At 43.9% G+C, this 72,089-nt stretch overlaps 3 protein-coding genes across 4 annotated transcripts; all 3 read right to left on the reverse strand.

The window, feature by feature from the left end:
• Nucleotides 1–3,346: 3,346 nt before the first annotated feature.
• On the reverse strand, nt 3,347–23,601 carry LOC106602228 (dual specificity testis-specific protein kinase 2). Its single transcript, XM_082974126.1, has 10 exons — nt 23,409–23,601; nt 22,174–22,852; nt 11,654–11,775; nt 11,040–11,088; nt 10,532–10,678; nt 10,318–10,400; nt 9,757–9,847; nt 8,841–8,924; nt 6,789–6,875; nt 3,347–6,610 (listed from the first exon to the last, which is right to left on the reverse strand). The coding sequence occupies exons 2-10, from the start codon at nt 22,411–22,413 to the stop codon at nt 5,351–5,353; spliced, it is 2,163 nt and encodes a 720-aa protein (XP_082830252.1). The 5' UTR covers nt 22,414–22,852; nt 23,409–23,601; the 3' UTR covers nt 3,347–5,350.
• A 1,400-nt stretch (nt 23,602–25,001) lies between these two features.
• On the reverse strand, nt 25,002–41,357 carry LOC106602229 (fatty-acid amide hydrolase 2-A). Of its 2 annotated transcripts, XM_014194742.3 has the most exons (11): nt 41,062–41,352; nt 39,889–39,971; nt 39,564–39,700; nt 38,764–38,973; nt 38,426–38,545; nt 31,590–31,725; nt 31,376–31,493; nt 26,997–27,116; nt 26,782–26,893; nt 26,345–26,533; nt 25,002–26,143 (listed from the first exon to the last, which is right to left on the reverse strand). In XM_014194742.3, the coding sequence occupies exons 1-11, from the start codon at nt 41,251–41,253 to the stop codon at nt 25,917–25,919; spliced, it is 1,644 nt and encodes a 547-aa protein (XP_014050217.1). In that variant the 5' UTR covers nt 41,254–41,352; the 3' UTR covers nt 25,002–25,916. The 2 variants fall into 2 exon arrangements, with proteins under 2 accessions (XP_014050217.1, XP_014050218.2); XM_014194743.3 differs by lacking the exons at nt 25,002–26,143; nt 26,345–26,533; nt 26,782–26,893; ... (1 more) ...; nt 31,376–31,493; nt 31,590–31,725 and adding an exon at nt 31,753–32,458 and having other exon boundaries at nt 41,062–41,357.
• Nucleotides 41,358–55,529: 14,172 nt separating this feature from the next.
• Nucleotides 55,530–56,796, reverse strand: LOC106602230 (erythroblast NAD(P)(+)--arginine ADP-ribosyltransferase-like). Its single transcript, XM_014194744.3, has 2 exons — nt 56,664–56,796; nt 55,530–56,530 (listed from the first exon to the last, which is right to left on the reverse strand). Exons 1-2 carry the CDS (start codon nt 56,739–56,741, stop codon nt 55,784–55,786), a joined length of 825 nt encoding a protein of 274 aa, XP_014050219.2. The 5' UTR covers nt 56,742–56,796; the 3' UTR covers nt 55,530–55,783.
• Between the last annotated feature and the right edge of the window lie 15,293 nt (nt 56,797–72,089).

The following is a 72,089-nucleotide window of genomic DNA, read 5'->3' on the forward strand; positions in this document are numbered from 1 at the left end:
AATTATTTTTATCTTGCTTATTGACAATGTTGGGCATGTCCATGCTCAGCCATAATGCAATTTACAGTAGGCCTAGCCCCTATAACACCTGAAACCCCACCTCTTTAAGGAATACCTGGGATAGGATAATGTAATCCTTCTAACCCACCAGATGTACTGTAAAGTGGCTGTTCCACTGGATATCATAAGGTGAATGCACCAATTTGTAAGTCGCTCTGGATAAGAGCGTCTGCTAAATGACGTAAATGTATATCAGTCTAGATGCTATTGAAGCCATGCAATTACTTAGAACAATGTGGACTGCAAATGGGTCAACATTTGTGTATTTAGCAAGGATAAGTCTACATGTTGTTATTTAGTTTCTGTAAGCCATTTAACAAATTATAACTGATTAACATTGGAATTGGAGTTGATTCCAAGGCAATACATAAAAGAATGTAAATACACAACTTGAATCAACCACATATTTCGCCATGGACAGCGTTCTGATTGGCCAGTGAGGGGCCAAGCCTCGACTCACCTACAACATTCATCAAAACCTAGCCCTTTTGCGCCAGTGCCAGCAAGTGCTCAAACAATTGTGTTAGTGAAAGTAGCAAAAAGATTTCCTACACACCCCTGAACCTATAGCTCTACCGCCTGCACTTAGATTTACCACTGCTTTAGGTTTGTTAAAATACAGCCCTTAAAGTGCACAGAGAACATTTTGTCTCCAATAAGAGGGATCTCAGAAAGGACAGTAAGCACTGTGTAGACAACACAATCTCACTCTCAGTATGCAAATATGTACAAAAAGTATTACAGCATATTTGATTTTTTCTGCATTTTTGTGTGACTTGGTTAATGAGAAAAGAAACACATTTTGTGCGACTTAATTTGTAGGAGAATCATTTTGGGGGGGCAAACTTTGAAACAAACTTTTGAGAGTTATTGGATAAATGCATAATGGGCAATGGTGTTCTTCACTGACTTTTTTTGTGTCCCACATTTACAAAATATATAGAAAACTATGTGGACACCACATCAAATTAGCGGATTTGGCTAACTCGGCCACAACCATTGCTGACAGGTGTATAAAATCGAGCACACTGCCATGCAGTCTCCATAAACAAACATTGGCAGTAGAATGGCCTAACTGAAGAGCTCAATGACTTTCAACGTGGCACCGTCATAGGATGCCACCTTTCCAACAAGTCAGTTAGTCAAATTTCTGCCCTGCTAGAGTTGCTCTTGTCAACTGTAAGCACTGCTATTGTGAAGTGGAAACGTCCAGAAGCAACAACGGCCGCAAAGTGGTAGGCCACACAAGCTCACAGAACAGGACCGCCGAGTGCTGAAGCGCCTGTCCTTGGTTACAACACTCACTACCGAGTTCCAAACTGCCTCTGGAAGCAGAGTCAGCGCAGTAACGGTTTGTCGGGAGCTTCATGAAATGGGTTTCCATTGCCGAGCATCCGTACATAAGGTTAAGATCACCATGCGCAATGCCAAAGTTGGCTGGAGTGTTGTAAAGCTCGCCACCATTGGACTGGGGCAGTGGATACTCATTCTCTGGAGTGATGAATCACTCTGGAGTGACAAATCTGGGTTTGACAGATGCCAGGACAACTGTACCTGCCCAAATCCATAGTGCCAACTGTAAAGTTTTATGGAGAAGGAATAATGGTCTGGGGCTGTATTTCATGGTTTGGGCTAGTCCTCTTAGTTCCAGTGAAGGGAAATATTAACGCTACAGCATACAATGACATACTAGACGATTCTGGGTTTCCAACTTTGTGGCAACAATTTGGGGAAGGCCCTTTCCTGTTTCAGCATGACAATTCCCCCATGTACAAAGCAAGGTACATATAGAAATGGTTTATTGGTGAAGAAGAACTTGACTAGACCGCAAAGACCACTAACCTCAACTCCATTGAACACCTTCGGGATGAATTGGAACGCCGACTGCGAGCCAGGCCTAATCCCCCAACACCAGTGCCTGACCTTACTAATGCTCTTGTGGCTGAATGGAAGCAATGTTCCAACATCTAGTGGAAAGCCTTCCCAGAAGAGTGGAGGCTGTTATAGCATCAAAGGTCCTACCAACTCCATATTAATGCCCATGATTTTGGAATGAGATGTCCGACGAGCAGTGGGTACAACATCTCCTATACACTTCCTTATTAACTCATTCACCGAATCAGCGTATACGTTGATATTATTCTCGGAAGCTACCCGGAACTCCCAGTACGTGTGATAAAAACAGTCTTGAAGCGTGGATTCTGATTGGTCAGACCAGCATTGAATAGTCCTTAACACGGGTACTTCCTGACCCGCCATGACCCGCCTAGCCGCTTACTTCTGAACACTAAACTCTCTATTAAATGTCAACAAATAAGAAATGAACATTTGTTTTAGATTACTTATCTTTGATGGGGGAAAATCAGTAACATAATGGTGAATATAAACACAATATTGATGGAGGCAATCAGTAACATAATGGTGAATATCAACACAATATTGATGGAGGCAATCAGTAACATAATGGTGAATATAAACACAATATTGATGGAGGGAATCAGTAACATAATGGTGAATATCAGCATCCTGGCATCGATACAACCAAGAACAGAGGGGCTCACTTTTGCTGCCACACATCAGGAGTTCTCTGCAAGCTTGGTCAGCCTCTGGTAAGAGTGTCATCAAAGGTGTCCAGGAATCAACTGGTTTAGTCCATCCTGTACTTTCTGGTGAAAGTGCCAATTAGATGGTTTTCAGACTTGTTGACAAAATGCTTGTTTGGTACACTGATCTGTTTGAATGTTTACAGCAGTGCAGCCTGATGTTCTCCATCTAGAATGACCTATTGGAGAAGAGCTTCTTCCTCAGATCATTGACAATCTAGGCTGGTTTCTCATCATAGAGAACACTGGTATCTCTCAAACAATGTGAAAGTGGACAAATCCAGATCATGGTGTTGAAATGGTTCAGCTGCCATGGAAACAAAGGCATCAGTCACCTCTGGGCATTTCCATGTAAAAGGACCCATGAGCACCAACATGTGAAGTTCATAGGATATAAAATAAATGGTGCTTAAATAAATTCAGTAGTTATAAACCTGCGACTGCCTCCTACACTAGTGACAAGGTGCTTCAACAAAGTACTGAGTAAAGAGTCTGAATACTTATGTAAATGTACTATCAGTTTATTTTTAATACATTTGCAAAAAATGTAAAAAAAACTGTTTTTGCTTTGTCATTATGGAGTGTTGTGTGTACAGTCAATTGATGGTGGAAAAAAACTATTTCATCCATTTTAGAATAAGGCTGTAACGTAACAAAATGTGGGAAAAAAATCAAGGGGTATGAACACTTTCTGAATGCACTGTATATACATACACACAATGATGATTCTTACAGTAACAATGCTAATCAGAAGAGCCTTGCATGTAGAGGAAGGATTCTAGTAGAAACAACAGAGGCCCTATCCAGAAACAACCCCTAACTAGCCCCTTCCTATAGGCCCTGGTGGAGATCTGAGAGGATTGGACAGGTTTAAGCAATATGGTGAAATTCCACCTATCAGAGGGCAAGGTGGAGCTATGACTATATTGATTCATCCTATCAAGTCCTCTTAGATCTCTACAAGTGTCTAGAGGGGAAGGGTTGTTTCCGGAAAGGAACAGACACATATTTCCAACTAGCAACAGACCAACCAACATCCCAGCCAGCAGAAGGGTTTACTAGTTAGCTACATACATGATTTCATAAATAATGTTTTAATCAACAAGATTCTCAGCTTTAAAAAAGAAAGTGCATTACACTCCCTCGGTTGTTCCATGGACATATGGGTCAGTTTTTGTACCATTGTCATTATGACATCATCAATATGGGACGGAACAGTGGAATTATTTGGATGTATGCACACAGTTGTTCAGACTCTGTAAATCATGCTGTTTAAACAGTGAAGTAATAAAGATACTCTCTGACCAGTACAATTGAGCGTGACTGGCTACGTCCCAATACACTGGTTTATGTTTCCTCTTCTTCCTTTCCTACAGATCACTAGCTAGATTAAGTGGTTAGAACTGGTTATGAATGTTAATAGCTATAGCTATATATTTTGAAACCTTTTAAAGTCCCCCTCGTTTCAGTTGATATGAATATGGCTGGGATTTTTTCCTGACCAAGTGACCTGACTAGGAAAAACCTCCAGGTCTATAACTAAAGCCTGGTCTGGTCATGTATAGCCTCTCCTAGAAGGAAAGGAAGCCATTGAAGAGTGATGAGACACAGCCTTTGAGCCAGTCGCCTGGTGTGCCTGGGTCCTCCAGGCCAGCAGAGGGAGACAAACACACCTTAAGCTCTGGGGACAACAGACAAAATGGCATCCTATTTTGACCAAAGCCCCATAGGCCCTGGTCAAAAGTAGTGCACTATATAGGGAATAGGGTGCCATTTCAGATACAGAGAGTCAACTTCAACAGGTACGGAACCAGTAGCCCTATGAAATCAAGACTGGAGTGATTCTCATCAATAGTGTCAAAAAACATTATAGTAAAGATTATGTACACCTCACTAACTTTATATTAAATTATTATACTCAGTTCTCTAATCTCACACACACAGGTACGGGGAAATGACTTGCGAACCACTAACATTTCAAAACAGACATCAGGGGACAAACCTTAGTCATTCAGTCACACACACGCTTTCTCTCCCTCTGCCCCCACACACACACACACACACACACACACACACACACACACACACACACACACACACACACAACTTAGAGTGAAGTAATCAGTACAATACGTAAATAAGCTAGGAGAATTGCTTTTCATGCTGTTTCAAAGTTACACAAGCTGTTAAAAACACCCCCACACTGAGAGGATACCTGGATGATAGAAGGTTATGGGAAGAACACTGAGGTTTGAGGGAAGAAGAAGCACCTGTTTGAATTCAATACAAATCTCAAGCACCACCCAGACCACTGACAAAATCATTAGTAGGAATAAAATAGAAAGATTCAGAGTGTAGAAAGTCAGTGAACAAACCAGCGACACACTGCAGTTATCAAATGGCTCTAGGTCAGCAACCAATATATTAAGATCTCACATCAATAACCCACTTCTGGTTTCCTATTCTGCTTCTCCCTCTTACTCCCAAATCAACCACCAGTGTCCCCACGTCCCCACCTCCTCACACACACACACACACACTTCAGGGTAGTAGTAGCAATCATCATCATCAGTTCCTAATAGTAATAAATATTAATAGCGTCAATAAACAGAACCAGTCAAAGTCTCAGTAATGTCACTGGTGTTGATGTTGTTGTTGGTCAGTCAGCCCACTAGGGGGAGCCCTTCCTAAGACTGTGCCTCCGGTAGGGGCAGCCCAGGCACGCAAGGTGTGGTCGGAGGAGCGAGACCGTTCGCCCCACAACAAAGCAGTCCCTTGGTTGCCGTGGCAGCTGAAGGGTCACTGATGGCCCCCCCGTTGAGGTTCCGGTAGGGTCGTCGGGGCGGAACGTGGCGAGGGGTCGGCACCCCCTTCAGGCACACGGATGGAAAGCTCAGACCAATCAGACAGCAGCCCGGACAGGAAATTACCTCATCTTGATCAGGGGTGGGGCCAGCAGAGGGGCCCGGGATTGCGGCGCGGTAGCCGCTAGCCCTCCAGCCAATCGGACGGCCGACGACCACCATCGCTGAGATGTTGTTGTTGCCTAGACGAGGGAGAGGAGGGAGGGAGGGAGGGGCATTGGAGACTGGGTGGCCCCAGCCGTTAGGCTGCAGAAACAGGGAGGAAGAGGACGAGGCTGGATGTGGTAGACGTCTCCCTGGTGTAGGGACTGCACCCTCTAGTGTGTCAGGAGACTTGCTGCAGTCCATTGGCTCCCCCAGAGAACAACCTTCCTCGTCTTCCTCTTCCAGAGGATCCAGAGACACCATGTCCAGCTCCAGAGGCAGCCCTGAATCATCTGATACATCCTCCACCATCCCTCCCTTCTCCTTCCTCCTTTCGTCCTCCACCATCCCTCCCTTCTCCTTCCTCCTTTCATCCTCCACCATCCCTCCCTTCTCCTTCCTCCTTTTATCCTCCACCTCCTCTACCCCCTCCTCTTCCTCCTCTTTCCCCAAGCTTTGCAGGTCGGGGTCCCGGAGGAGGGAGAGGGTTCGCCCCGGCTCGGGGGTGCAAGGAAGGGACTGGCAGCGTCGGGGGGGCCCGCGGAGTAAGAGGTTTCCCCTGAGGGAGGGAGAGGCGCAGGGGTCAGGCTGTTGGGGGAGGGTGAAGGTCAGGGAGATGACAGACTTGCTGGGGGTGTCATAGAGCTTGATGCGGCCCCCGTTCAGGTCCTGCCGCAGGGAGAAGGGGTTGACCCGGGCCGGGGTGCCGAGTGGGGGCGTCGTTGGGGGAAGCATTTCAGACTGGCTCCGTGACAACTGCTGGTCGCCGGGGCGACAGAGGGAACGCCGTCGTCGGTAGGGGCTGATGTGGACGGTGGCGGGTTCTGAGGAGAGACAATCACCCAGAGGGATGGCCGTCTTCCTCTCCTCCTCTCCTCTCTCCATCCCCTCCAGCAAGACCACTATCTCAGAGAATGAGGGACGTATCTTTGCATTCATCTGAGAAAGAGGGAGAAACAGTGAGTGGACCAGGAAGAGTGTAAACAGTGCCTACTTTTTCAAACGTATGGTTGGTTTTAGGTTGTCAATCTGTGCATTTACAGTAAGTATGTACACAGTCATGGATGCATGCAATTATTATGAAGTCAGTCAATCTGTCAGGCTGTCTGTATCTTACATTGCAGCAGAGGACTGCAAGGTTGAGGAATGGTGTTGGACAGTCACCAACCAGGTTCTCAAATGCATCCACGTCTAGGCCAAAGTCCTGCACACACAGAGGATCATCATCATCTTTTAATGTAGCCAACTACCTGTCAATCAGTTTGTCTGACTAGGTTTAAAAAATATACATGTTGTAGTTCTCCATAATATCCACTAGATGGAGATATACAGTATTGTACACTGTGATAGAGTTATGCTCATTAAAGTGGAACTGACAGCATTTTAGCAACATGAAATCTCATTAAAATCTGTTCATATAGACCCCCCAGGAAGAATATGACATATATTTTTTTGAACATTTCTGACAAGCGAGCACTTAGTCATTTTTACATTGTCATACATTCTTAGAATATTTGGGAATTACATACTGTATACTAAGTAAGGCATTTGTGAAAATTCTATAGCAATAAATATAGAGTGGAAAAGCAGCCGTGTGTTTGGACAATTAAGACACTGCAGTAAATAAAACTTTTAAAAAAAATTCTCGTCCATGACCGGAATCTATGCAGTCAGGTGCACCATAGCCAATAAACAACTTCTATAGGGCTTTATGCAAATAGGCCATTTGCCACACTGGCTTGCCATTGTTCACTTTTAACTAACTGGACTGTGTGTTTACAGACAATAGCAACAGCGCGACTTTAGATAATTAAAGCCACAAAATACACCTAAATGGATTTCTGCAAATATGTAAATACCACAGGAGTACTCTTACATTTGGGAACTGTACAGTCCTATTGATTAAACAACCATGAAAATACTATCTCCCTCAGTTATCCACATCAACAAGAACAACAACTAATGTAAGCCAAGAAAGATGAGCCAAAATCGAATGAGGGAACATTAGACAAACCCTCGCAAACTTTTTCAGCTAGTTGACCGTCAAAATTGCTCTGATAAACGATGGGGAATAGTAACTTGCCTGCTCGTCCTTCTGCAGCTTGCCTGCCAATTTGATCAATGTCAAATATATTCCATTGACAAATAGCTACGGGTGCGTTCATAAATTGCCTCCAGTTCGTCAGTGCCACTCTGAGTCGTTCATAAATTCAGAGCGTTGTCAGATTGTCTGTTCGTAAATGTAGACCGCACGATTGACACTGGACACTGGCTGAGGAGTAGGTAGGGTTGATCCGAGTGTTCCTCACAACGGCACCCAAGCTAACTGGCTACAGTTGTCTAAGTTAGCTTGCTAGCTACTTCCAGACAAACATAAGAGAACACCTCACTGACCATTCACTGAAACCGTGCATCCCAAATGGATGGAGGCAGCAAACAATATACTAGGTCAGCAATGATTTACAACCTGATAGCAATATTTTTTTGGACTACCAAGAAATGCATTGTTGAATTATATAAATTAATTGAACTGCATCCATCAATTCTGCCAACAATACCTTAGTGTACGTCATGGAATTATGAGTCAAATAGAACCTCTTTTTAAAACCTCTTATAAAGTTGGTTTTGTAGCATGAGCTGGGAATTTGATATGTTTTACTGATATTATGATTGTCTGTTTGTTTCATATCTGCAAAGTAGTGTAATGAAACAGGCAGGGAGCAGGCCTCGAACCGTCGACCTTCTAGCCCAAAGTCGACTGTGCCCCAAAAGCATGCTCAAGCGGCAGAGTCGATATCCGCGCTTATAAACCCAGGGTCGACTCGTTACAGTAGTGAAAACACTGTCAGTTCCACTTTAAACCTCACATGCAGCTGGAACTGCTGCCCTGTACTGCAGTGATTAAATATCCAAGTCTTCTTCCACTGCAGTTACATGTGATAATGTGCAAAAAGGACAGGGAGGGCACTTCTTTTCTGGGTCAAAGTGGAAAAAAGTGGTGTAGAAAGGGTTGGATTAAGGGTTTACACTGTCAGTTTGTTGTGTGATAGTATTAAAGCCTTGATTTAGGTTTGTGTGATTGTGTAAAAAGGAAACGCATTGGTTAACTGTGTGCCTGTCATACACTGTGGGGTTGGGTGGGTGTGTGTGTGTGTGTGTGTGTGTGTACCTCAGTGCGAGGTAGGAAGTCCGGATCAGCCTCTATCCGGGCGATGATCTCACATAGGATGATTCCATAGGCAAACACATCCACCTAGGGGTCAGAGTCAGCCAATCACATCTGATCAATAACATCTCACTTGAAATATTCACAATAATACACATTGAAATAGTCTGGTCATTTGCTAGCAACATATATATTAACAAGACCCACTAGACACAACCAGAATAACACAGCAGGGACATGGAACAGTTGTCCTTACAGATTGCATTATAGCATAGTATTATTGCATTATATTACTGTGTTTGCTTCGTCTAATTATGCACCCGGACCAGTGAGATAGCAGCCAGGAAACTGTTGGCTACTGTCAAAGATTTGTATAACTTAACTAAGATAAACCACAGCCTGTCGGTTCCAATGGAAACAAATAAGCCATAGTGGGCAGAACAAGCAATGAGGTGGGAAGAGCCAAGCACGAGCTAGCGAGATCCCATTGGCTCGTTCTACCATACATTTGCATATTTTCGTTAGGTAACGCCTACTCTGTAGTGCACGTGTGGAATAAGTCAATTCGCCTTTGCACTCCTAAACAATACAACTCTGGCAAAGGGTAAAGTCTACAAAACTTTGTCCACTCTTTTCGTAACAGATTGTAGTTACAGATTGTAGTTGTGGGAACATAAAAGTATTGAGATCAAATCCAATTTGTAAGTCGCTCTGGATAAGAGAGTCTGCTAAATGACTTAAATGTAAAATGTAAATGTAAATGTTTCCTCTGTGTAAATTAGCAGAATGTCGGCCAAATCCTCTGGGCTTCCTCTCATCACCATATTTGTTAGTGACTGGAAATGCCAACCGGATGCTTCACATTTATACATCCGGTGAAATATCTGTCTCATTGTTCTATCTGTGCTACTGTTAGTACCTTTTCATCATAGACCTCTCCTCTCAGCACCTCCGGGGCCATCCAGTAGGGGGAGCCCACCACGGCCAGAGGCTGCTTATCAGCCCCGTCACTGGAGGAGAGGAAAATAACACATTAATATAGAACACATTTATTTTTCAGGAGAGAAAAACAGAATAGAATGTACAAAGCATTTAACTAACTCATCTAGACCGTATGCTATATGTGCATTCCTGATGGGAATATGGGGAGCCAGTTGTATAGTCCTCCTGTAACCTGGAGGAACTTTCTCACAGCACTAACCTGTTGTCTGGAATCTTCTCACAGCACTAACCTGTAGTCTGGAATCTTCTCACAGCACTAACCTGTAGTCTGGAATCTTCTCACAGCACTAACCTGTAGTCTGGAATCTTCTCACAGCACTAACCTGTAGTCTGGAATCTTCTCACAGCACTAACCTGTAGTCTGGAATCTTCTCACAGCACTAACCTGTAGTCTGGAATCTTCTCACAGCACTAACCTGTAGTCTGGAATCTTCTCACAGCACTAACCTGTAGTCTGGAATCTTCTCACAGCACTAACCTGTAGACTGGAATCTTCTCTGCCAGACCAAAGTCCCCCACTACTGCAGTGAACACACCATTTTCACAGCGCACCAGACAGTTCTATAAGAGAGAGACGAGAGAGAGGGCATATGAGTGTGTGTGAGAGATGAAATGGAGGATTAGTGCAAGATGAAGTGAAGGGAAGTTTTACTGTGTGTCTGTCTGGTCCCCTGTATGCTCCTATCTCCTACCTTGGAGGTGAGGTCTCTGTGGAAGATGCCCTTGCTGTGGAGGTACTGCAGGCCGCAGGCGATGTCCTGAGACAGACCCATCCTCACCGACCACGACAGATACCTGTCACTGTCCAGCAGCTGCTCCAGGTTACCCCCGTTGATGTACTGTAGGTAACCATGACAACAGCACACACACACAGTTCATGAGATTGAGTCCATTCCAGACACACAGATTCTGTGCATGCCTACACATATTACATGATCATTAACCCTACACTAAATGTATGTGGTTCGTGAGCCATTAAACATTTCCATAGGCATTGTAAGCACCTAATATTCTGTAGAGACCTTAGCCTATATTCTTTGCAGGCCTTTGTAGAATTTTATTTAAATGGAACGCAACCCTCATCTTCATTACTTTTTATGGCCCATGCATGCAGCCTATTCTGTTACCATGGACACTATTGTCTCTGGAAGATAAAATGCAAGGACTCCCTCCAGAGAGACAGAATCAGGATGAGTTTACCTCAGTTAGAGCATGGAGCTGGCCCTCGTGTACACACACTCCCAGGAACCTGAGCAGAGAGGGAGAGGGAAAGCATTCAAAATACACTGAAAACATCCAAAATACATCTATACAGCTAAAAACAACTATGTGATTTGAAACCTAGTTTCAATGATTCCAACAATGTATTAAACTTTGAAGAGAGTTTATGTGTCTGTTCTCTGTCTGATAATGGTGGCAGCAGTTTACTAGCTAGTTTTCTGCCTGTCCGTCTTTCCAGATTACATTTTTGTTTTTAGCTAGCCAGCTAATTGACAGCAGTTGTGTTTTTTCCCCTGGGTGGAGCTGTTAAGAGTTGATGCAAGTTCTACCCACAGCAAAGGTAGGCTACTACAGACACAAAACAACCACAAAGATTATAATAACTAAACCCTTCAATCTGTGACAACAACACAGTGCTACTACTAAATGGTCTGAGCGAGGATGACAGGGCAGCTGTGCAATATGCACTGTACATAGCCAAGTGTGTACATTGTGCATGCAGTGTGTGTGTGTGTGTGTGTGTGTGTGTGTGTGTGTGTGTGTGTGTGTGTGTGTGTGTGTGTGTGTGTGTGTGTGTCTAGCTCTAGACATACCCGAGTATATTGGGGTGGCAGAGCCGGTTCATGAGCTGGACCTCCCTGAGCATGTTGGCCTTATTGCTGGCCAGAGTGTTCATCTTTAGGGCCATCACCTGGCCTGTGATCCTGTGCTGCACCTGCAGGGGGAGACAGAGAGCAGCACTGCTTCAGACATCCATAGAGATTATTATTAAAATACAAATATTTAACCTTTATTTAGCTAGATAAGTCAGTTAAGAGCAAATTCTTATTTACAATGGCGGCCTACACCGGCCAAACCCGGGACGACGCTGGGCCAACTGTGAACCGCCCTATGGGACTCCCAATCACGGCCAGTTGTGATACAGCCTACATTCGAACCAGGGTGTCTGTAGTGACGCCTCAAGCACTGAGACCGCTGCGCCACTCGTGAGCCCCAAGTGGCGCAGCTTAGGGTTTGAGGAGAGCAAGCTGATCCTAGATCTGTGCTTAGGGTTTGAGGAGGGCAAGCTGAGATGGGGTGAGAGAGAGGACTGGGTGGTATTCACTAGAGACAACCATGGAGGTGAGAGAGAGGACTGGGTGGTATTCACTAGAGACAACCATGGAGATGAGGTGAGAGAGAGGACTGGGTGGTATTCACTAGAGACAACCATAGAGATGAGGTGAGAGAGAGGACTGGGTGGTTTTCACTAGAGACAACCATAGAGATGAGGTGAGAGAGAGGACTGGGTGGTTTTCACTAGAGACAACCATAGAGATGAAGTGAGAGAGAGGACTGGGTGGTATTCACTAGAGACAACCATAGAGATGAGGTGAGAGAGAGGACTGGGTGGTTTTCACTAGAGACAACCATAGAGATGAGGTGAGAGAGAGGACTGGGTGGTTTTCACTAGAGACAACCATAGAGATGAAGTGAGAGAGAGGACTGGGTGGTATTCACTAGAGACAACCATAGAGATGAGGTGAGAGAGAGGACTGGGTGGTATTAACTAGAGACAACCATAGAGATGAGGTGAGAGGACTGGGTGGTATTAACTAGAGACAACCATGGAGATGAGGTGAGAGAGAGGACTGGGTGGTATTCACTAGAGACAACCATAGAGATGAGGTGAGAGAGAGGACTGGGTGGTATTAACTAGAGACAACCATAGAGATGAGGTGAGAGAGAGGACTGGGTGGTATTCACTAGAGACAACCATAGAGATGAAGTGAGAGAGAGGACTGGGTGGTATTCACTAGAGACAACCATAGTTTCACTAGAAACTAAATGACAGAAAGTGGACCGAAACAGGGAGGGACTAACTTGAACTTGGCATTATGAGCAGTATATGACTAGAAAAGGTGTGCAGCAGTAGTTATATAGGATGAGTCTTGACTAGAATACAGTATATAAAGGGGGTAAAACAGTATGGAAACATTATTAAAGTGACCAATGTAAAGTGACCAGTGCAGTTTGTAAGGTGCAGGGTAGAGTACCGGGTGGTAGCCGGCTAGTAACAGTGACTAAAGTTCAGGGCAGGGTACTGGGCAGAGGCCAGCTAGTAACAGTGACTAAAGTTCAGGGCAGGGTACTGGGCAGAGACCGGCTAGTGGAGATTATTTAACAGTCTGATGGCCTAGCTTTGTTGCACCTGTACTGTTGTCACCTTCTAGATGGAAGCGGGGTGAACAGGCTGAGGTCCTTGATTATGTTCATGGCCTTCCTGTGACACCGGTGCTGTAGATGTCCTGGAGGGCAGGCAGTGTGTCTTCACCACGCTCTCTATGTGAAGGGACAATTTTTTTATGTCTTTAAAAATAAAAAAATAAAATGTAATCGTTTTTTAAATTTATTTTATGGTATCCAAATTGGTAGTTAGTCTTGTCCCATTGCTGCAACTCCCGAACGGACTAAGGAGAGGCGAAGGTCGAGAGCCGTGTGTCCTCCGAAAAACAACCCACGCACTGCTTCTTGACACAACGCTCGCTTAACCCGGAGGCCAGCCGCACCAATGTGTCGGAGGAAACACTGTACACTTGGCGACCGTGTCAGCGTGCATTGCGCCCGGCAAGCCACAGGAATCGATAGTGCGCGATGGGGCAAGAACATCCCTGCCGGCCAAACCTTCCCCTATCCCGGACGACAATGGGCCAAATGGGTCTCCCGGTCGCAGCCAGCAGCTACAGAGCCTGGACTCTAACCAGGATCTCTTGTGGCACAGTTAGCACTGCGATGCAGTGCCTTAGACCACTGCACCACTCGGGAGGCCAAGGGACCATTTTTAAGGTTGTCAGTGATGTGCACGCCGAGGAAATTTAAGCTTTTGCCCCTCTCCACTGTAGCCCCGTCGATGTGGATGGGGGCGTGCTCACTCTGCTGTCTCCTCAGCGTTTTGTTGACGTTGAGGGAGAGGTTATTTTCTTGGCACCACTCTGCCAGGGCCCTCACCTCCTTCCTGTAGGCTGTCTCATCATCGTTGGTAATCAGGCTTACCTCTGTAGTGTCGTCAGCAAACTTGATGATTGAGTTGAAGACTTGCATGGCCACGCAGTCATAGGTGAACAGGGAGTACAGAAGGGGGCTGACCAAACACCCCTGTGTGGCCTCCATGTTGAGGATCAGCGTGGCGGAGGGGTTGTAGCTTATCTATACCACTTGGGGTTGGCCTGTCAGGAAGTCCAGGACTCAGTTGCACCGGGAGGGGCTGAGACCCAGGGCCCTCAGCTTAGTGATGAGCTTGGAGGGTACTATGGTATTCTTACATATGGTATTCTTACATACAGTTGAAGTCAGAAGTTTACATACACCTTAGCCAAATACATTTAAACTCAGTTTTTCACGATTCCTGACATTTAATCCTAGTAAAAATTCCCTGTCTTAGGTCAGTTAGGATCACCACTTTATTTTAAGAATGTGAAATGTCAGAATAATAGCAGAGAGAAATATTTATTTAAGCTTTTATATCTTTCATCACATTCCCAGTGGGTCAGAAGTTTACATACACTCAATTAGTATTTGTTAGCATTGCCTTTAAAAATTTTAACGTGGGTCAAACATTTCAGGTAGCCTTCCACAACCTTCCCACAATAAGTTGGGTGAAATTTGGCCCATTCCTCCTGACAGAGCTGGTGTAACCGAGTCAGGTTTGTAGGCCTCCTCGCTCGCACATACTTTTTCAGTTCTGCCCACAAATTTTCTATAAGATTGAGGTCAGGGCTTTGTGATGGCCACTCCAATACCTTGACATTGTTGTCCTTAAGCCATTTTCCCACAACTTTGGAATTATGCTTGGGGTCATTGTCCATTTGGAAGACCCATTTGCAACCAAGCTTTAACTTAGGTTTAGGGTTACAGTTACAGGCTAAGGTTCTGGAAAATAGGATTGTGAATGGAAATTAATTTTAGGTCCCCGTGAGGATAGAAGAACATATCGTGTGTGTGTGTATTTAATAGCCGCTCCGCACTAATAGGCTTTCTGGATTTCCCATCACCCCTCTTGATCTACACAAATCCAGGGTACCGTCACTGTGACATCACAACATAGACAAGACAGTCTCAGCCTCTTAAATCACACACACACACAGACTACAGTATACACACAGACTACAGTATACACACACAGACTACAGTATACACACCCCCTCCAAACACACACCCTCAAACACTTTCAAGCAATACCACACCAGTCAACTCTTAAAATGTAAACCAATATGACGTGGGACTAAAACACTGGCTGTAAAACTATTTCCATTGCAAAGACCAATGCAAAACACTGTCAGCTTTAGTATCATTGACCTGTATTCTAATCAATCAGGATCATGTAGGGTGAATGAGGCAAGAACAGGATGTTGACAAGCTAATCAAATGATTTGTGAATATTAACTATTGACGGCATGAGCGTTGTGTCATTGATCGAGAGAGAGAGATGGGGATTAAATCTGGGGCCTAATTTACATGAAGCCACTCCTGTGACACATATGTCTAGTGAACAGAATCAGGTCTAGTGAACAGCATTAAACATAGTATTCCTCCCAAATATCACACCATTCCAATCCCTGTATAGTGCACTACTTCCTGCTGAAAGAAATCAACGAACACAAAATGCTAATCCACCAATACTGTTTCCACTGCCGCTTTCCAATTGAGCCTCAGGGAAAAACTAAAGGGACGTGGCTGACCAGCAAACCAATGTTGATTGGTTAAAATGAAGGTTAAGATAGGGTTAGGGTTAAGTGTTTGGTTAAGGTTAGGAATAACATTCAGATATTGGCTAGTTGGGCTGTCAATGGGATGTTGGTCAGAGAAGTCCCTCTGCCTCTCTAGCATGCCTCAGTGGAGGGCGTAAACATTTGAAAGAGCCAATCGTGTCAGCCTTGGCATATTTGAATTCTATTGTCGTTGATGTCTGTTATCAGGAAGTTGCCCCACACCATGCATGAGGTCATAATATATATTTAACCTTTTAAATGTTTCATCTCCAAGTTCAGTTTTATGACTAACTGAATAAACAATTCCCACTCTGACAGCATGATGATAACACCCTTCAGAAGCAAAGTACAACCTTAACATACTGGGAGGCACACACACACACACACACACACACACACACACACACACACACACACACACACACACACACACACACACACACACACACACACACACACACGTAGAAAATAAAACACCCCCAGTTCCACCCATAGGGGATGTGACTAACTTATAGAGGAAGGAAATCAAGGCTCTGATCCAAGACAAACTGAAGTGTGCAAACAAATGAAAGGTTGGACTGTATTTGCAGACCCACCTAACTAGGAAGAGAGAGAGAGCGAGAGAAAGAGAGATAGAGAGGTTCAGAGCTTAGAGAATGAAAAGCTAAAGATCATTAAGCACAATGGAATGTAGAACTGGCCAATATAGAAAACAAATGCTTTCAACAGAGGCAAATAACACACTGGGGCTCAGGAATCTAATGCTTTTAATGCATGGTCATTTGACTGTTCTGCAGGCCTATATCAGGCCTACATCAGCCTACGCAGATTTGTACATTGATGTTGTGTATCAGTAATGTACTGTACCTTGGCCCAGTGGACACATTGATGTTGTGTATCAGTAATGTACTGTACCTTGGCACAGTGGACACATTGACTGTGGGCATTTATACAGCAGCCACTGACCTTGAGGTTTGAAAACAAACACACACACACCACACACACACACACACACGTCCCCACACACTGATGTGCTCACCATCACACCTTCAGTTCACAGTGAAGTTATAGTTTAAATTGAAGATGCACACACTGTAAACACACACACCGTAAACACACCGTAAACACAAACACACAGGCTGTGAGGGCCTGAGAGGTAATCAGCTTAGTGTGAGCAGTGAGCGCGACCTGTTCTCCTGTAATCACACAGTCCTCTCCTCCTCTCTGGCAGGGCACAGTGCCACTGAGACACACACCTCTCTGGCAGGGCACAGTGCCACTGAGACACACACCTCTCTGGCAGGGCACAGTGCCACTGAGACACACACCTCTCTGGCAGGGCACAGTGCCACTGAGACACACACCTCTCTGGCAGGGCAGGGGCACAGTGCCACTGAGACACACACCTCTCTGGCAGGGCACAGTGCCATTGAGACACACACCTCTCTGGCAGGGGCACAATGCCACACACCTCTCTGGCAGGGCACAGTGCCACTGAGACACACACCTCTCTGGCAGGGCAGGGGCACAATGCCACTGAGACACACACCTATCTGGCAGGGCAGGGGCACAATGCCACTGAGACACACACCTCTCTGGCAGGGCAGGGGCACAATGCCACTGAGACACACACCTCTCTGGCAGGGCAGGGGCACAATGCCACTGAGACACACACCTCTCTGGCAGGGCACAGTGCCACTGAGACACACACCTCTCTGGCAGGGCACAGTGCCACTGAGACACACACCTCTCTGGCAGGGCACAGTGCCACTGAGACACACACCTCTCTGGCAGGGCACAGTGCCACTGAGACACACACCTCTCTGGCAGGGCACAGTGCCACTGAGACACACACCTCTCTGGCAGGGCACAGTGCCATTGAGACACACACCTCTCTGGCAGGGGCACAATGCCACACACCTCTCTAGCAGGGCACAGTGCCACTGAGACACACACCTCTCTGGCAGGGCACAGTGCCACTGAGACACACACCTCTCTGGCAGGGCAGGGGCACAATGCCACTGAGACACACACCTCTCTGGCAGGGCACAGTGCCACTGAGACACACACCTCTCTGGCAGGGCAGGGGCACAATGCCACTGAGACACACACCTCTCTGGCAGGGCAGGGGCACAATGCCACTGAGACACACACCTCTCTGGCAGGGGCACAATGCCACACACCTCTCTGGCAGGGCACAGTGCCACTGAGACACACACCTAACTGGCAGGGCAGGGGCACAATGCCACTGAGACACACACCTCTCTGGCAGGGCACAGTGCCACTGAGACACACACCTCTCTGCCAGGAGAGATTCCCACCTCTTTCACCATGTCGAAACCTTTTGTTAGTGTATACTGAACTGGTCACTAAGAAGTAGGCTAGATCCCTGCCCAACAATGGACTAAAGAGAATAACCTTACTCCTTATAGTCCAAGGACCTTACATGTTCTATTTAGAGGGATATTGGCTCTGGCAGCCAAAACAGCCAAATAATCCATCTTAACATGAATCGATTCTCCGTTGTGGTACGATTCTAGAAACATAAAGCTCTCTACTTTCATTTCACATCAACATTATTTCACAAATGCAAAATACACACTTACTGTACACTGTTTTTAACACAGTTGCAGCCGAAAGTATTTTTCAGTGACAACACGTTTGTGGCGTCTGTTTTCCATTTACACTGGTGTTCAGAGACAGCTAATTAGCATAGGCAGTGCACTTGGTCTTCCGTCTGTTTTCGGTAAACAAGAGCTGTACCATGGAGATATGTCCGTGTGGGAACCCTAACCGTAAAAAATGTCACTTTTTTTAGCATAGAAATGTGAGTTATAGATTTGTCACCACATTGAGCGCAAGTCTAAAAAGCGGTAGATATGTTCTATGTGTGCTAATTCTATGCTTCCCGTTCTTAAGTTTCGCTTTTGCATCTTTTACTTTCGGTTTTGAACACCAACTTCAAACAGCTGACTATACAATATTTTTGGTTATTGAAAAGATATTTCACAGCGGTTTGGATGGTACAATGATCTCTATACTCGAGTGCTTTAATGTTCAGACCGAGCCGCACGGTTCTTAAAAGCTGTTGGGGCTAGGGGGCAGTATTTACACCGCCGGATAAAAAAACGTACCCGATTTAATCTGGTTACTACTCCTACCCAGTAACTAGAATATGCATATACTTATTAGATATGGATAGAAAACACCCTAAACTTTCTAAAACTGTTTGAATGGTGTCTGTGAGTATAACAGAACTCATATGGCAGGCAAAAACCTGAGAGATTCCTTTACAGGAAGTGGCCTGTCTGACCATTTATTGGCTTTCTTTGACATCTCTTTCCAAAACAAAGGATCTCTGCGGTAACGTGACACTTCCCACGGCTCCAATAGGCTCTCAGAGCCCGGGAAAAAGCTGAATGTCGTCATTCCAGCCCCAGGCTGAAACACATTATCGCCTTTCTCAAGTGGCCGATCAGGGGACAGTGGGCTTAGGCGCGTGCACTGGCCGCCCCCGTCTTTCTGTTTTTTCCTCTGTTTACCGAAACGCAGATTCCCGGTCGGAATATTATCGCTTTTTTACGAGATAAATTGCATAAAAATTGATTTTAAACAGCGGTTGACATGCTTCGAAGTACGGTAATGGAATATTTAGACATTTTTTGTCACGAATTGCGCCATGCTCGTAACCCTGATTTACCATTTCGGATAGTGTCTAGAACGCACGAACAAAACGCCGCTATTTGGATATAACGATGGATTATTTTGGACCAAACCAACATTTGTTATTGAAGTAGAAGTCCTGGGAGTGCATTCTGACGAAGAACACCAAAGGTAATAACATTTTTGTTATAGTAAATCTGATTTTGGTGAAGGCTAAACTTGCTGGGTGTCTAAATAGCTAGCCCGTGATGGCTGGGCTATGTACTTAGAATATTGCAAAATGTGCTTTCACCAAAAAGCTATTTTAAAATCGGACATATCGAGTGTATAGAGGAGTTCTGTATCTATAATTCTTAAAATAATTGTTATGTTTTTTGTGAACGTTTATCGTGAGTAATTTAGTAAATTGTTAGTAAATTCCCCGGAAGTTTGCGGGGGGTATGCTAGTTCTGAACATCACATGCTAATGTAAAAAGCTGTTTTTTGATATAAATATGAACTTGATTGAACAAAACATGCATGTATTGTATAACATAATGTCCTAGGGTTGTCATCTGATGAAGATCATCAAAAGTTAGTGCTGCATTTAGCTGGGGTTTGGGTTTATGTGACATTATATGCTAGCTTGAAAAATGGGTGTCTGATTATTTCTGGCTGGGTACTCTGCTGACATAATCTAATGTTTTGCTTTCGTTGTAAAGCCTTTTTGAAATCGGACAGTGTGGTTAGATTAACGAGAGTCTTGTCTTTAAATAGCTGTAAAATAGTCATATGTTTGAAAAATTGAAGTAATAGCATTTCTAAGGTATTTGAAAATCGCGCCACAGGATTCAACTGGCTGTTACGTAGGTGGGACGATTTGGTGCCACCTAGCCCAGAGAGGTTAAACTGGTTACTACTCTTGCCCAGAAACGAGAATATGCATAAATATTAGATTTGGATAGAAAACACTCTAAAGTTTCTAAAACTGTTTGAATGGTGTCTGTGAGTATAACAGAACTCATATGGCAGGCCAAAACCTGAGAAGATTCCAGGAAGTGCCCAGTCTGACAATTTGTTGTCCTTCTGTTGCATCTCTATAGAAAATACAGCATCTGTGCTGTAACGTGACACTTTCTAAGGCTCCCATTGGCTCTCTAAAGCCGCCAGAAAGTGGAATGGGGTGTCTGCTGTCTCTGGGCAAAGTACAACAGCTCTGTTTGTGAGTGGTCAGCCTGGGGACAGTGAGACTGAGATGCGCATTCACGAGAATTCTACATTTTTTTCTTTCAGCATTTGAATGAATACAACGTTGCCCGGTTGGAATATTATCGCTATTTTACGAGAAAAAATAGCATAAAAATGGATTAAAACAGCGGTTGACATGCTTCTAAGTACGGTAATGGAATATTTTGAATTTTTTTGTCACGAAATGCGCTCACGCGTCACCCTTCGGATAGTGACCTGAACGCACGAACAAAACGGAGCTATTTGAATATAACTATGGATTATTTGGAACCAAAACAACATTTGTTGTTGAAGTAGAAGTCCTGGGAGTGCATTCTGACGAAGAACAGCAAAGGTAATCCAATTTTTCTAATAGTAATTCTGAGTTTAGTGAGTCCCAAACTTGGTGGGTGTCAAAATAGCTAGCCGTGATGGCCGAGCTATGTACTCAGAATATTGCAAAATGTGCGTTTGCCGAAAAGCTTTTTTAAAATCTGACACCGCGATTGCATAAAGGAGTTCTGTATCTATAATTCTTAAAATAATTGTTATGTATTTTGTGAACGTTTATCATGAGTAATTTAGTAAATACACCAGAGGTTTTCGGTGGGTATGCTAGTTCTGAACATCACATGCTAATGTAAAAAGCTGGTTTTTGATATAAATATGAACTTGATTGAACAAAACATGCATGTATTGTATAACATAATGTCCTAGGAGTGTCATCTGATGAAGATCATCAAAGGTTAGTGCTGCATTTAGCTGTGGTTTTGGTTTTTGTGACATATATGCTTGCTTTGAAAATGGCTGTGTGATTATTTTTGGCAGGGTACTCTCCTGACATAATCTAATGTTTTGCTTTCGCTGTAAAGCCTTTTTGAAATCGGACAATGTGGTTAGATTAACGAGAGTCTTGTCTTTAAAATGGTGTAAAATAGTCATATGTTTGAGAAATTGAAGTTATATCATTTTTGAGGAATTTGTATTTCGCGCCACGCGATTCCACTGGCTGTTAACTAGGGTGGGACGCTTAAACTCCCCCTACAGAAGACGCCTTCCTCCAATTACTTATGTGTAATGTAATGAAACGGAGAGTCATGAGCAAGGACTAACTAGATCCTAGCAGCTGAACTAATGAGATGTGTCTCTCAGGGGGGTCATAGGGTGGTCTGTCATCTATACTGAGAATAACAAGGTTGTGATGTCTGCCGTCAACAGTCCTACACATAATTTCCTGTGTGTGACCTATAGACCTGTATATTATGATGAACCTTGTGTAGCAAGCTCGACTTGAGGAGGTGATGCCCTTGGTCAAAGGTTGGGCACACTACTACTTCCTGTGCCATCAAGGTTCAGACCTCATGGATCATGGCAGAAGTAATAGTATGCTGCACATATATACAAGGAGCCTATACATAGTTTTATAAGCATTGCAATATAATAATATACAGTGATGAATTAACTGGTTTTGTTAATAACTTGCATTGAAGACTCACCTTGAAGACCTCTGAAAAGAACCCTGACCCGATCTTCTCACAGACGAAGTCATCGATGCGCGCCAGGCTGGAAACGGCGCTCCGCAGTGCCCGGTACGACGAGGGCCTGATCCGATTGGGCGCGTGAATACCGTGCAGCAGGGGCTCGGCAGCAACCTCCGCGTCGCTACTTTCGTCGTGCTCCATCACAGCAGCGCTTTCACAGAGAGACACTTGCACGTTTAAACCGCAGTCCGGCATTCACGCGCGGTTCCCATCACCTCGGAATGACAAATGTCCTCCCTCGTGCGAGGGGATTAATTGGTTGTTGAAGCCCCGGTAGAGACCCCGTGTCAGATGTTAAGGTCCTGATAAATCAATCGGGAAAATGAAAAGGCTTTCCCTTCTCCTCACTAGATCAGCATCGCCATCACCTCTTGTCTCCCTCCCTTTCTACTCATTCAGTCCTCATGCGGAATCCAGCGTTCGGTGCGTGAGGAGGCTTGGTTCACTTCGTCATCCCGTTAACGGGTGATGCAGGCACTGAACGGTACTGTCCTCGCTAGTGGAGGAGGGAGGCGGAGGTGCATACAGCCGGTTTCTTCTCCTATAGCCAGCCTATCACAATGTCTCGGTCGATGCAGGCTCGTCCTAGCGGCGACGGAACCTATTGCTGCATGCAGAAAGACCACAGCTGTCACTGTCAGGGAGAGAATGAAGTCGTTTAAGAACAGCTTATTCGTTATAGTTCATCCAAGTCAAAGGGAAAACCTTCAACTATAGTCAGCCATTCCCCCTCTTGTTAATTTTTCTATCGCAATATTTCAGCACCACCTCATTGCAATAGCTTATTCTGAATCTGATAGGCTACAATGCATCAACACTAGCTACATTGTAGCCCTATCATTAATCCCGATCCCACGGGGTGTTTATAGGATCCAATGTTGCTGTCGCTGAGGCAGACGGCCGCTACTAAAGCACCTTGTGTGGCGATAAGCCATGCCCTCAGCTGCTCGCTCCTCTCCACTTGACAAATAGAGCTGGTGAATTAAGCTGACTGACATGAACAGCGAAAATATAAATTGCTGCAAGACAGATCATCAAAACAAAACGAGCTTGATTGCACTTTCCATCAGACACTGTAGTGTTAATAATGGAAGAGCTCGCTCAGAATACAACCTTAAATTCATTACCGGGGGATTTCTGCCTGCATGATTGCTGTAATGGCCGAATAAGCCGGATATCCAACGGTTTACCTGTTTTTGCAAAGCAGTATCGGATGATGTCGGAATTGTGTTTGCTTCTCGGTCAAAACAGTCACAATAAAATAATCGATCGTTACAATAACTGCAGATGGTCTATCAACGGTAAACGTGGATTTAGATCCGTTTCTTGGTCTGATTCCCGGTGCCGTCGATCTCTCCACCATAATAATAATGTTCTCTTGAAGCGCTTCTAAACGAGCTCTCTGATTGGACGAGACTCGGGGCGGGGCCTGAGAGAAAATAACGTGAAGCGGAAGTGTCACTGCTCTTACACTTTTTCTCTTTCTAATATTGTATTATTCTGTTACACGGTGCCACTGATGCTTTTACTGGACACGCTGGAACTTGAAGCAATGGTGCCCCTCGTTGAAAACCCTGATGATGAGCTCAAACTACTGCAGATATTCCAGATGGTCAGGTTAAAGATTCTGGAAATAAATGTTTCTAAGCAAATTCATACTATTTTGACATTAAAGCAAGTAACAGAATTTGCAAGTTCATTTGAATAAAACATTTTATTGCATATTTAACTGTTTGGATGTCAGTGGACATTATCCATTCAAAACAATGCGCTTTTGTATAGCCTGCATTTTTCCTTATTTTGGCACATTAAAACCTTAGGCTACAGGACAAAATAAAAGCACCATAGTTTCCACCAGGATGCAAAACATTAGCTCACTGACCATGACAAATTCCCCCGACCATCCACATCAGTTTGTAATGAGCACATGAAAGTCTGACAGCTCAAAGTGAAAGATAATTCTAATGCCGCGTTCATAACAACTGGGAACTCGGAAAATATACGAGGTCAAATCATCACGTCAGAAAGTCGGAGCTCTAGAATGATTTTTACCCAGTCGGAGCTCGTTTGTTTCCTGAACCAGGTTGGTTTGAACGCACTGAGGTCGGAAGTCTGAGAATTCCGAGTTCCCAGTTGTTTTGAAGGCGGCATAATTCCACGGCCCTGAGTGATGACAGATTCTTATTATGGGACTGGTGTGTGCGTGGTGAATGAGGACATCATTGCGTGATTTCATTCTGAAGCGCAACACTCCAATCTGTGATGATTCAGTCACAGGAACCAACGTTTTCCCTAGCCACCGTGCTTCTGCATCTGCATTGCTTTCCGTTTGGGGTTTTAGGCTGGGTTTCTGTATAGCATTTTGTGACATCGGCTGATGTAAAAAGGGCTTTATAAATACATTTGATTGAGAATACAAACAAAAACTGAATCGACTAGCTCAGGTTCTCCATTTCTCTTTCATTCATAGATCTGAACAGCACACAACCTTTGCAATGACAACCGGACATTCTACGCTATTGATAAAATGTAATTGGAGCATATACACCCCCTGGTGGTCAAATTGAAGAAGACATTGTCAGCAGAAAAGATTAGCCTACATTTCTGAGATTGTGGGTCGGTTTCCCGGATACAGATTAAGGCCACTCTTGGATTTACAAGCATGCTCAATTGCTTAATCTGTGTCCGGGAAACCAGTCTGTAGTGTACCATTGCTCCTAGGGGGAAATATAGTGGTCAGTTTCACGGAGAAAATGTCAAAAAGACACTTAGGAAATACAATGTTGTCCTCGGTATAATGTGCAGTTTATTATAATATTTGTTCTGGCATAATTGTAGTAGGACAGTAACCATTAACATTTAATATCAAACATTATCACAAAGACATCCTTTCAAATGATCATAATATGCACATGTCTTTATACAGTAGATCACGTTAACCTTTTAACTTGTTGAAAAAGTGCCAGTCATATCACCCATCAATGCCCGTCATTTTAACATGGATTACACCATAACACATTACACTGTCATAATACATTCTCTCTCCAATAAGGTTCCAACGTCTCTTTAGTTGTGGACAAATACAGTGTACAGAGAGAAAACCTTATTGGACATTACACACAAAAAAAAACCTGACGCAACATATAGCTGTCGGACAGTCACAATCTGCATCCCAAATGGCACCCTATTCCCAACATAGTGCACTACTTTTGACCAGGACCCATAGTAGTGCAATATGTAAGTAGTGCACTATGAAGGGAATAGGGCTCTGGTCAGAAGTAGTCCACTATGTAGGGAATAGGGCTCTGGTCAAATGTAGGGCACTATGTAGGGAATAGGGCTCTGGTCAAATATAGAGCACTATGAAGGGAATAGGGCTCTGGTCAAATGTAGGGCACTATATAGGGAGTCATTTGGGACACAAGCCAGGTACACACAACGACTGGACACATAAAGGCTCTTTGGACAAGCATAGGGCACTTTGTGACGAAGACACAACAGACATAGTGTAGTGGACGAGTGACTCAGTAACCTAGCGATAGTCTGTTCTTAAAGAACTTATGAGAAGGCTGGACGACTGACAGGACGGCATGTGCAAAGAGACAGTGTGAGTGCGTCTGCCTTTCTGTGTCTGAGCATACATTCCTTTGTCTTCTAGGACTTTCATTAATCTCAGAATAAACATCTCTGTATATTCACTATGTGGTTGTTGACATCCCGCGCGAGGTATCTAGCCGAGTGGTGGCAGTGGCGATGCTCCCCGGGTCTCTCCAACCTCCGAAGGTCTTCTCCAGGAACACAGCGGTGGCCAGAGAGAGACGGTCCTGCTGCTTCCCCACTACCAGCTGCAGTCCCAAGGGTAAACCCTCCGCGCTCAGCCCCAACGGACACTGGGTCACCGGAAGACCCAGAATGTTAAAGATACCTGTGAGGGATGAGAGAGGGGTACAGTGTCAGAGCTGATTAAAATGTTGACACCAAAAAAAGTTTAGGAACTGTACTTCAGGCAAGGGCTGTCATCATTTAGGGTTAGATATTTTCCTGACCAGGTAAAGCTCATCCGAGGCTCTGAAAACTACTACCCACCTTCCACCACTGACACCATGCTAGCTAAAGCACCACTGACCAGTGTAGGAGAAGTTGAAGGGGGTGAAGAGGGGATGGTGGTGTTTGGGGGCGAGGTGGGGGTGAGAGGGGTAGAGCAGCACCCCGTCTGTCCCCAACAGTTCCTCCAGGTCCTTCTGGAGAGATTCCTTCTGCTGCAGGATGAACTGGGTGGGCTGGGCCCTCTGGAACATCTCTACCAGGACCAGACCTGAGGGGAGTTCTGGTTATGTCATTTACAGCAATGTGCCCCACATTCAAGAGCACCGAGTTAAATGAAAGACAATATAACATTATCCCCAGTTACAGACAACATGACATAGTTGACAAGGGAGAGGGGGACAGGGAGAGAGAGAAAAGGAGGGAGGAACAGAGAAGTAGGGGAGGCCTACTACATGTCCTTAAACCATCACATAACCATTACACACCATCACATAACCATTACACACCATCACATACCTATAGCAGCCACAGTGTGCTTGGAGAGTCCCACAGTCCACTTAGCCATCTCCCAAAGAGGCCACACCTTCTTCCCATGGTCAGACATCAGCTCTGCAAACGATGTGGGCTTCTGTTGGACGAACAGGCATATAGACCATTAAGGCAATACTATACATTCAAGCACTCACCATGCACTCAGAGACAAGCCAAAACACACACAAATAGATACACACCTTTCCATCCTTCCCCGGGGCTCCCATCATCGCACTCCAGATCTGGAAGGAGTATTTGAGCTGAGGAATCTTCAGCTGCTGAACTTTGACCCCCAGGTCTGCCTCTAGACGCTCTACCACCTGGGGAAGACATGGTGACACTGAATTCTCTAATGTTCTCTCCCTCCCTCTCTTTATTTCCATCTTCTAATCTTCCTCTGTCTCTCCTGATTCAACCCTTTCCCTCGTCTCTTATCTCCTCTCTCTCTACCTCCCTCTATCTATCTGGTTTATGGTTTCAATGTTTCTAGAGACAATATCTCTCTCATCATCACTAAATGCCTAGGTTTACCTCCACTGTACTCACATCCTACCATACCTTTGTCTGTATTATACCATGAAGCTATTTTATCGCCCCCAGAACCCTGCTCCTTTTTCTCTTTATTCCGGACGTCACAGACGACCAATTCTTATAGCTTTTAGCTGTACCCTTATCCTTATACTTCTCTGTTCCTCTGGTGATGTAGAGGTGAATCCAGGCCCTGCAGTGCCTAGCTCCACTCCTACTCCCCAGGCGCCCTCTTTTGATGACTTCTGTAACCGTAATAGCCTTGGTTTCATGCATGTTAACATTAGAAGCCTCCTCCCTAAGTTTGTTTTATTCACTGCTTTAGCACACTCTGCCAACCCGGATGTCCTAGCCGTGTCTGAATCCTGGCTTAGGATGTCCACCAAAAACTCTGAAATCTTCATCCCTCATTACAACGTTTTCAGACAAGATAGAACGGCCAAAGGGGGCGGTGTTGCAATCTACTGCAGAGATAGCATGCAGAGTTCTGTCCTACTATCCAGGTCTGTACCCAAACAATTTGAACTTCTACTTTTAAAAATCCATCTCTCTAAAAACAAGTCTCTCACCGTTGCCGCCTGCTATAGACTACCCTCTGCCCCCAGCTGTGCTCTGGACACCATATGTGAACTGATTGCCCCCCATCTATCTTCAGAGCTCGTGCTACTAGGTGACCTAAACTGGGACATGCTTAACACCCCAGCCATCCTACAATCCAAGCTTGACGCCCTCAATCTCACACAAATTATTAATGAACCCACCAGGTACTACACCAAAGCCGTAAACACTGGCACCCTCATAGATATCATCCTAACCAATTTGCCCTCTAAATACACCTCTGCTGTTTTCAACCAAGATCTCAGCGATCATTGCCTGCATCCGTAATGGGTCTACGGTCAAACGACCTCCACTCATCACTGTCAAACGCTCCCGGAAACATTTCAGCGAGCAAGCCTTTCTAATCGACCTGGCCCTGGTATCCTGGAAGGATATTGACCTCATCTCGTCAGTAGAGGATGCCTGGTTATTTTTTTTAAATGCCTTCCTCACCATCTTATATAAGCATGCCCCATTCAAGAAATTTAGAACCAGGAACAGGTATAGCCCTTGGTTCTCCCCAGACCTGACTGCCCTTAACCAACACAAAAACATCCTATGGCGTTCTGCATTAACATCAAACAGCCCCCGTGATATGCAACTTTTCAGGGAAGTTAGAGACCAATATACACAGGCAGTTAGAAAAGCTAAGGCTAGCTTTTTCAAGCAGAAATGTGCTTCCTGCAACACAAATTCAAAAAAGTTCTGGGACATTGTAAAGTCCATGGAGAATAAGAACACCTCCTCCCAACTGCACTGAGGATAGGAAACACTGTCACCACCGATAAACCCACTATAATTGAGAATTTCAATAAGCATTTTTCTACGGCTGGCCATGCTTTCCACCTGGCTACCCCTACTGCAGTCAACAGCACTGCACCCCCCACAGCTACTCACCCAAGCCTTCCCCATTTCTCCTTCTCCCAAATCCATTCAGCTGATGTTCTGAAATAGCTGCAAAATCTGGACCCCTACAAATCAGCCGGGCTAGACAATCTGGACCCTTTCTTTCTAAAATTATCTGCTGAAATTATTGCAACCCCTATTACTAGCCTGTTCAACCTCTCTTTCGTGTCGTCTGAGATTCCCATAGATTGGAAAGCAGTTGCTGTCATCCCCCTCTTCAAAGGAGGGGACACTCTTGACCCAAATTGCTATAGACCTATATCCATCCTACCCTGCCTTTCTAAGGTCTTCGAAAGCCAAGTCAACAAACAGATTACCGACCATTTCGAATCCCACCACACCTTCTCCCCTATGCAATCTGGTTTCAGAGCTGGTCACGGGTGCACCTCAGCCACGCTCAATGTCCTAAACGATATCGTAACCGCCATCGATAAGAAACAATACTGTCCTGCCGTTTTCATTGACCTGGCCAAAGCTTTCGACTCTGTCAATCACCACATCCTCATCGGCAGGCTCAATAGCCTTGGTTTCTCTAATGATTGCATCACCTGGTTCACCAACTACTTCTCTGATAGAGTTCAGTGTGTCAAATCGGAGGGCCTGTTGTCCGGACCTCTGGCAGTCTCTATGGGGGTGCCACAGGGTTCGATTCTTGGGCCAACTCTTTTCTCTGTATACATCAATGATGTCGCTTTTGCTGCTGGTGAGTCTCTGATCCACCTCTACGCAGACGACACCATTCTGTATACTTCTGGCCCTTCTTTGGACACTGTGTTAACAACCCTCCAGACGAGCTTCAATGCCATACAACTCTCTTTCCGTGGCCTCCAACTTCTCCTAAATACAAGTAAAACTAAATGCATGCTCTTCAACCGATCGCTGCCTGCACCTACCCGCCTGTCCTGCATCACTACTCTGGACGGTTCTGACTTAGAATATGTGGACAACTACAAATACCTAGGTGTCTGGTTACACTGTAAACTCTCCTTCCAGACTCACATCAAACATCTCTAATCCAAAGTTAAATCAAGAATTGGCTTCCTATTTCGCAACAAAGCATCCTTCACTCATGCTGCCAAACATACCCTTGTAAAACTGACTATCCTACCGATCCTCGACTTTGGCGGTGTCATTTACAAAATAGCCTCCAATACCCTACTCAACAAACTGGATGCAGTCTATCACAGTGCCATCCGTTTTGTCACCAAAGCCCCATATACTACCCACCACTGCGACCTGTACGCTCTCGTTGGCTGGCCTTCGCTTCATACTCGTCGCCAAACCCACTGGCTCCAGGTCATCTACAACACCCTGCTAGGTAAAGTCCCCCCTTATCTCCGCTCACTGGTCACCATAGCAGCACCCACCTGTAGCACGCGCTCCAGCAGGTATATCTCTCTGGTCACCCCCAAAGCCAATTCCTCCTTTGGCCGTCTCTCTTTCCAGTTCTCTGCTGCCAATGACCGGAACGAACTACAAAAATCTCTGAAACTGGAAACACTTATCTCCCTCACTAGCTTTAAGCACCAGCTGTCAGAGCAGCTCACAGATCACTGCACCTGTACATAACCCATCTATAATTTAGCCCAAACAACTACCCCTTCCCCTACTGTATTTATTTATTTTATTTTGCTCCTTCGCACCCCATTATCTCTATTGCTACTTTGCACTTTCTTCTACTACAAATCTACCATTCCAGTGTTTTACTTGCTATATTTTATTTACTTTGCCACCATGGACTTTTTTTTGCCTTTACCTCCCTTATCTCACCTCATTTGCTCACATTGTACATAGACTTATTTTTCTACTGTATTATTGACTGTATATTTGTTTTACTCCATGTGTAACTCTGTGTTGTTGTACGTTGTCAAACTGCTTTGCTTTATCTTGGCCAGGTCGCAATTGTAAATGAGAACTTGTTCTCAACTTGCCTACCTGGTTAAATAATGGTGAAAAACAAATAAAAAATCTCCCCCCTTTCTTTCTCCAACTCACCCCCCTCTCTCTCCCTCACCCTCCTCTGAGCCTGGACTAGCTGCTGGTCGACAGGAGACACCAGAGGAACTCTCCTGTTTCCCTCCCCTCCTCCCCCTCTCTCTCTCACCTTCCTCTGAGCCTGGACTAGCTGGTGGTCGACAGGAGACACCAGGGGAACTCTCCTGTTTCCCTCCCCTCCTCCCCCTCTCTCTCTCACCTTCCTCTGAGCCTGGACTAGCTGCTGGTCGACAGGAGACACCAGGGGAACTCTCCTCTTTCCCTCCCTCCCCTCCTCCCCCTCTCTCTCTCACCCTCCTCTGAGCCTGGACTAGCTGCTGGTCGACAGGAGACACCTGGGGAACTCTCCTGTCTCCCTCCCCTCCTCCCCCTCCCTCTCTCACCCTCCTCTGAGCCAGAACTAGCTGCTGGTCGACAGGAGACACCAGAGGAACTCTCCTGTCTCCCACCCCTCTCCTCCTCCCTCTCTCACCCTCCTCTGAGCCTGGACTAGCTGCTGGTCGACAGGAGACACCAGAGGAACTCTCCTGTCTCCCTCCCCCCTCTCTCTCACCCTCCTCTGAGCCAGGACTAGCTGCTGGTCGACAGGAGACACCAGAGGAGAGCCTCCATCGTGAGGAACAGAGAAGAACCGTAGTCTCTTCAGATCCACCTCAGATGACAGAGACAACCTGCAGAGGGGGAGGGAGAGAAGACATGGTCATATCTGGGTGTTATTAACGTGTAGTCATTGTGTATCTGTGCATGTTGTTGTTGTCCCTCTGTACCTGTCAGCGTTGGCTCCTCCCATAACTCTGAGCATGGGCAGCAGGTCCTGGGCGTAGCGACACATTGGGCCTGTACACAGGAAACCAGGCTGCTGCCCCGAGGGCGGGGGGAACTGACCCCCGTTAGATACTACACCTATCGAAAGAGAGAGGAGAACTGACCCACGTTAGATACTACACCTACAGAGAGAAAAAGAGAGAGGAGAACTGACCCACGTTAGATACTACACCTACAGAGAGAAAAGAGAGAGATAGGAGAACTGACCCACGTTAGATACTCCACCTATACTGTAGAGAGAGAGAGAACTGACCCACGTTAGATACTACACCTACACTGTAGAGAGAGGAGAACTGACCCACGTTAGATACTACACCTACACTGTAGAGAGAGGAGAACTGACCCACGTTAGATACTACACCTACACTGTAGTGAGAGGAGAACTGACCCACGTTAGATACTACACCTACACTGTAGTGAGAGGAGAACTGACCCACGTTAGATACTACACCTACACTGTAGTGAGAGGAGAACTGACCCACGTTAGATACTACACCTACACTGTAGTGAGAGGAGAACTGACCCACGTTAGATACTACACCTACACTGTAGTGAGAGGAGAACTGACCCACGTTAGATACTACACCTACACTGTAGAGAGAGGAGAACTGACCCACGTTAGATACTACACCTACACTGTAGAGATAGGAGAACTGACCCACGTTAGATACTACACCTACACTGTAGAGAGAGGAGAACTGACCCACGTTAGATACTACACCTACACTGTAGAGAGAGGAGAACTGACCCACGTTAGATACTACACCTACACTGTAGAGAGAGGAGAACTGACCCACGTTAGATACTACACCTACACTGTAGAGAGAGGAGAAGTGATTAAACCATATACACATCAGCAACCACAGATAATGAAGTCACTGAAACCCTTATCAAAGAGTTGCAGTCAGCTTTGGAACGGGTGGCCAGTAATAAACGGGTCCAGAACATCTCTAAAGCTAAGAGCATTGTATTTAGTACCAATCAGTCCCTAAGTTGTAGACCTCAGCTGAATCTGGTAATGAATGGTGTGGCTGTTGAACAAGTTGAGGAGACTAAATTACTTGGTGTTACCTTAGATTGTAAACTGTCATGGTCAAAACATACAGATTCAATGGTTGTAAAGATGGGGAGAGGTCTGTCTGTAATAAAGAGATGCTCTGCTTTTTTGACACCACACTACACAAAGAAGATCCTGCAGGCTCTAGTTTTGTCTGATCTTGATTATTGTCCAATTATGTGGTCAAGTGTTGCAAAGAAAGACCTAGTTAAGCTGAAGCTCATTGTAATCAGAGGGCTGATGTAAATACTATGCATGCCAGTCTCTCTTGGCTAACAGTTGAGGAGAGACTGACTGCATCACTTCTTCTTTTTTATAAGAAGCATTGTGTTGAAAATCCCAAATTGTTTACATAGTCAACATTCAGTGCATTCGGAAAGTATTCAGACCCCTTAACCTTTCCTACATTTTGTCACGTTAGAGCCTTATTCTAAACCAGATTAAGTAGTTGGTTTCCCCTCAACAATCTACACACAATACCCCATAATGACAAAGCAAAAACAGGTTTTTAGACATGTTCGCTAATGTATAAAAAAATAAAAAAATACAAATATCTGAATTACATAAGTATTCAGACCATTTACTCAATACTCTGTTGAGGCACCTTTGGCAGCAATTACAGCCTTGAGTCTTCTTGGGTATGACGCTAGAAGCTTGGCACACCTGTATTTGGGGAGTTTCTCCCATTTTTTTCTGCAGATCCTCTCAAGCTCTTTCAGGTTGGATGGGGAGCATCACTGCATAGCTATTTTCAGGTCTCTCCAGAGATGTTCGATAGGGTTCAAGTCCGGGCTCTTGCTGGGCCACTCAAGGACATTCAGGCTCTGATCAGGTCCTACACCCAAACAAGGGCACTGCGTTCATCCACCTCTGGCCTGCTGGCCCCCCTACCTCTGCGGAAGCACAGTTCCCGCTCAGCCCAGTCAAAACTGTTCGCTGCTCTGGCACCCCAATGGTGGAACAAGCTCCCTCATGACGCCAGGACAGCGGAGTCAATCACCACCTTCCGTAGACACCTGAAACCCCACCTCTTTAAGGAATACCTGGGATAGGATAAAGTAATCCTTCTAACCCCCCCCCCCCAAAAAAGAAAAAGATATAGATGTACTATTGTAAAGTGGTTGTTCCACTGGATATCATAAGGTGAATGCACCAATCTGTAAGTCGCTCTGGATAAGAGCGTCTACTAAATGACGTAAATGTAAAAATGTAATTCAGTGACTTGTCCCATAGCCACTCTTGCATTGTCTTGGCTGTGTGCTTAGGGTCGTTGTCCTGTTGGAAGGTGAACCTTGGCCCCCGTTTGAGGTCCTGAGCACTCTGGAGCAGGTTTTGATCTCTCTGCACTTTGCTCTGTTTATCTTTCCCTCGATCCTGACTAGTCTCCCAGTCCCTGCCACTGAAAAACATCCCCACAGCATTATGCTGTCATAACCATGCTTCACTGTAGGGATGGTGCCAGATTCCTCCAGATATGACTCTTGGCATTCAGGCCAAACAGTTCAATCTTGGTTTCATCAGACCAGAGAATTTTGTTTCTCATGGTCTGATAGTCCTTTAGGTGCCTTTTAGCAAACTCCAATTGGGCTGTCATGTGCCTTTTACTGAGGAGTGGCTTCCGTTTGACCACTCTACCATAAAGGCCTGAATGGTGGAGTGCTGCATAGATGGTTGTCCTTCTAGAATGTTCTCGCATCTCCACAGAGGAACTCTGGAGTTCTGTAAGAGTGACCATTGTGTTCTTGGAAACATCCCTGACAAAGGCTTTTCTCCCCCAATTGCTCAGTTTTGCCGGGCGGCCAGCTCTAGGATGAGTCTTGGTGGTGCCAAACATCTTCCATTTAAGAATGATGGAGGCCACTGTGTTTTGGGGATCTTCAATGCTGAAAATGTTGGTACCTTTCCCCAGATCTGTGCCTGGACACAATCCTGTCTCGGAGCTCTATGGACAATTCCTTCCACTTCATGGCTTGGTTTTTGCTCTGACATGCACTGTCAACTGTCTGACCTTATATAGACAGATGTGTGCCTTTACAAATCATGCTCAATCAATTTAATTTACCACAGGTGGACTCGAATCAAGAAAGTAGAAACATCTCAAGGATGATCAATGGAAACAGGATGCACCTGAGCTCCATTTTAAGTCTCATAGCAAAGAGTGTAAATACTTATGTAGTTTTTAGTATACATTTGCAAACATTTCTAAAAACCTGTGGTCACTTCAACATTATGGGGTGTTGTGTGTAGATTGATGAGGGGAAAAAATATTTAATACATTTTAGAACATGGCTGTAACGTAACAACATGTGGAAAAAAGGAAGGGGTCTGAATACTTTCCAAATGCACTGTACACACAGCTCAGACACACACACTTACCCCACCAGTCATGCCACTAATAATGGGTCTGCGATCAAACGACCACCCCTCATCACTGTCAAACGCTCCCTAAAACACTTCTGCGAGCAGGCCTTTCTAATAGACCTGGCGGGGGTATCCTGGAATGACATTGACCTCATCCCGTCAGTAGAGGATGCCTGGTTGTTCTTTAAAAGTGTCTTCCTCACCATCTTAAATAAGCATGCTCAGTTCAAAAAAATGTAGAACTAGGAATAGATATAGTCCTTGGTTCACTCCAGACCTGACTGCCCTTGACCAGCACAAAAACACCCTGTGGCGTTCTGCATTAGCATCGAATAGCCCCCGTGATATGCAACTTTTCAGGGAAGTTAGGAACAAATACACACAGGCAGTTAGGAAAGCTAAGGCTAGCTTTTTCAAACAAAAATGTGCATCCTGTAGTACAAACTCAAAAAATTCTGGGACACTAAAGTCCATGGAGAATAAGAGCACCTCCTCCCAGCTGCCCACTGCTCTGAGGCTAGGAAACACTGTCACCACCGATAAATCCACTATAATTGAGAACTTCAATAAGCATTTTTCTACGGCTGGCCATGCTTTCCACCTGGCTACCCCTACCCCAGTCAACTGCCCGGCACCCTCCACAGCAACCCGCCCAAGCCCCCACCATTTCCCCGTCACCCAAATCCAGATAGCTGATGTTCTGAAAGAGCTGCAAAATCTGGACCCCAACAAATCAGCCGGGCTAGACAATCTGGACCCTCTCTTTCTAAAATTATCTGCCGAAATTGTTGCAACCCCTATTTCTAGCCTGTTCAACCTCTCTTTCGTATCGTCTGAGATTCCCAAAGATTGGAAAGCTGCCGCGCTCATTCCCCCTCTTCAAAGGGGGTGACACTCTAGACCCAAACTGCTAAAGACCTATATCTATCCTACCCTGTCTTTGAAAGGTCTTCGAAAGCCAAGTTAACAAACATGATTACCGACCATTTCGAATCCCAACGTACCTTCTCCGCTATGCAATCTGGTTTCCGAGCTGGTCACGGGTGCACCTCAGCCACGCACAAGGTCCTAAACGATATCATAACCGCCATCGATAAGAGACATTACTGTGCAGCCGTATTCATCGACCTGGCCATGGCTTTCGACTCTGTCAATCACCACATTCTTATTGGCAGACTCGACAGTCTTGGTTTCTCAAATAATTGCCTCGCCTGGTTCACCAACTACTTCTCTGACAGAGTTCAGTGTGTCAAATCAGAGGGCCTGTTGTCCGGACCTCTGGCAGTCTCTATGGGGGTGCCACAGGGTTCAATTCTCAGGCCGACTCTCTTCTCTGTATACATCAATGATGTCACTCTTGCTGCTGGTGATTCTCTGATCCACCTCTACGCAGATGACACCATTCTGTATACTTCTGGCCCCTCTTTGGACACTGTGTTAACTAACCTCCAGACGAGCTTCAATGCCATACAACTCTCCTTCCGTGGCCTCCAACTGCTCTTAAACGCAAGTAAAACTAAATGCATGCTATTCAACCGATCACTGCCCGCACCTGCCCGCCAGTCCAGCATCACTACTCTGGACGGCTCTGGACAACTAAAAATACCTAGGGGTCTGGTTAGATTGTAAACTCTCCTTCCAGACTCACATTAAGCATCTCCAATCCAAAATTAAATCTAGAATCAGCTTCCTATATCGCAACAAAGCATCCTTCACTCATGCTGCCAAACATACCCTCGTAAAACTAACCATCCTACCCTACCGATCCTCGACAATGTCATCTATAAAATAGCCTCCAACACTCTTCTCAACAAATTGGATGCAGTCTATCACAGTGCCATCTGTTTTGTCACCAAAGCCCCATACACTACCCACCACTGCGACCTGTACGCTCTCGTTGGTTGGCCCTCGCTTCATACTCGTCGCCAAACCCACTTGCTACAGGTTATCTACAAGTCTCTGCTAGGTAAAGCCCCGCCTTATCTCAGCTCACTGGTCACCATAGCAGCACCCACTCGTAGCACGCGCTCCAGCAGGTATGTCTCACTGGTCACCCCCAAAGCCAATTCCTCCTTTCGTCAACTTTCCTTCCAGTTCTCTTCTGCCAATGACTGGTACGAACTGCAAAAATCCCTGAAGCTGGAGACTCATATCTCCCTCACTAGCTTTAAGCACCAGCTGTCAGAGCAGCTCACAGATCACTGCACCTGTACATAGCCCGTCTGTAAACGGCCCATCTATCTACCTCATCCCCATACTGTATTCATTTATCTTGCTCCTTTACACCCCAGTATCTCCACTTGCACATTCATCTTCTGCACATCTACCGTTCCAGTGTTTAATTGCTATATTGTAATTACTTCGCCACCATGGCCTATTTATTGCCTTAACTCCCTTATCTTACCTCATTTGCACTCACTGTATATAGAATTTTGTTTTCTTTTTTTCTACTGTATTATTGACTGTATGTTTTGTTTATTCCATGTTTAACTCTGTGTTGTTGATGTGTCGAATTGCTATGCTTTATCTTGGCCAGGTAGCAGTTGCAAATGAGAACTTGTTCTCAACTAGCCTACCAGGTTAAATAATGGTGAGAAAATATATATATATTAAAAAAAATGCCACCAGGGGTCTTTTCACAGTCCCCAAATCCACAACAAATTCAAAAAAGTCTACAGTATTACATAGAGCCATTATTCAATGGAACTCTGTTGCTCAAATGAACAGCAAACCTGGTTTAAAAAAACAGATAAAGCAACACCTCACGGCACAATGCCTCTCCCCTATTTGACCTAGATAGTTTTTGTGTTTGTATTGATATGTATTGATATGTAGGCTGTGTGCCCTTTTTAAATGTATGTAGTTCTGTCCTTGAGCTGTTCCTGTCTAATGATGTTCTGTATTATGTCATTCTGTATTATGTTTTCTGTTTTGTGTGGACCCCAGGAAGAGTAGCTGCTGCTTTTGCAACAGCTAATGGGGATACTAATAAAATACCAAATATTAAAATACACACACACCTGCAATTAAACACAACCACACGCATGATTAGAAGGAACTGGCCCCGTTACATCCTACAGAGACAGCAGATTGGTGTGAGCGTTTCACACACACACAGGATGTGTCTCTCTACAACGCGGGATAGATACAAACCTCCATACACACAACACACACACACACACACACACACACACACAGGATGTGTCTCTCTACAACGCGGGATAGATACAAACCTCCATACACACAACACACACACACACACACACAGGATGTGTCTCTCTACAACGTGGGATAGATACAAACCTCCATGCACACAACGCACACACACACACACACAGGTGTCAGACTGGACGCCCTCACCTGATGTTGGCTTGTGGCCGAAGATGCCGTTGAAGAATGCTGGGATGCGAATACTGCCCCCAACATCTGAGCCAACCCCTATCACTGAACCACCGCCCCCCAAAATACTGCCCTCCCCTCCTGAGAGAGACAAACAGAGAGATAAAGGTCATACTAGATGGTAGTAACACTTGGAGTCACACTGACATACAACAATATAGTGAAGGTTGACAGTAAAGGTATCATTCTATTATCTACTCCTACTCTGTTCCACCGTATTCCAAACATTCTGTTGCCTTTCCATTTCATTGGATTCCATACATTCTATTCCATTCGACAATGACAGCGGTGTAACTAACCGGAGCTTCCTCCTGGTATTCTCTCCAGGTCGTATGGGTTGTTGGTGATTCCATACAGGCGGTTATGGGACTCAAGCCACATGCAGAGCTCACTACAGTTAGTCACCCCCAGAGGAATGGCCCCTGCCCTCTTCAGCAGAGCCACCGGGGGCGCGTCCGTTGCTGAAATCACCCCCCGCCGTGACACCAGCCCTGTGGAGTTAGGCATACCTGGGGAGAAAAGAAAGAGAGAGAAAGAAAGAGAGAGAGAAAGAGAGAGAGAGAAAGAGAAAGGGAAAGAGAGAGAGAAAGAGAGAGAGAAAGGGAAAGAGAGAGAGAAAGGGAAAGAGAGAGAGAAAGGGAAAGAGAGAGAGAGAGAGGGTAAATGTGGACAGTGAACAAGGCATTGGAACAAACAAGGCTTCTATTTCAACTGTAGTAGTTCAGTAGGTTTCCAATTTCAGCAGGTTTAGACCTTGAGAGTGAGGGAATGGCACAGACACAGATAGACTTTTGCAACAAACTTTGCATCAAGGACAACCAGTGGGGAAAGAACACTGATTGCAGCACAGACACAACTACAGGTCAGGGTATTGGCCATGTTGATCATATTATCCTCACTATAAGTAGCATTAGTAGCCTACCCTGGATGCAAGACTCCATACTTTAGCACCAAACGTTATATCAAATATTGAAATACAACTGATAGCAGTACTGCTGCAGGTCAGGGCAGTGACCCTATTTACCAGAGTACCAGGGTATATAGAAATAAAGTGACTCTATTCTAACCATAATTAGAAGGAGTAGCATTAGCAGCCTACCCTGGAGAGAGAAGGCCTCTTTCACAGTGAAAGGGACACCCAGTAGAGGAAGCCTGTCCTCCAGAACATCCTCTCCTCCTGTCTCCTCCTCTATCAGCTTATCCACCTGGGCTGCCTCCTGCAGGGCCAATGAAAATCTGAGAGAGATGGGTGGAGGGAGGAGAGGGGGATAGGGGGGGGGAGAGAGAGAGAGAGAGAGGGGTGGTAGGAGGGACGGACAGAGAATAGGAGGTAAGAGATGAAGGGAGTGTGGCTTGACTTGAAATGCACAGTGAAAGTAGGTGTCCTCTCTATCTCCCACACACACACACACACTCTCTCTCACCTGTCTTTGACCATGGCATTGATGAGAGGGTTAATCTCTTGGATGCGGTCTATGTAGGTCTGTACCACCTCCACACTGGTTACCTGAGAGAACAGGGGCAATTATATAAATTAGTCTGATTCATCAAGATATGCTCTATGCCCCAAATGCCACCCTATTCCCTGTTAGTGCACTACCTTTGACCAGAAGTAGTGCATTACATAGGGAATAGGACGCCATTTGGGATACAAACATGATCAATCCAAAAAAAGAACTGAGAAGCACAACCGTGAATATTTAGGATGAATATGTCTATTCTTGTACCCTGTAAACACTGTAAAAAGCTTTTCTGAGAGTACAATTGGCAGGATGTATAGTGATATTTTCCAGATGTTCAAAACACTGTTACGTTACATAGCAGAGAGAGAACAGGAGTAGGGGAAAGAGTTCCTATTGTTTCTGTCTCTATCCCAAAATGGCAGAATATTCCCTTTGTAGTGTACTACTTTCAACCAGAACCCTATGGGCCTTGGTCAAAAGTAGTGCACTATATAGGTCACTGGTTGCCATTTGGGATGTAGCCTCCTCTGACTACAGTGACCTTTGTGCAGGTGAAGTAAAGTCCCCTCCGGTGGCTCTATGTGGCCCCCTGCCACTATTGTTTACGTTCTAGAAGTAAATCCCTCTCAACAGGGAGCCCGGCTCAACCATCAAAATCCACACAAACCTGTGTCCCAACTGGTACCTTATTATGTAGTGTACTGCTTTTGAACAGAGCCCTGTATGGAATAGGGAACCAAACTACAGTATATCCTCTGGGATGTGACAGGATGTGTTTGAAAACACAACCAACTTGAATGTATTTTATATGAAATGCTAATTCAATAGGCTACTTTATTCAAGTAGGCCCAGAGTAATACAAGTACTATTAGGTACTAAGTACATTAAACTACTATGTCAGTAAACTACTGTCGTGAGTTACTACCAGCCTACATATCCCAGCATTCGTCAGTGCCACCGAGTCACTTTGCAGCATCTTTCTCTTCCCTAAACATTCTGAGCTGCGATGCATAATAAAACAAGCAACTGGCAGTTCTTAATTTATCCCGGCCATATCTATATGAATACACGTTATGTCACGATCTACCGGGTCGCATTTAACGATCTAACAACACTTTAATAAAGTTCACCTGCCTCTCTCCGTCGAATCATGCGGGCGAGCTGCATCGCCGGGACCCTCAACAGTGGGTTGGTGATTGGTGGGAGCCTCCTCACCGACCTGTCGGCTCCCCGCCGCGGAGCGAGCAGCTGGAAGACGGCAAACAGCATCCCGACCGCTCCCCGCAGCATCGAGGCCAGGAACCGTTCGAACCGTGTCAGCGCCATTACTACCGATAGCGGAAGACGAGCTATTTCGACATGAGATTCACTAAAAAAAGATCCACTGCTCAGTCTCTATCCACTCTCCCAGAATGCAACGGGGGTGCTATAATAAAATTAACCTCTGCCTGTTTCTTGTATGAAAGTTAGCTGGAATTTCCGTAGGTGACCCCGTACAATCAGATATGTTATATCACCTCTACGGAAGAAAGAATGCAGTCAGAGTGCAGTATAACTACAGTATGCATAAAACACTTTTTTTTTTACTGCAGTAATTTTGCTGTGTAACTGCAATTAGAGTGCAGTATAACTGCAGTTCAACTGCAGTACAATGCAGTTATTCTGCAATTACTGCGTCCAAAACACCACAGTTGACTGCTGTTACTGCACTTTTCAAAACTGCAATATTTTTGTTGTCAGGGCACAATCAAAATGAAAACGGTCTTATCTGCTGAAACTACACAGAGATACAATTACATTACATTGTTGTTATACAGTTTATTGCAGCAGCAAGCGCTGTCTTTGCAGTGTCGTTGTTCCGTTTACCACCACTAGATAGAAGCAAACATCTCAGTCCAACGATTTTTTTTATTATTAATTATTTTTATTATGAACACAACAAATACAAAAAAAAAAAAAGAAATATACAAACAAGAGTACAAAACCTAACAGACAGGGGTATTACATATCAAGATTCATTTTCAATTTGTTAAATACTTTTATGGTGCGTATTGCTTTTTTGTTTTTACATTTACTGATCATTTCAAAATAATATTTCAATTCTATCTTAAATAATGTGAAAATGGGTTTGTTCTCTGCCCACTTCATTTTATGGACAAAGAATCTTCCATGAAAGATAAACAAATTAACAATGAAAGTTAAATCAGGGTCCATATCATTTGGTTTAAAATAAAACATAATATCAGAGTCTTTCAAATTAACATTAATAGTTGTTCCTTTTAAAATAAAATCTTCTAACTTACACCAAAATCTTCTGACATAAGAGCAGTCCCAAAATAAATGGTCAAGAGTCTGGGTCACAATCACAAAATACACATTTGTTATCAATAGCTATTTTAAATCTCTGTATAATAAAGGTCTTTACAGGGTAGATTCTATGAATGAGTTTGTATGATACTTCTTTCACCTTATTAGATATACAATATTTACCAGATAACAACTAAACTTTGTTCCAGTTCACTTGTCCTAGGGCTGCATTCCAGTACATTTTAGCAGAGGGAATAGTAACATATTGACATAGTTTCCTTATATACAGTGGGGCAAAAAAGTATTTAGTCAGCCACCAATTGTGCAAGTTCTCCCACTTAAAAAGATGAAAGAGCCCTGTAATTTCCATCATAGGTACACTTCAACTATGACAGACAAAATGATTTAAAAAAATCCAGAAAATCACATTGTAGGATTTTTTATGAATTTATTTGCAAATTATGGTGGAAAATAAGTATTTGGTCACCTACAAACAAGCAAGATTTCTGGCTCTCACAGACCTGTAACTTCTTCTTTAAGAGGCTCCTCTGTCCTCCACTCGTTACCTGTATTAATGGCACCTGTTTGAACTTGTTATCAGTATAAAAGACACCTGTCCACAACCTCAAACAGTCACACTCCAAACTCCACTATGGCCAAGACCAAAGAGCTGTCAAAGGACACCAGAAACAAAATTGTAGACCTGCACCAGGCTGGGAAGACTGAATCTGCAATAGGTAAGCAGCTTGGTTTGAAGAAATCAACTGTGGGAGCAATTATTAGGAAATGGAAGACATACAAGACCACTGATAATCTCCCTCGATCTGGGGGGGCTCCACGCAAGATCTTACCCCGTGGGGTCAAAATGATCACAAGAACGGTGAGCAAAAATCCCAGAACCACACGGGGGGACCTAGTGAATGACCTACAGAGAGCTGGGACCAAAGTAACAAAGCCTACCATCAGTAACACACTACGCCGCCAGGGACTCAAATCCTGCAGTGCCAGACGTGTCCCCCTGCTTAAGCCAGTACATGTCCAGGCCCGTCTGAAGTTTGCTAGAGAGCATTTGGATGATCCAGAAGAGGATTGGGAGAATGTCATATGGTCAGATGAAACCAAAATAGAACTTTTTGGTAAACTCAACTCGTCGTGTTTGGAGGACAAAGAATGCTGAGTTGCATCCAAAGAACACCATACCTACTGTGAAGCATGGGGGTGGAAACATCATGCTTTGGGGCTGTTTTTCTGCAAAGGGACCAGGACGACTGATCCGTGTAAAGGAAAGAATGAATGGGGCCATGTATCGTGAGATTTTGAGTGAAAACCTCCTTCCATCAGCAAGGGCATTGAAGATGAAACGTGTCTGGGTCTTTCAGCATGACAATGATCCCAAACACACCGCCCGGGCAACGAAGGAGTGGCTTCGTAAGAAGCATTTCAAGGTCCTGGAGTGGCCTAGCCAGTCTCCAGATCTCAACCCCATAGAAAATCTTTGGAGGGAGTTGAAAGTCCGTGTTGCCCAGCGACAGCCCCAAAACATCACTGCTCTAGAGGAGATCTGCATGGAGGAATGGGCCAAAATACCAGCAACAGTGTGTGAAAACCTTGTGAAGACTTACAGAAAACATTTGACCTGTGTCATTGCCAACAAAGGGTATATAACAAAGTATTGAGATAAACTTTTGTTATTTACCAAATACTTATTTTCCACCATAATTTGCAAATAAATTCATTAAAAATCCTACAATGTGATTTTCTGGATTTATTTTTCTCATTTTGTCTGTCATAGTTGAAGTGTACCTATGATGAAAATGACAGGCCTCTCTCATCTTTTTAAGTGAGAGAACTTGCACAATTGGTGGCTGACTAAATACTTTTTTGCCCCACTGTACATGTTATTACATTTATAGTTTAAAATGTAAATTCCTTCTAATTGTATTGAGGCTACAAAATCCTCAACAGTTGCACTTGGAGTATTGTTATATTCTCCTAAAAGAAGAATAGCACCTTTAGGGACAGCTCTAACAACAATTTGATACTCCTCAGTCCAACGCTTCAGATTCCTCCATTCAGACCCGCAGAGACACACATCCGCAGAGACAGTACACACACGCACACACGCACTATTTAGTAATTTAGAGTGGTTTTTAACAGCCCCTTTCAGTGAAGGCCTACCTGTCAAACATGCAGTAGGAAGGAATAGGCTGCTCAAAATACAGTTATTCCTTTGTGGAAATGTCTAAAGAAGTTAAAAGAACACATGATATTATGCTTTGGTCTTGATCTTTACTGATGAGTGAGCTGCCTGAAATGGTTATCAAGCACCAATAGCAATCTCTCATTAGCCTGCACATCTTGATTGATAGACAAACCATCCAATAGAGAGGCAGGAGGCGGGACCTCAATTCCTTTCCAGCCATTACAATGAGCTCGTCCTCCTATAGCTCCCCCCACCAGCCTTCACTGACAGAAAACTAACCATACCGATACAGAACAACGTGAATGTGATGAGCCATGGAATATCTGTGCAGCTTCGCTCCTTCAATGGTTTCCACTCGTGTTGCTTTGGCTAACAATAAAGTTAGAAACCAATAAATGAACACCTGTCCAGTGAAAATCTCACAAAGTTAATATTCTGTTAACTCATACCCAAATAATGTTGTTGACTCATCCTTTACTAGAAATTGTGACCAAAGCATAAATTGGAGAAAAAATATGTCAAAAAAATATATATATCTCCACTTCAAACTTGTATCTCAAACTGACCGTTTAAAAAATGCTTTCTATTTCTTCATAAGGAATGATGTCATCCTCCTGAGGATGAGCTGGCCAATCAGCAGTCTACTCACGTTAATATTTTTACGACTGGTATACGCCCCATTCTGTTGTTGGGGTGACACCTTTCCAACACAGAAAAGCATTTTAACATAACGTACTTATTTACAATTTTTTGGAACTAAAACTATTTCAGTCATATTAAAAAAAATTATAGGTAATATTTTAACACTTGAGAGTTACTTTAACATACACCTGGCATGCTTTTTTTCATTCAAATACCTTACTTTTCACTCAAAAATATAATTTGAGTGTCTTCACGGAAGTAGACAGTTTTTTTACTCAATAGCTACAGCCAATGCCTCAAAGGACCGCTGCCGACAACAAATACTTTGAACTTTTGCTGTAGTAGCAGATATGAAGAAGATATGAACCAGAAGGTCAAATTTGACAGAGGTCAGATGGAGGAGAGGATTGTGGATATCTACGTCAGTGCAGACACCCTGGGAGACGTTGAGACCAGCACCAAGAGAGAAGAGACAGCAGACACTGTTACAAATAATTGACCAACACAGCACACCACAAGTCTCTCTTATTTGTCTACAGAGCCTGATAGCTCAGAGAAGAGACCCTTCCTAGTTGCTGCAGTGTGTCTGGGTATGGTGTGTGTTCTCCTACTGGCTGGGATCATAGGCCTGTCTGTCTACTATGAGTATAAGGCCCTCATTACATTCACTAGACTTGTTGCTGTACCGTCTTCTTCACAGGTCACCAGATTTTCTACTTTTCTATTTACATCTTGGCCTTACCTTTGGATGTTGCTTGGCAACGTGACATTATTGCTGCGCAGCTCACATTTACTGTAAATATTATAGATATTGTTCTTACTATTTTAGCAGTTCTGATGTTATCTAATTTAGTGAGCAACTTCTCTTTTTTTAGTTGTTGCAGATAATGAGGTCTTAAAGAGATTATTAGCTTATGAAAACAAATGTACTGCAGAGAGAGACCAACTACAGACTGAGAGAAATATTCTCAGCGGGATGCTAGTGAATCTTCAGTAATAAATGATTGTGTCATTAATCAAACAGGCCTGAGCATGTGTCTGTATTCGGTCATTAAGTGTACGGTGTAAGAAGTTGGACGTCAATTCATGTTTTCATCTTTCACAACAACCCTGTCCTGAAACCTGTCACAAGTTTGAATCCAGTTGGTACTTCCTGTCTACTGAGAAGAAAACCTGGAAGGAGAGCAAAGAGGACTGTCTGGAGAGAGGAGCAGACCTGGTGATCATAAACAGTGATAAGGACCAGATGAGAGAGAGAGAGAGCGAGAGAGAGAGAGAGAGAGAGAGAGAGAGATGATATAGGTGTGCAGGGGTTAGATATAATCAAACAGAATATGTATATATGTTTATCTTTTTCAAAAACAGAAAATGATCTTCAACCTCTACAAGAGAGTCTGGATTGGTCTGACTGACTTTGTTACTGAGGGGACCTGGAGATGGGTGGACGGTATCCCACTGACCACCCCAAGGTAATACACTACTGCTCTGATAACACTGACCACAATGTAGGTCCTCCAATCCCAACTGGTCGACCAAGACTGACCACAGAGTAAGATCATAAACAGCAGAGAGGAACAGGTAAAAGAGAGAGAATACATTTTAGTAGATGCTCTTATCCAGAACGACTTACAGGAGCAATTAGGGATAAGTGCCTTGCTCAAGGGCACACCAATAGATTTTTCAGCTAGTCGGCTCAGGGATTTAAACCAACAAACTTTCGGTTACTGGCCCAACACACATATTCGCTAGGCTAACTGCCACAGACATTGTATTAAATATGCATTATAAAGGTTTTGTATAATTTCAGCCAGTAGCTTTGAAGGTAGCGCTCACTAGCCAAAACAGGTCCCCAAAATGTGGTATCCATTTTGTATGATATGGATCAGGTCCAAATGGATGGACCTGAATAAAAATATTTTTCTATGTAATACCACCTTAGATTTCCTCCTGTATATATAGTTCCTTAAACAGCAGTGCAGAGAAAGTACCAGGCAGCGTTTACACAGGCAGCCCACTTCTGATTATTTTCCACTAATTGGTATTTGACCAATTAGATCAGATATTTTGACACTTATTGGGCAAAAGATCAGAATTGGGCTGCCTGTGTAAACATAGCCAGAGAAACCTATTTCTCACAGATCCAATGAATTGACCTGAGATGCTCAACATCCCACCGGAACCCACAGTTCTCCACTCCACCAATGTTACTCCGGGAACCTGGAAATGGGTGGACGACACCCCACTGACCACCCCGAGGTAAAAGATTACTGCTCTAATAACACTTATCACAGTGTAAGGAGTAGGACTGATTTTCTGTGTTGTTCATGCTCTAGGTTCTGAGAGGGTGACCAGTATAACTCTGTGTAGGTTCTACTGCAGGTACTGGGAGTGGAGAGCGTAATGGTGGTGGAGTGGAGAACTGTGGTTTATTTTCTTACTTCTCATCAGCCAAATTGACATTTTAGTAATTTAGCAGAAGCTTTATCCAGAGTGATTTACAGGAGCCATTAGGGTTAAGTGCCTTGCTCCAGGGCACATCAACAGATTTTTTATCTAGTCGGTCTGAGGAATCAAACCAGCAACCTTTCGGTTACTGGCCCAACGCTCTTAACTGCTAGGATTCATAGAGTGAAGAGTTTTATGATGATATTGTCGTTTTTCTCTGTTGGAGGGGGGCTCTGTTTTGATGAGGAATCCATGTTTGAAATATCCCTCTTTTGATTAATATCTTGAAAAGGATTTGTAAAATGTACTATGTGCCTTGACAAAATGCATTTGTATTTGTATGTTTTTACAAAATAGAAAATAAAATAAACTTTGATTTAAAAATATATATATTCTTAACATGTGTGGTTGGCCTCAGTGAATTACCGTTCAGGCTTTCCGACTTGTTGATCTTCTACTAAAGATACTGAAGGAAGGTCTTTACAAAATTAAAGTACTTTACACAGGGCCGGAGTTATGGGCCTTAGGGGGTCTGGCCCACCCTACCATACCTCCTTGCCCCTCCAAATAAAATATTGACATATTGATCATTTATTTGACAGAGACCCTCGCTGACAGAAAGACGCATCAATATCAGATAAAGCATCCGAGTGGGCGAAACAGCGCCCCCCTGTCTCAGTATGTGTAGACCATGTCTCTCCTTAACGCTCCCAAGAGGCTTCAAAGCATGCTCCTGACTCTGCACAACTACAGCCTGAAGGTCATTTACAAGTCAGGACCAGAGATGTACATCAGCAACACACTGAGCAGGGCAACAGCACAATGTACAGGCAGAGGCACTGCCTATCAGCGGCATGCCATCTGTTCACTACAGCAGGAACAACAAGATGTTCAACAGATCAATCAGGCAGACTACTTAAACGTCACAGATCACCGCCTAGCCCAGATCAGGCAACACACTGACAAGGATGAACACCTACAGTCACTGAAGTCCATGGCTCTCGCATGTTGGCCATACCTGAAAGAGGAGACGCCTTTCACAGTGAGAGAATACTGGACCTTTCGAGATGAGATCAGCGTGCAAAATGGCGTCTTGTTCAGAGGTCAGAAGGTCATTATTCCCAAATGACAACATCCAGAGATGCTTACCCGCATACACACCAGTCACATTGGAGGTGACGCATGCTACCGCCAGGCTCGTGAAACATTATACTGGCCAAACATGCAAGCAGAAATTAAAGACTTTGTCAGCAGCTGTACCACGTGCAACGAGTACGCTCATGAACAGCAAAAGGAAACCATGATGTCACACGAACTGCCCACAAGGGCCTGGCAAATCGTCAGCATGGACTTATTCAGCCACAGACAAAAGGACTATCTTCTCATTGTTGATCACTACTCGGACTTTTGGGAAATTGAACTGCTCCCTGACTTGTCTGCAGAGATGATCATAAAGCGCTGCAAGGCGCAGTTTGCAATGCAAGGTCAGCCTGAAAAGGTAATCATAGACAATGGCCCACAATTCACTGCACAGTTCAAGCGTTTCGCCTCAGAATGAGAGTTTGACCATGTGACCTCCTCTCCATGACACCCAAAAGCAAATGGCAAGGCAGAGTCAGCTGTCAAGATTGCAAAAAACCTGTTAAGCAGGGCCTTGCGTGACAGCAACGGCCCATGGAAAGCGATCTTACAGTGGAGGAACACACCCACCGAAAACATGGACAGCAGTCCAGCACAACGCCTTCTGTCCAGACGTCTAAAGACTACCATCCCTGTATCTAACAAGCTACTTGAGCCCTGCGTCATGGTTGGCGTCACAGACAAACTGAGTCACAGAAAGCAGCTCGCTAAGTGCTTCTACGACCGGACTGCTCGAGACCTACCAGAGCTGGAGGTGGGTGAAACGATAAGGATGAAACCGCTGCCGGGAGACCACACAGCACTTTGGAGGCTGGGCACGTGCCTACAGAGAGTTGCACCACGTTCATACCTGGTGGATGTCGGTGGCTCCCTCTATCGTCTCAATCGGGTGGATCCACCATACACTCACCTAGATGAGCTGGATCACAGTCCAGGCCTAAGGGTAAGAGGCGCAGAATTGAGACATGAGATAACTGAAGGTGAGGCTTCTACCCCACCAAGCTCTCCAGATCGTGGCCTTATTCCTACCCCTGTCAGAGCCAATACTTACTCACGGGTGGGTCGGCTGTGCAAGCCACCCGGACAGGCTTACTCTGTAAGCAAGAGACTGCGTTAACTTGTCCTCTTTTTTTATAAACAGAGGAAGATGACAACTGAAGTAAAAAGAAAATGTCATGCTTTTTCAATTGTTATGACTTGACTGTTAAGAACTTAATGTTATGCCGTTATGTTTGCACTTTCTATTTAAAAGGATGATGTTACAGAGTCTAGTTGATAGGTAATCGACTAGCCGGACTATTCCCCGGACTCCGCGTGTAGGGATTTGTACAATGCATGAACAAGGCTATTGAACTTGACATTGGTGTCTGTCTTTATCCCTTTATCCAACATATCATACTGAAACAAACCCTTGCTTGACAAAATAACGGAATAGATCGCTCGAATGAATGCTTCAATCTAGTTGACATCGGTGAAGTTTTCTCTGTCGCTTCCACGCAGCGAAGACTTTTAGGGACTGTGGAGAAAATACAAAAAAGAAAAAAGAAAAAGGGAAATATTTTCTGTGCAAACTATCAAAATGACATCAGTTTGACCGGTTGTGGTGAAAAAGAGAACTGTGAAAACGGCCCAACGCGTTTCTGATAATATTTCAGTTCGGCTTCAATGCAAATTTTATGTGGTTGAAATAGTATCAACTTTTATGGTGAAGACAGCACATCTACCTGTCACGCCGTGACCTTAGAGATCCTTTTTATGTCTCTATTTTGGTTTGGTCAGGGCGTGAGTTGGGGTGGGCATTCTATGTTCACCTGTCTATGTTTTGTATTTCTTTGGTTTTTGGCCTGGTGTGGTTCTCACTTTTCTCATTCCCCCCTTCTGACACCCAGGTGGCAACATGCATCTCTATGTGCCTGGCAGATATCTCAGCTTGGATGTCGGCCCACTACCTCAAGCTTAACCTCGACAAGACAGAGCTGCTCTTCCTCCCAGGGAAGGCCTGCCCTCTCCAAGACCTGTCCATCACGGTTGACAACTCCACAGTGTCCCCCTCCCAGTGTGTAAAGAACATTGGTGTGACCCTGGACAACATTCTGTCGTTCTCTGCAAACATCAAAGCAGTGACTCGCTCCTGCAGGTTCATGTACTACAACAGCCATAGAATACGACCTTTCATCACACAGGAAGTGATGCAGGTCCTAATCCAGGTGATTATCATATCCTGTCTGGACTACTGCAACTCTTTTGTTGGCTGGGCTCCCGCTGCTTGTGCCATCAAACCCCTGCAACTTCTCCAGAATGCCGCAGCTCACCTGGTGTTCAACCTTCTTAAGTTCTCCCATGTCACCCCGCTCCTCCGCACACTCCACTGGCTTCCAGTTGAAGATCACATCCACTACAAGACCATGGTGCTTACCTACGGAGTAGCAAGAGGTACTGCCCCTCTCTACCTTCAGGTTATGCTCAAACCCTACACCCCAACCCGAGCAATCTGTTCTGCCACCTCTGGTCTCTTGGCCCTCCCACCCCTACAGGAGATCAGCTCCTGCTCAGTGCTGTCAAAGCTCTTCTCTGTACTGACACCCCAATGGTGGAACCTGATGCTAGGACAGTAGAGTCCCTACCCGTCTTCCGAAAACATATGAAACCCTAACTCATCAAAGAGTATTATAGCCCTTTCCTGCAGTCAAATTATTTAGTGGCTTCATGGGTGGAATGTTAAAGATATTTTTCATAATTTCATAATGAATAAACATTATTTCTTAAAACCTGGCCGAAAATCTGGTGTTTCTATGTCAAACGGTTTTGTTGTATTTCAGTCTTCCGTGATGCATTTAAAGTGTAATATTGGGATGCAAACTGAAAATGGAATACATTTCAACTCTATATTTGACATGGTACAGGTGTCTTATTTTTTGTAAGCCCATAACCATGTGTGTGAGGTGTATACTTTTGTTTCAAATGAGATTTCTTTAAGACTACCAAGAAACACTGTGACCCTGATTTAGCCCACTGCAGTAGAATGTAAAACAAGACATCTCAGTCTTACACTCCCCCCTCCCCTGACTTTGCACTAACTTTCTTTATTGAGGAAAAATATACTTACTACGAATGTGATATGTGGTTGTCTCACTTCGCTATTTTAAAATGATTGCATTAACTCATAGTTGATCTGGATAAATGACTAAAATGTCAAAAGTAAATCTGCAGAAAGGTGAAAGAAGTTTGGGAAACTTGGAGCTGTTATGTATGACATGTAATTTATGTTAGCAGCTAGCCTTTGTTCTCCACTTCCCCTCTATTATCTATATCTTCCTGGTATGATAGTGTCCTGTCCATCATCACAAATAGCAAGTGCCAGACTGGACACAATGGACAGCTCTCAAAGAGAGATAGTGGTAGACTATGGAGATGTCTGGGGCCACTGTTTCTATCAATAAAGATGTTAGAGGAATACAATGTGTTTTAGGGGACCAGTTTCACAATGGAGCCGAAATCTATGAAAATGAAGAGCCTATCCATGAAAATGACTGGAGAAACAAGACTGAGGATGCAGTGACCCAAGTGACCACACCACAACCTGAACACTCAGGTAAGGTACACACACACACACACACACACACACACACACACACACACACACACACACACACACACACACACACACACACACACACACACACACACACACACAAATATACTATACACATATTTTCTTGTGTCCACAGAGCATGATAACACAGGAAAGAGACCCTTCCTAGTTGCTGCAGTGTGTCTGGGGCTGCTGTGTGTTCTACTGGCCGGGATAATCGGCCTGTCTGTCCACTGTAAGTCTTAAGTTATCATTTCTACAAATCACCAGCAGGTCTGTGATTATCTCCATTAGCTATACTTTTCTGTTGTTGTGACAGATGATGGGGTCTCTAAGAGCTTCTTAGCCTATAAGACCAACTCATCTGCAGAGAGCCCTGAAGCCTTCTTCACAACATTTGAACCGCTCTCCTTGAAGTTCTTGATGATCCGATGAATGGTTGATTTAGGTGCAATCTTACTGGCAGCAATATCCTTGCCTGTGAAGCCCTTTTTGTGCAAAGCAATGATGATGGCACGTGTTTCCTTGCAGGAAACCATGGTTGACAGAGGAAGAACAATGATTCCAAGCACCACCCTCCTTTTGAAGCTTCCAGTCTGTTATTCGAACTCAATCATCATGACAGAGTGATCTCCAGCCTTGTCCTTGTCAACACTCACACCTGTGTTAACGAGAGAATCACTGACATGACGTCAGCTGGTCCTTTTGTGGCAGGGTTGAAATGCAGTGGAAATGTTTTTTTGGTATTCAGTTCATTCATTTGCAGGGCAAAGAGGGACTTTGCAATTAATTGCAATTCATCTGATCACTCTTCATAACATCCTGGAGTATATGCAAATTGCCATCATACAAACTGAGGCAGCAGACTTTGTGTCATTCTCAAAACTTTTGGCCACGACTGTATATTGTTTACACATATTGAACCCCTACTTCCATTTATTTGTATGGGTCCCATGACTCTCATGTTTGTGAGAGTCCCAAGTTTCCAGAGTGGTCATATTAGTTAGTAGGCTGAACCATTCAGATGCTGCAGATGTTTTTATGAGAAGACCGATTTTGTCTTCTGTCTGACAAACAGCACTTTCCACTACAGATGCTGAAAGGCGACATAGGCGTATGTGGTGGATTGAGAGTCTAAGCCGTTTGCCCTTTTTTTGGGGTAGGTGCAAAACTACTTCCATACTTCCATTCATTTTCTACCGGTACCAGTTACCTTCAAAATAGTTCCATGATACTTGTGTGGGTCGTAGAGCAAAACGGAGAACACCATCGTGTTTGTGAGAGTCTCATCTATACATATTATTTAGTAGGCCAACCCGTTCGGACGCTACAGATGTTTTCATGAGAAGACAGTTTTTCGGGATGTTTCACGGTCTGACAAAATGCAGTTGTAACTCGGACACCTTCCACCGTAAATGTGGAAGGCCACTATAGGCAGATACGGTAGATTGAGAAGCAGCCCATGTAAAAAACAGATATCTCTAGCTTAAACTGACAGATTTTGAAGGGCATTTCTTCGTTATGTTACTTACATTGATGCTCCTTGCATCAATAGACTAGATACTACTGACCATGCGCACAGTCAAAGTGTAAAGACTCAATATCGCTAAACAAGAGAATGCATAAGTGTTGAAGTGGTTTGGTTGCCAGGGGAGGCAGGTGAGGGGAGGATGGCTCATAATAATGGCTGGAATGGAGTGAATGGAGTAGTATCAAACACATGGAAACCATGGAAACCATGTGTTTGATACCATTCTATTCCAGCCATTACCATGAGCCCTTCCTCCCCAATTATGGTGCCACCAGCCAGCTGTGGTTGAATCCAGCCTTATCTTTGTGTGTTTTCTCCAGCCTCTGGAGGAAAGGAGAGCCCAACGATGGGGATGGAGAGGGAGAAGAGGACCGAGATGTTTTTTCTCTCTCTCTCCAACAAAGCGATATATTGGCTGTGTGAGAAGGTATCTTGTCAGTGAAAATACTGGTATTGAGTTTATTGTATAAACCTTTTTCAAACCTCTTCTCAGGGACCCCCAGCCTTCCATGTATTTGAACTATTCCAGAACTAAGTAGCACACCTGATTCAACTTGTCAACTAATCATGAAGCCTTTAACTATTCGAATCAGGCATGCTAGATCAGGGCTACAACATTTAATGTCTGGGACTCCAGAGTAGAGGTTTGAAAAAGGCTGCTTTAATCTATGGTATGCTGAGAAATGACAGATATACTGTAAAATGTCCATTATTCTATTTGAAAACTCATTGGTTATGTCTTGTTTTTAGACCCAAATTAATAAACAAACAACACAGCATCAGCTTAGTTCATTTATTCATCAGGCACAGTTCTGGGGGTGTTCAACCCCAGCGTCCTCCTGCTGGACCCCAGCTCTGACACACTCTACCTGGGAGCCAGAGGCCCCATCCTGGCCCTGCACACCTCCAACCTGAGGGAGGGAGGGAGAGAGAGATGGGAGAGAGAGAGAGAGGAGGGAGGGAGGGAGGGAGGGAGGGAGGGAGGGAGGGAGGGAGGGAGGGAGGGAGAAAGAGGAAGATACAGAGAGAGGGAGAGAGAGAGAGAGAGGGAGAGGGGGAGAGGGGGAGGAAGGGAGGGAGACTTCTTCACTTGACTGAGTGTGTGTGTGTTTATCTGTGCTGCATATTGATTTCTTAACCAACCGGCAGAGAATCAAGTGTGTATTTGCACCCCATTGGAGGACAGAAATAGGAGGGGAGCCAATCAGGGACAGCAGGGGTGGGGCCCCACCTACTATGAGAATCAGCTGGTGATGAGTGACGCCTGTCGGTCAATTTAAGACAAGACGTCAACTTTGCTCTGTAACAGTACTGTGGAGCCAGCTAGTCAATCCTTATTTGGCCATATTATTGGTCAGAAGCCATGTTGGACTGCTAGAAGTATTCTATGGAAGAACATTCCAGAACATTAATTGTATAATTCCATGATGCCTTATGTTGTCTATTTCTGAAAGTAGTAAATGTTGTAATGTTTTTACATGATTTTGAATGTTTCAGGGAAATTGGTCGTTTCGGGTATCACTTTATTTGTGGCTCTATGTGCCACCTCGGAGGAAGTAATTAAGCATAACTTTATTGAACAATTAAACTTGTCATGTAATATTATAGATTAATCCATGGCCCATTTTATAACTTCACTTTGTCTAAACGTAGGATGTTAATAGTTCAAACAAAAAATACATGACGAATACAGTATTCATGCTCAATGATTTTCTTTATTCATGTTGAAAAAAGCTGCAGAAGGCATATAAGTTCTTTAAAGTCTCTTATGGAGTCTGATACACAGGCTAATACACACATCTTAATAATCACTATTTCATGTAGTCAGGATGAGGTTTGTATGTAACATCCACAAATAAACCAATTAACTTATTACAATAGAAACTATAGTCACTTAACATTTTATCGTATTTATTTGTGTAAGAAGCATAAGAATAAAAAGCCAAGCTGGTTGAATTACATCCTCTTTAGGGACAATGACTCAATGTGAGTTTTCTTAATTAATAATTGGCTTCTTAAACATTTTGCAATTCAGGTTACTCTTGGCTATTTTGGTGCTCTGTAGTTTGTTCACAACATCACACCAAAGTGTTGGATCATCTTCTTTCTTGAGCACGTCAGTAACTTTGAACTCTTCATAGGGTGGAATCAACACCTCATCTTCTTTTGTCCCCATTTTGTGGAAGGACTTAAGGTAAGCGCCAAAACACGTCTTTATTTCAAAGCAGGACTTCTCTCCAAATTCAGAATTGTCCTTGTTAAGAGAGCTGGAGGCAAAGTAGCCAAATCTAATTTTTTGGTCAACTTTACCCACAAACATCATTTTGGTTCTTCTGTATGTGGTGTGACAAGGTTGTTGTTTTTTTTTCAGGAGGTGAATGGCGTCAGTCAGGAGGAAATGCAGGGAGTGGAACTGGAAGGAGGTTGTATACTCTGTTCCACTGGTCCGGACTGCTTTGTTGAACTCTGAGTGTAGTGCAGGATGACCTGCTGTGTAAGCACAGATAGCCTTAATATGATTATGTGAAAGTTTGTCTTTAGAATTGTACTTGGACTTGGTATTTGCACAACTTTCTGCCCACTTCCAGGCATTTTTGAAGGGCTCTTTGTTTTCATGTATAAGATATTCCTTCTCCACCTTGTTGTACATTTGTTCAGTGCAACCGTTATACATGTCGTCAACAGAGTTAGGGACCATGTCTAAGGGTATGCTGGAATTGAGACCAGGCTGATGGAGATGAACCTTCGGAGAATACAGAGGAACAGTTTTATATATATTACTATTATATATATTTTTTTACTGTAACAATCTTGTTCTCAGATTAAAAGTAGCATGACTATATGCTGGAAGTACCATCTTGGAGTCCACATCTTACCATCTTGGAGTTCACACCCAGAGTCCAATCATGGAAGACACACAGCACAGCAAAGGTCAGGATGATTTCTCTCCTCATGACTTCAACACCTGTAGTAAAACAACATGTACAGGAGACAAATACCAATCAGCATAACAGTACCCAACATGATACAACATAGCTTTGATATTATTCACTTTTAATAAATAGAAAAATAGGATTAATTGCAATAGCACCATATAGGAGCTGATAGTAAACAAAAACATGCTGGCAATCATTATATTCATTATAGAAATAGCTTTGATATTATTCACTTCTAAAAATGTATAGGAGTTTTTGGAATGCCACCATTTAATAAAAGTTTTATTGTGAAGTAAAACTACTGTCAATCAAGTCTCATTCAATGATTGTCTTGCTACTTTTTTCCAATTGACCGCAGAATGATGACAGATATACGTAAACTCTATAGAGAAAGGAAGGAAACCGCTCAGGGATTTCACAATGAGGCCAATGGTGACTTTAGAACAGTTAAAGATTTTAATGTCTGTGATGGTAGAAAACTGAGCATGGATCAACAGCATTGTACTCACTCCACAACACTAACCTAATTGACAGATAGAGAAGGAAGCCTGTACAGAATACAATGTTGCAAAACATGCGACCTGTTTGCAATAAGACACTAAAGTAAAACTGCGAAAAATATTGCAAATAAATGAATTATATCCTGAATACAAAGTGTTATATGAGGGGGAAAATCCAACACAACAAATCACTGAGTACCACTTGTCATATTTTCAAGCATGGTGATGGCTGCATCATGTTATGGGTATTATTGTCATTGACAAGGTCTAGGGAGTTTTTGGGGGGAATACAGCTAAGCACAAGAAAAATCCAAGAGTAAAATCTTGCTCAGTCTGCTTTCCACCAGACACTGAGAGATAAATTCACCTTTCAACAGGAAATAACCTAAAACACAAGGCCAAATATACATTGGAGTTGTTTAACCAGATGACATTGAATGTTCTTGAGTGGCCTAGTTACAGCTTTGACTAAATCGTCTTGAAAATCTATGGCAAGGTTAGAAAATGACTATCTAGCAATGATCAACAACCAACTTGATTGAGCTTTAAGAATTAAACAATTTTTTTGCAAATATTGTACAACACAGGTAGGCAAAGTTCTTAACTTATCCAGAAAGACTCACAGCTGTAATTGCTGTCAAAATTGATTCTAACATGTATTGACTCAGGGGGTTGAATACTTATCTAATCAAGATGTATTTGTGTTTTATTTTTCATTAACTTTTCACAAATGTAAAATCATTTCTTCCACTTTGACACCTCATAGTATTTTGTGTAAATCTTTGACCAAAAAATTACATTTAAATCCATTTCATTCCCGCTTTGTAACACAACTCAATGTGGAAAAATTAAAGGGCCGTGAATATCTTCGGAAGGCACTGTACAGTAGCTAGGTGAGACAACCACATATTACAGTCAAATATAAAGGATAAAAACATTCCATTGCAGCTAAACAGTGGATACAATGGATTTATAGCATTTTGCAAAAACAAAAAAATCATAGCTACATTAGCTACAACAATCTAGTAGTATTTAATTAGTACTACTGATATAAACTCTATAGAGAAATAAAAACATTAGCTACGTACAACAACCTAGTGTCATTTGCTTAGTACTACTGATATAAACTCTATAGAGAAATAATGAATACTACTACTGACAGTACTATATCTGATACCACCACTGTTGTTGTAACATCTTATCAGATTATAATGATCTGATAGTTCAACTCACCAGACTGCAGCACAATTGAGGTTGTTTTGTATTGATCAGCTTCAGGACTTGTGTTTGCAACTTTTCTACAAAGGTCTACTTATACCTGGTCAGACATCTGACTAATACAAGCCCACACAACCACAAACATTGTTCCCACACAGAAGTACCAGATCCTATGGTCACACGGTCACAGGCTCTCAGGTTGTGTGAGTAAGTGGTAATGACGTCACAGTTCCAGCGATTTCTCAGTGACACGTTTTAATGTAAAAGATTTGTGAAAGAACCAACCCACTGGTTGAATCAACATTGTTTCCACGTCATTTCAATAAAATTAGGTTGAACCAGCGTGGATGTTGACTTGACGTGTGTGACCATTGGGAAGTATCCTAATATGAATGGAATAGAAAATATTGTCTATTGAACACTTCATAGGAGGGAATCAGCACCTCCTTCTCATGCGGCAGCTGAGAGTACCCCCCCCCCCCCCAGTGGGGCACCAAGGTAGGTGGTGATCTCAAAACAGGAGCGAGTTCCAAGGTATTTAGAGGCGATTTGCTTATCTAAAGAGCTGTTGAAATCGCATTGTAGTATTTCGGACACCATAGAAAGCCTCTGGTTCCTCGGAAGGTTTGGAAATGCTTCTTGTTCTTGTTCAGAATTCGTAAGGCATTAGTCAGAAGGTGCAGGGAGTGGTACTTAAATGTTGTGTCGTAGCTCTTATTTTGGGTACTTCGTGGCTTCGTTGAATGACTTGTAAATGTTGGATGTTGCATTCACACACACCTGGATTGTCAGGGAATAGTTTTTAGTTCAGTTCTGGTTTGTAATGTAAATGTCAATGTAAAATGCACATAAAATCAACAGTGTAACGTTTGGATTTAGTCTTGTGAGGTGACCTGTTGTGTCCTCACCTTTAGTCTAATCATTGTTCCATAGTCTCCCAACTGTTCCCTTTTAAGTGCTACCATGGTTATGCATATATCTTCTGTAAGAAATACTTCAATTTAGCCCTATCCATATAGGTCAGTTCCCACGAGTGAAAGTGGTTAATGGTATTAAATGTTTTTTAATATTTCATAAAATATTTCACATTTGATCAAATGTGAAATGATACCAGTCATCAGTCAATCATCAGGGTGACTTCTGACTACTGTTGATCTCTTTCCCACTAACAGGTATCTTTTTCTAGTTTTTTTTCCACTCAGAACCCACACTAAAGTTTGAGCCCACTTGAAGGTGTGACAGAGTCATCATCACACTGAGTTTAGTGTAAACCACAACCACAACACAAACAACCTGACAAAGATAAATGTCATTAAGTTAGCCAGATGTAACTATGCAGGTGTCAGTATTGCTGTAATAGACATTCATGATCATTTCCATCTCTTAGAGATATTGTGTTTTATAGTGGTGTCAAAGCAACAGTTAGTGTCAAAGTAACAGTTTAGTCAGTATGTTGTTATGCTCTGCTGAATGCAAAAAAAGCTGCTTCTCCGGTTTGATTTTGCACCATTTTGCAACTTGCAATTCAAGTCACTCTAAACTTCAGTGCTCACTAATGTGTAGACAACTTCATGTCAGTCTTTTTTTTTTGTGGCAGTACCAAGTATCCTTATTTGAATAGAATAGGTTATCAAGAAGCTTTCAGGAACCATCATGTTGACTAGCAGAGACCACAGAGGCCATATAGTGGCAGTTAACAGTCATAACAACATACTGACTAAACTGTTGCTTTGACACAAACATAAATCCAAATATCTTGATCTAATGAACTGTCATAACCTACTGACTAAACTGTTACTTTGACACTAACTGTTGTTTTGACACTACTATAAAACACAATATCTCTAAGAGATGGAAATGATCATGAATATCTTATACAGTAATGATGACACCTGCATAGTTACATCTGGGAAACTGAATGACATTTATCTTTGTCAGGTTGTTTGTGTTGTGGTTTGCACCAAATTCAGTCTGATGAGGACTCTGTCACACCATCAAGAGGGCCTCAAACTTTAGCGTGGGTTTTGAGTGGTCAAGTCACTCTAAACTCCAGTGCTCACTAAAGTGCAGACAACTTCACGTCAGTCTTTTTTTGTGGCAGTACCAAGTATCCTAATTTGAATAGAATAGGACAGAATAGAATATAATAAAATAGAACATCTTTATTGTCCATTAAAATATATCACATTTGGTAAACGTGGAATGATAAAAAATAACTGTATACCTATGGATGTGTAGCTAGCTACACTATGTAGTCGATCTGTATCTGTATGGACCCTAAAACGTTTGTGTAACGTGGGTCGTATAAAGGGGACCAAGGCGCAGCATGTATAGTGCTCATATTCACTTTTATTATGCAGACACTAGATCAAAACGACCGACAGCAGTTCCGTCAGGTGAACATACACTAAACGGAAAACAACCACCCACAAAACACAAGTGAAACAACATAAACTAAATATGGCCTCCAATTAGAGACAACGACAACCATCTGCCTCTAATTGGAGGTCATGCCAAAAAAACAACATAGAAATAGAAAAATGTGATACTTGAACATAGAAATAGACAACATAGAACAAACACAAAAACACCCCCTGTTACGCCCTGACCACTGTACCATAGAAAATAACAACTTATATTGGTCAGGACATGACAGTACCCCCCCTCCCCCCTCCAAATGCAAAACTAAACAAAAAAAAAAAAAAAAAAACAACCCCAAACCTAAAGGGAGGGAAGGGAGGGTGAAAAAATGTCTATGGCGGCGGCTCTGGTTCCGGGCGTAGTACCCCCACCGCCCGCTGATCCCCCCGTTACTGTTTGTCTGGAGGAACCAGACCATGGATCATCTTCGGAGGCTTCGGGCCGCCAACTGCCGCCGAAGACTCTGGGCTAAAAGCCGCCGCTGAAGGCTCTGGGTTTCAGACCACCGCTGAAGGCTCTGGGTTGCAGACCACCGCTGAAGGCTCTGGGTTGCAGACCACCGCTGAATGCCGAGTGCTCACAGCAGACACTGGCTGTACCGGGTTATGGATGCGCACTGGAGGGGAGTGCGAGGAGCAGGAATTGGTCTCACCGGACTGGGAAGACGCACTAATGGCCGAGTGCTCACAGCATGCACTGGCTGTACTAGGTTATGGATGCGCACTGGAGGGCGAGTGCGGGGAGCAGGAACAGGATGTACTGGGCTGGGCTGGGCAGGCGTACTGGAGGCCTGGTGCGTGGGGCTGGCTTAGGAGGCGCCAGACTAGTAACACGCACCTCAGGGCTAGTGAGGGGAGCAGGAACAGGACGTACTAATGGCCGAGTGCTCACAGCAGGCACTGGCTGTACCGGGTTACGGATGCGCACTGGAGGGCGAGTGCGGGGAGCAGGAACAGGACGTACTGGGCTACGCAGGCGTACTGGAGGCCTGGTGCGTGGGGCTGGCTTAGGAGGAACAGGACGTACTGGATTATGGAGGCGTACCGGAGAGAGAGTGCGAGAGGCAGGCACATGCTCACCACAATAAGCACGGGGAGTTGGCTCAGGGCTCACCCCTGGCCCAGTCAAACTACCGTGTGCCCCCCCCCCCCAAAAAAATGTGGGGGCTGCCTCTCGTTCTTCCCCGGTAGCCTCCGATATCTTTCAATAACTTGCCCCCAAGTCCAGTTTCTCCTCTCCATCCATTCCATGTATGACCAGGTGTCCATCTCTGCCTGGGCACGCCGCTTGATCCAGTCAGGGTGGGTAGTTCTGTAACGCGGGTCGTACAAAGGGGACCAAGGCGCAGCGTGTATAGTGCTCATATTCACTTTTATTATGCAGACACTAGAACAAAACGACCGACAACAGTTCCGTCAGGTGAACATACACTAAACAGAAAACAACCACCCACAAAACACAAGTGAAACAACATCAACTAAATATGGCCTCCAATTAGAGACAACGACAACCAGCTGCCTCTAATTGGAGGTCATGCCAAAAAACAACATAAAAATAGAAAAACTAGATACTCAAACATAGAAATAGATAACATAGGACAAACACAAAAACACCCCCTGTCACGCCCTGACCATAGAAAATAACAACTTATATTGGTCAGGACGTGACAGTTTGGTATGAACATTAGTTCAGAACCTATAAACCTCAGTAATTATAGTTGTTGTATTGACTTCAAGTCTGAATGGCATTAATGAAGCCTATGGATTGAGTAGAATATATTAACCTCTCTAGGGCAGGTGGCACCAAATCGTCCCACCTACGTAACAGCCAGTTGAATCCTGTGGCGCGATTTTCAAATACCTTAGAAATGCTATTACTTCAATTTCTCAAACATATGACTATTTTACAGCTATTTTAAGACAAGACTCTCGTTAATCTAACCACACTGTCCGATTTCAAAAAGGCTTTACAACGAAAGCAAAACATTCGATTATGTCAGCAGAGCACCCAGCCAGAAATAATCAGACACCCATTTTTCAAGCTAGCATATAATGTCACAAAAACCCAGAAGACAGCTAAATGCAGCACTAACCTTTGATGATCTTCATCAGATGACACACCTAGGACACACCCCACACACACACACACACACACACACACACACATTTCTAACTGTCCCTAACCGGTATCTTTTGTGATCTTTCCCCCCTCAGAAACCCCCGCTAACAAGTTTGAGGCCCTCTTGAAGGTGTGAGACGGACAGTCATCAGGTTGAGTTTGGTGTAAACCACAACACACAAATAACCTAACAAAGATAAGATAAATGTCATTTAGTTCCAAAATTAACTTTGCATGTGCCACTACTGTATTAGATATTCATTATTATGTCCATCTTTTAGGTACACATATTGTTTTATATTAATGTCAAAGACACTGTTTAGTGTCAAAGTGGATAGGCAGTAGGTTGTATGATTGTTCACTGCCTTTTCTCTGTTAGTCAACACATGGTTGCTGAAAGGGTTCTTGATAACTGAACCCCGCTCCCTCTCTCCTCTAACCCCTGTCATAACAATATCCATGATCCAGGATGAGTACATTGCAAACACCTGCCAGACCTCAAAACTCTTGGATAGGTGTTTAACATAGTTTAGGGTTAGGATAAGGGTTAAGGTTAGGGTTATGGCTATTGTTACGGTTAGTAGATAGTTAGTTGAAATGTTACTGAAGCCTCGTTTCCATTTGCACTTTGAAGCCAGACACAGAGCCATGTATTTAGCTTGCTAACGTTAGCTAGCTAGCTAATTGATTAGCGTCATCGCTAGCATAACAGACTAGCTAGCTGTATTCCTACCTTGCTAGCCATGGCATTGGCTATATGATGGAGCTAGCTAGCTAGCTTTCAATACGACCTGGCCAGTTAAAATTCCTGCTAGCTCTCGTTAGCTCATTCAAAAATAAATGAATGATCTAGCTATGATGCTAATTCATATCATGTCTGACTACAACAGTGTTGCTTATCCATGTGCAAGCTAACAGCAACAAGCCTATACAAGCTAGCTGAACGTGGTATCAGCATCCAGCAGTGATCAGCTAATGCTTGCATAGTAACGACGTCACCAGCACAATTTTTAATCGAGCTGGTACCAGTTGTGAAACTGGGCTGCTGTCACGTCCTGACCATGGTAAGCTGTTATTTCCTATGGTAGAGTGGTCAGGGCGTGACAGGGGGTGTTTTTCTATGTTTTGTATTTCTATGTTTAGGTTCTAGTTTTCTATTTCTATGTTGTTGTTTTTTGGGATGATCTCCAATTAGAGGCAGCTGGTCCTCGTTGTCTCTAATTGGAGATCATACTTAAGTAGGGTTTCTTTCCAGCTGTGTTTGTGGGTAGTTGTTTTCTGTTTAGTTTTCTGTACCTGACAGAACTGTGCACTTTCGTTTTCCCTTTGTTATTTTTGTTTGAGTGTTTGTTAGATTCAAAATAAAGATCATGAACACGTGCCATGTTGCACTTTGGTCTACTCCTTACGACGAGCGTCACAGAACTACCCACCACAACTGGATCAAGCAGCGTGCCCGGAAGGAGATGGATTCCTGGTCTCTGGAGGAGTTGCGAGAGAGGATAGACTGGAGTTGGGCGCAAGTATTGGAGAGATACAGAAGCCTGCCGGGGAAGCACGAGAGGCAACCCCCAAAAAAACATTTTTTTTTTTGTGGGGGGGTGGCACACGGGTAGATTGGCGAAGTCAGGGTTGAGACCTGAGCCAACTCCCCATGCTAATCATGGTGAGCATGTGCCTGCTCCTCGCACTCTCCCTCCAGTGCGCCTCTTTACGGCCCAGTATACCCTGTGCCAGCTCTGCTCACCCGGTCTCCAGTGCGTCTCCCCAGTCCGGTGAGACCTGTTCCAGCTCCACGAAAGAAGCCTCCAGTGATGATCTATGATCCGAAGCCTCCAGTGATGATCCATGGCACGAAGCCTCCAGTGATGATCCATGGCCCGGAGCCTGTAGGGATGATCCATGGCACGAAGCCTCCAGTGATGATCCATGGCCCGGAGCCTGTAGGGATGATCCATGGCACGAAGCCTCCAATGATAATCCATGGCCCGGAGCCTGTAGGGATAATCCATGGCAAGAAGCCTGTAGGGATGATCCATGGCAAGAAGCCTGTAGGGATGATCCATGGCCCGGAGCCTGTAGAGATGATCCATGGCACGGAGCCTGTAGCGACAGTCCCCAGTCCGGAACCTCCAGCGACGCTCCCCAGTCCGGAGCCTCCAGCGACGCTCCCCAGTCCGGAGCCTCCAGCGACGCTCCCCAGTCCGGTGCCTCCAGCGACGCTCCCCAGTCCGGTGCCTCCAGCGACGCTCCCTAGTATGGAACCTCCTGAGACGGCCTGCAGCCCGGAACCTCCAGCGGCGGCCTGCAGCCCGGAGCCTCCAGCGGCGGCCTGCAGCCCAGAGCCTCCAGCGGCGGCTTGCAGCCCAGAGCCTCCAGCGGCGGCCTGCAGCCCAGAACCTCCACCGGTGGCCTGCAGCCCAGAACCTCCAGCAGTGGTCTGCAGAACAGAGCCTCCAGCAGTGGTCTGCAGAACAGAGCCTCCGGCGATGATCCATGGTCCGGTGGCACAGAAGCAGAGGGATCAGCGGGCGGAGCGGGGGTTACGCCCCAAACCAGATCTGCCTCCTCTACTGGAGGATTTCGCTGGATGATAAGGTTCTGGGTATGGCACCAGAGCCGCCGTTGACACTTGTTACCCTCCCTACCCTCCCTTTTGTTTTTTGTTTTAGTTTTTTAGTGGCATTCGGAGTCTGCACCTTTAGGGGGGGGGGGGGGGGGGGGTACTGTCACGTCCTGACCATGGTAAGCTGTTATTTTCTATGGTAGAGTGGTCAGGGCGTGACAGGGGCAGTTTTTCTATGTTTTGTATTTCTATGTTTAGGTTCTAGTTTTCTATTTCTATGTTTTTTTGGGGGGGGTGATCTCCAATTAGAGGCAGCTGGTACTCGTTGTCTCTAATTAGAGATCATACTTAAGAAGGGTTTTTTTCCACCTGTGTTTGTGGGTAGTTGTTTTCTGTACCTGACAGAACTGTGCGCTTTCATTTTCCCTTTGTTATTTTTGTTTGAGTGTTTGTTAGATTCAAAATAAAGATCATCAACACGTGCCACGCTGCATCTTGGTCCCCTCTCTACGTCAGCCGTTACAGCTGCACTGGCCCGGGTTTCCCTCGACCCAGCTCCAATTAGAGAATTCCATTCGAGCCAGCTCAAATTTACCCTAATTTGGCCCTAGGGGCTCCCCGAGTGGCGCAGTGGTCTAAGTCACTAAATCTCAGTGCAAGAGGCATTACTGCAGTACCTGGTTATAATTTGGCCCTAACATTAAAGGCCAGTGGATATCGATGGACTATACAGAAAAAGTGTTACCAAATGAAATTACACAGAGATTACAATGTCTATGGTATTTTTTGGCACCTTTCACAATGATTTTGCACAACACTATGTCTGATACCACCACTGTTGTTGTAACATCTTTTGAATTGTCTGATTGTTGAATTCACCAGACTGTAGTATGATAGATGTTGTTTTGTATTGTTCAGTTTCAGGACATTTGTGTTGCAGACTGAAAAGACCTACTTATACCTGGTCAGATTTCTGACTTTACAAGCAGACATACAGTTGAAGTCAGAAGTTTCCATACACTTAGTTTGGAGTCATTAATCTTATGACTCCGATCCCGTGAGCGGGACCGAGTTTGACAATAGCCAGAGCGCCACATTCGAAACCACAAATCTAATAATATTCAATTTCTCAAACATAGGACTATTCTACACCATTTTATAGATACACTTCTCCTGAATCGAATCACGTTGTCCGATTTCAAAAAGGCTTTACAGCGAAAGCAAAACATTACATTATGTTAGGAGAGTACATTGACAAAAATAACCACACAGCCATTTTCTAAGCAACTACATGCATCACAAATACCCAAAACACAGCTAAATGAAGCACTAACCTTTGACGATCTTCATCAGATGACACTCCTAGGACATCATATTACACAATACATGCATTTTTTGTTCGATAAAGTTCATATTTATATATAAAAACAGCATTTTACATTGGCGCGTGATGTTCAGAAAATATTTTCCCTCCAATACTCCCGGTGAACCAGCACCACAATTTACAAAAATACTCTTCATAAACGTTGATAAAATATTATACTGTCATTCAAAGAATTATAGATGAACATCTCGTGAATGCAACCGCATTGCCAGATTTCAAAATAACTTTACTGGGAAGGTATACTTTGCAATAATCTGAGTACTGTGCTCAGAAAAATACACTAGGCGATACAGATCAGCGCCATTTTGGAGTCATCTAAATTCATAAATAGTATTAGAAATATTACCTTTGATGATCTTCATCAGAAGGCACTTCCAGGAATCCCAGGTCCACAACAAATGTTGTTTTGTTCGATAAAGTCCATAATTTATGTCCAAATAGCTCCTTGTTGTTAGCGCGTTCAGTTAGCTACTCAAAATGTAGGAAGCGCGCGTAAAATGTCACGACGAAAAGTAAAAGAAAGTTATATTTCGTTCGTTCAAACATGTCAAACGTTGTATAGCATAAATCTTTAGGGCCTTTTTCAATCAGAACTACAATAATATTCCAACTGGACGATTGCATTGTCTTATAAAACGTTTTGGAACAAAGCAACCTCCCACATGAATTCGCGCCAATGTACTGATGGTCATCCCCGTGGAACCAAATTCCCAGCCTTCTCGTTCGGTCTGTGTTTACCGGAAAAGCCTCAAACAACTTTCTAAAGACTGTTGACATCTAGTGGAAGCCTTGGGAAGTGCTAAATGAGTAACCAGTCACTGTGTGTTTCATAGGCAAAGGCTTGAAAATGATGCCACACATCAGATTTCCACTTCCTGCTAGGATTTGTCTCAGGTTTTTGCCTGCCATATGAGTTCTGTTATACTCACAGACATCATTCAAACAGTTTTAGAAACTTCAGAGTGTTTTCTATCCAACTCTACTAAGAATATGCATATTCTATGCATATATGCAGCTTCTGAGTTTGAGTAGGAGGCAGTTTAATATGGGCACGTATTTTTTTCGAAAGTGACAATACTGCCCCCTATCCTGAAGGGGCTGTAAGAGGTTTAAAACTCGTTTTTCAACCACTCCACAAATTTCTTGTTAACAAACTATAGTTTTGGCAAGTCAGTTAGGACATCTACTTTGTGCAGGACACAAGTCATTTTTCCTACAATTGTTTACAGACAGATTATTTAACTTATAATTCACTGTATCACAAATCCAATGATTCAGAAGTTTACATACACTAAGTTGACAGTGCCTTTAAACAGCTTGGAAAATTCCAGAAAATTATGTCATGGCTTTAGAAGCTTCTGATAGGCTAATTGACATCATTTGAGTCAATTGGAGGTGTACCTGTGGATGAATTTCAAGGCCAACCTTCAAACTCAGTGCCTCTTTGCTTGACATCATGGGAAAATCAAAAGAAATCAGCCAAGACTTCAGAAAAAAATTGTAGACCTCCAGACTACTGTTTGCAACTGCACATGCAGACAAAGATCCTATTTTTTGGAGAAATGTCCTCTGGTCTGATGAAACAAAAATTGAACGGTTTGGCCATAATGACCATCGTTATGTTTGGAGGAAAAAGGGGGAGGCTTGCAAGCCGAAGAAACCCATCCCAACCATGAAGCATGGGGATGGCAGCATCATGTTGTGGGGGTGCTTTGCTGCAGGAGGGACTGGTGCACTTCACAAAATAGATGGCATCATGAGGGGGGGAAATGATGTTGATAAATTGAAGCAACATCTCAAGACATCAGTCAGGAAGTTAAAGATTGGTCGCAAATGGGTCTTGCAAATGAACAATGACCCCAAGCATACTTCAAAAGTTGTGGCAAAATGGCTTAAGGACAACAAAGTCAAGATATTTGTGTGGCCATCACAAAGCCCTGACCTCAACCCTATAGACAATTTGTGGGCAGAACTGAAAAAGCGTGTGTGAGCAAGGAGGCCTACAAACCTAACTAAGTTACACCAGCTCTGTCAGGAGGAACGGGCCAAAATTCACCCAACTTATTGTGGGAAGTTTGTGGAAGGCTACCCGAAACGTTTGACCCAAGTTAAACAATTTAAAGGCAATGCTACCAAATACTAATTGAGTGCATGTAAACTTCTGACCCACTGGGAATGTGATGAAAGAAAGAAAATATGAAATAAATCATTCTCTCTACTATTATTCTAACATTTTACATTCTTAAAATAACTGACCCAAGACAGGGAATTCTTACTTGGATTAAATGTCAGAAATTGTGAAAAACTGAGTTTAAATGTATTTGGCTAAGGTGTATGTAAACTTCCGACTTCAACTGTAACTACAAATCCTGGTCCCACACTGAAGCACCAAGATAATACGTGCACAAAGTCTTGCAGATCTTCATGTCTGCAAATGTACACATGCATGAGAATGTACACAGCTCTACTTTGGTTCACCACAGGACCATTTGCAACTAAATGTGATGCTGCTGAGAAAGAGTTCATGTTCCCCCTTTCTGTCTTTCTGACGCTCCCTTCAACCCCAAGTCAAACACCACAATATGTGGTCAGTCAGTTGTCATGGTCACCGTCTCTGAGGTTGTGTGACTGGGAATGACGTCACTGGATGAGTTCTACCTATTTCTCAGCAACAGGTTTTATTTAAAAATGTTGTGGCAGAACGAAGTATCATCATTTCAATAGAATAAAATAGAAAATCTTAATTGTCAATTAAAATACATCGTCAAATATATCATATTTGGTATATATGGAACAGTGGAGGCTGCTGAAGGGAGTACCATGTGTTTGATGTATTTGAATCCCTTCCCCTGATTCCGCTCCAGTCATTACCACGAGCCTGATCTCCCCAACTAAGGTGCCACCAACCTCCTGTGATATGGATTGATACCAGTCATCAGGGTGACTTCACTCATGACTTCTGACTGCTGTTTAGCTCTTTCCTAGCCTGAGTCCCAGATCTGTTTGTACTGTCTTGCTAACTTGAGGTGTCATAAAAAAGATTCAACCCCTCTGCAATGTAATTTTTTTTCTTCACATAACCTTCCCCTTGTCCTGTCCAAAAATGTGCAGACACTCCCTACTGTTAAAATGTACCCAGAAAAATGTATTACGTTGATAAATAACAATAAATGTAGCTAACCTGTGCTTATAAATGTGGATATCAACTTTACCATAGTCGATGTCACGCAGGGCTAACGGGGCAGAAAGTTAAGGGTTCGCCGACCACAACAGACGAGCCAACTTTCTCTGCCTGTTTTATTACACTACGATAAGAGCCGGCTTCAGATAATGATGATATAAGGTATATGCAACACATTTTCCACCAACCAATAAGCAACGCAGAACTGCATACCGATTACTGACTTTGAGTGTTTATCATCATGGTTTGTGTTATATATAACTCTCCCTACTCAGTATTAAAGTCTTCGCTTGACAATCTCCCAATGTCTTTACATTTTTTGGTGTAATGGAATGGCCGGTGCGCAGTTTGGATGCTGGAACTATATTAGAGGGGAGTGGATGAGCGTGTGCAGGTAGCCTACAGGATAATTTTAAAGTAGCAGCTGTAAAAATACAGCCAGACTGGCCTGCTAATGTGCCTTTTTATAATTGGTCGAGAGCCAAATGGAATGAAACATTCAAATAACAGGGCTTATTATTACATTTTTACTGCAGTCTACAGCCTAGAGTAGAACAATAATGCAATTATTCATTGGATTTTGGTGTCGTGGGCTAGTCTAGGGAGGAAAATTGTATTGTCCCTAAGCAAGATCAATAGGGGAGCTGCATGTGTCTTCACTGTTCTTTCGTGCGCAATGATGCACCTGGCCTCTCCGGTGCCTATCAGCAATTTGTATTTGTTGTTGTGGATTTATATTGAACATTGACACAGCTTTGAATGCTTTTATGTGTGGTATGATTTTGTCATGTCCTGACCCTGGTATGTCATTTTTCCCTAGTAGATTGGTCAGGGCGTGACAGGGGGGTGTTTTGTCTATGTGTTTTGGGTTTTCTGTTTTCTGTGTGGGTTGTCTAGAGTTTCATTCTATGTTGTCATTTTCTATGTTGTGGCCAGGTATGGTTTCCAATCAGAGGCAGCTGTCTATTGTTCTCTCTGATTGGAAGCCATACTTAGGCAGCCTGTTTTTCATGGGGGTTTGTGGGTGGTTGTTTCCGTTTAGTCTTGTGTACCTGACGGGACTGTTCTCGGTCGTTTGTTGTTGAAAGTGTATTCATTAAAGTCAAAGAATGAGCACTATACACGCTGCGCCTTGGTCTCCATTCAATGACCCTGTGACAGATTTCTAGTTAGCCTATTGCAGATCTGGACAAATAATCCACCTACCACTATTGTCACTATGAATGGTGGATAGAGGGCAGGATAGACTGGTAGACTATATTGACCTGTGGTATAGTAAGTGTGTGGAAAAGCATAGTGCATAAGACAAGTACCAAACACCTTGATAGCAGAAGTGCATGCAAGCAGATGAGGACATGTGGTTATATACAGTAGTGTTAGGTTGTAATTTTTCACAGTAAATAACTCACGATTAACCATTTTTAATTCTTCCCAAAGGGCTGTTACAGCTGTAATTCAGATAAAAAAAACATGTCACACAAGCACTGATATTTAACCCTTTGTCCTAGGCTGATTCTCCTCCTCCACAACTGAAAATCCAATGCATCTCTGTTGCTAGACAGATCCTTAGTGATATCTTTTCTTCCTCACTTAATCTACCCCAAAGTGCTCACTCCTCCCCAACTCAAGGCTGTCATGGTTGTTGATACAAGACTGTGACAAGCCATCAGAGTATCCCTGATGGCTAACAATAACATATCCTGACAATGTAAATGTTATACATTACCCTCTCTCCCTTAGTGACATTGTTAGTTTACAAGTTTAGCCCGAATCCAACTGTAGAATACATTAAATAGTAAAACCTGCCAAATGGTAAATGTAAATCAGGGAAAGAACGTGCCCCTGTGCCCAGAAAATCCCGCACTACCCTCCCAAATGCAAAAGAAAAGTTTGACAACCCACCCCTATTTTGGACAATTTCTAACTGTCCCTAACAGGTACCTTGTGTGATCTTTCCCCCCTCAGAAACCCCATGCTA

The sequence above is a fragment of the Salmo salar genome, chromosome 04 (genome assembly GCF_965601325.2).
Source record: "Salmo salar chromosome 04, fSalSal1, whole genome shotgun sequence".
Classification (NCBI taxonomy): Eukaryota; Metazoa; Chordata; class Actinopteri; order Salmoniformes; family Salmonidae; genus Salmo; species Salmo salar.

Coding starts and splice junctions, on each gene's coding strand:
- LOC106602228 (XM_082974126.1), bottom strand. CDS start 22,413: ATGCCGGACTGCGGTTTAAACGTGCAAGTGTCTCTCTGTGAAAGCGCT. Junction 10,679..11,039: donor AGCTCCATGCTCTAACTGAG/GTAAACTCATCC, acceptor GGTTACCTACAG/TACATCAACGGGGGTAACCT. Junction 8,925..9,756: donor GAGAGGTCTATGATGAAAAG/GTACTAACAGTA, acceptor TCTGACCCCTAG/GTGGATGTGTTTGCCTATGG.
- LOC106602230 (XM_014194744.3), bottom strand. CDS start 56,741: ATGAGGAGAGAAATCATCCTGACCTTTGCTGTGCTGTGTGTCTTCCAT. Junction 56,531..56,663: donor TGGGTGTGAACTCCAAGATG/GTAAGATGTGGA, acceptor TATTCTCCGAAG/GTTCATCTCCATCAGCCTGG.
- LOC106602229 (XM_014194742.3), bottom strand. CDS start 41,253: ATGGCGCTGACACGGTTCGAACGGTTCCTGGCCTCGATGCTGCGGGGA. Junction 31,494..31,589: donor GGAGGAGCCAACGCTGACAG/GTACAGAGGGAC, acceptor CCCCCTCTGCAG/GTTGTCTCTGTCATCTGAGG. Junction 26,534..26,781: donor GCACACTGTGGCTGCTATAG/GTATGTGATGGT, acceptor AACTCCCCTCAG/GTCTGGTCCTGGTAGAGATG.